This window comes from Arachis ipaensis, chromosome B9 (genome assembly GCF_059453495.1).
Source record: "Arachis ipaensis isolate K30076 ecotype BB chromosome B9, ASM5945349v1, whole genome shotgun sequence".
Classification (NCBI taxonomy): domain Eukaryota; kingdom Viridiplantae; phylum Streptophyta; class Magnoliopsida; order Fabales; family Fabaceae; genus Arachis; species Arachis ipaensis.
In genome coordinates this window covers 135,049,950-135,122,038 of record NC_142444.1, presented here as the reverse complement: position 1 = coordinate 135,122,038, position 72,089 = coordinate 135,049,950, and the positions used below count along the sequence as shown (strand labels likewise).

The 72,089-nt window shown below is 34.4% G+C and overlaps 3 protein-coding genes, 1 non-coding gene and 1 pseudogene across 5 annotated transcripts; 3 read left to right on the top strand and 2 right to left on the bottom strand.

Moving 5' to 3' along the window:
- Positions 1-18,446: 18,446 nt before the first annotated feature.
- On the top strand, positions 18,447-19,227 carry LOC148546437 (secreted RxLR effector protein 161 pseudogene; annotated as a pseudogene).
- A 7,471-nt stretch (positions 19,228-26,698) lies between these two features.
- On the top strand, positions 26,699-31,853 carry LOC107618784 (Peptidase S41 family protein). Its single transcript, XM_016320938.3, has 13 exons — positions 26,699-26,855; positions 27,253-27,595; positions 27,722-27,871; positions 28,777-28,859; positions 28,969-29,177; positions 29,576-29,644; positions 29,911-30,029; positions 30,287-30,362; positions 30,444-30,485; positions 30,771-30,879; positions 30,966-31,063; positions 31,451-31,544; positions 31,622-31,853. Exons 1-13 carry the CDS (start codon positions 26,781-26,783, stop codon positions 31,745-31,747), a joined length of 1,593 nt encoding a protein of 530 aa, XP_016176424.1. The 5' UTR covers positions 26,699-26,780; the 3' UTR covers positions 31,748-31,853.
- A 7,941-nt stretch (positions 31,854-39,794) lies between these two features.
- Positions 39,795-40,530, bottom strand: LOC148546436 (uncharacterized). The gene is made up of 2 exons (XM_088498449.1): positions 39,907-40,530; positions 39,795-39,824 (listed from the first exon to the last, which is right to left on the bottom strand). The coding sequence occupies exons 1-2, from the start codon at positions 40,528-40,530 to the stop codon at positions 39,795-39,797; spliced, it is 654 nt and encodes a 217-aa protein (XP_088354575.1).
- A 4,144-nt stretch (positions 40,531-44,674) lies between these two features.
- On the bottom strand, positions 44,675-48,823 carry LOC107618790 (polyadenylate-binding protein 1). Of its 2 annotated transcripts, none has more exons than XM_016320947.3 (6): positions 48,408-48,823; positions 48,165-48,270; positions 46,693-46,763; positions 45,864-46,055; positions 45,648-45,766; positions 44,675-45,340 (listed from the first exon to the last, which is right to left on the bottom strand). In XM_016320947.3, exons 1-6 carry the CDS (start codon positions 48,537-48,539, stop codon positions 45,295-45,297), a joined length of 666 nt encoding a protein of 221 aa, XP_016176433.1. In that variant the 5' UTR covers positions 48,540-48,823; the 3' UTR covers positions 44,675-45,294. The 2 variants fall into 2 exon arrangements, with proteins under 2 accessions (XP_016176433.1, XP_016176434.1); XM_016320948.3 differs by having other exon boundaries at positions 45,054-45,340; positions 48,165-48,267; positions 48,408-48,775.
- Positions 48,824-65,152: 16,329 nt separating this feature from the next.
- On the top strand, positions 65,153-65,236 carry TRNAL-CAA (transfer RNA leucine (anticodon CAA)). Its single transcript has one exon. It is a non-coding gene; the product is annotated as a tRNA-Leu (tRNA).
- The last annotated feature ends 6,853 nt before the right edge of the window (positions 65,237-72,089 follow it).

Genomic DNA, 72,089 nt, shown 5'->3' with positions numbered 1-72,089 from the left:
GTGTTTAATTGAGTGGTTTCATCAAGTCTCTACCTACTTATTCATATGATTTACATGATTTTACAATCCCTTCCTAGTTTTGTTCTATGGTTGAAAACTTGCTTCCTAGAGATCTTTAATTAGAATATTTTAATTCTCCTTTATACCATTCGATGACGTGATCCGTGTGTTAAGTGTTTCAGGCTTTATAGGGCATGAATGGCTTAGAGAATGGAGAGGAAGCTTGCAAAAATGGAAGGAACACAAGAAACCAAGGAGATAACCAGCGAGCACCGACGCGCACGCATGGCTCACGCGAGCGCGCGGAATGGAGAAATTTGCAGCGACGCATGCGCGTGCCTGACGCGTACGCGTGGATTGGAGTTCTGCAAGATGACGCGTGCGCGTGCCTGACGCGTACGCGTGACAAGGAAATTTGCCAAATGACGCGCACGCGTGACTGACGTGTACGCGTGACATGCGCGATCTGCAGAAATAACAGAAAATGCTGGGGGCAATTTTGGGCCGAGTTTTGACCCAGTTTCTGGCCCAGAAACACAGATTAAAGCCAGGGAACATGCAGAGACTCAAGATACATTCTCATTAGCATAGTTTTAGGTTTTTAGATCTGAATCTAGAGAAAGAATTACTCTTCCTCTAGGTTTTCTTTACATTCATAGTTTATTAGTTTTATGCTTTTGCTTTTGGATATTGAAGAGTCATCACCTCCGTTGAAGATACTATTCTAGTTTATTTTCTTACTCTTTTATTTATTTATTCCATATTCTTAATTCTTATTTAAAGTTACAATTGGATTATTTTCATGGATTGTTAATGAAAAGGATTACTTTTAGTTTTAATTAAATTGCAGTTATTATCTATCATGTCTTTCTTTTATTCCCTTTTTAATTCTATGCAAGTAATTTTCATGTCAATGGAGTAGATTCCCAACTTGACATGGGGGTTGATTAAAAGGAGACACTTGAGTTGGAATGCTTAAGTGATTAGTTAAATTGGAAGTTGTTGGCTAATTCTGTATTTACTAATGCTAGACCTTCCCAAGGGAAAGGACTAGGATTTGCGAATAAGAGTTAGCTCAATCACTTGACTTTCCTTTATTAGTAAGGGTTAACTAAGTGAAAACAACAACCTCTTTATACTACACTTGAGAAAATTCCAACAAGGATAGAACTTCCAATTAATCATTCCCCCAGTCAAGGCTTTTTAATTAGAATATATATTTCTCTTTTAAATTACAATTATTTATTTTCTGTTATTCAACTCTCGAAATCCTCGGAAAACTCCTGATTAATAAATTAGCACCCTTTCTAGCAACTCATTGGGAGACGACCTGGGACTCATACTCCCAGTATTTTTATTCTAAAATTTTGTGACCACCTATCTAAATTGATGAGGCGAATTTTTGCTGGTTAAGAACTATACTCGCAATGCTGTTTTTATATTATAATCTCTTAATTGGTCTAATTTTTGCCACGCATCAATAGACTACAGGAGGCTCAACACTGTTACAAGGAAGGATCATTCCCCCCTGCCTTTCATTGATCAGATGCTTGAGAGGTTAGCTGGTCATGCCTTTTACTGCTTTCTAGATGGATACTCTAGATATAATCAAATTGCAGTAGACCCTCAAGATTAAGAGAAGACAGCATTCACATGCTCTTTTGGAGTATTTGCCTACAGGAGAATGCCTTTTGGACTTTGCAATGCTCCAGCAACTTTTCAGAGGTGTATGCTTTCAATTTTTTCTGATATGGTTGAAAAGTTCATTGAGGTATTTATGGATGACTTTTTTATTTTGGTAATTCTTTTGAATCTTGCCTTAAGCATTTATCTCTTGTTTTGAAACGGTATTAAGAATCAAACCTTGTTTTAAATTGGAAAAAATGCCATTTTATGGTTACAGAAGGTATTGTTCTTGGACACCAGATTTCAAGCAAGGGAATTGAGGTTGATAGAGCAAAGGTGGAGGTAATTGAAAAATTACCACCACCAACTAATATTAAGGCAGTTAGGAGTTTATTGGGTCATGTAGGATTTTATAGAAGATTTATAAATAATTTTTCTAAAATTGCTAAACCATTAAGCAACCTGTTGATTGTTGATGTTCCTTTTGTTTTTAATGATGAATGTATGCATGCTTTTGAAACTCTTAAAGCAAACCTTACCTCTGATCCCATTATAGCTCCCCCTGACTGAGATTTACCATTTGTATTGATGTGTGATGCCAGTGACTTTACTATAGGAGCTGTTTTAGGACAGAGGCATGGTAAGCTTGTACATGTCATTTACTATGCCAATCGTGTGCTCAATGATGCCCACAAGAATTACATAACTACAGAAAAGGAATTATTAGCTGTTGTGTATGCTATTGATAAGTTTAGGTCCTATTTACTTGGTTCTAAGGTTATTGTTTATACTGATCATGCTGCTTTGAAGTGCCTTCTAACTAAGCAGGATTCTAAACCAAGATTAATCAGTTGGGTGTTGCTCCTTCAGGAGTTTGATATTAAGATAAAAGATAAGAAAGGGTCAGAAAATCAAGTGGTTGTCCATCTCTCCAGAATTGAGCCTGAAGCAAGAGTACTACCACCCACAGCTGTGACTAAGACATTTTCAGATGAGCAATTATTCCTCATTCAGCAGGCTCCATGGTTTGCAGACATTGCAAATTATAAGGCCATGAATTTTATTTCAAGGGAGTACAGTAGGCAACAAGTGAAGAAGCTATTAACTGACGCAAAGTACTACATTTGGGAGGAACCATACCTTTTTAAAAGGTGTTCAGATGGTATCATCTGGAGATGTGTCCCAGATGAAGAAAAATAGCAGATTCTTTGGCACTGTCATGGGTCTGAGTATGGAGGCCACTTTGGTGGTGAAAGGACAGCTACAAATGTCCTTCAGAGCGGGTTTTACTGGCTGACTCTCTTCAAAGACTCAAGAGCATTTGTGAAACACTATGACAGATGTGAAAAAGCCATAAATCTCCCTACCAACCATGAAATGCCATAGCAGGTGATTCTTGAGGTTGAGTTGTTTGATGTGTGGGGTATTGACTTCATGGGACCTTTCCCACCCTCACATTCAAACAACTATATTCTAGTGGTAGTTGATTATGTTTCCAAGTGGGTGGAAGCTGTGGCTCTACCCACCAATGATGCCAAGGTGGTAATGAGTTTCTTCAGAGATATATCTTTAGCCGGTTTGGTGTCCCAAGGACACTCATTAGTGATAAAGGAAGTCACTTCAGTAACAGACAGCTGGACTCTCTTCTGCAGAGATATGGAGTCCGTCATAAAGTGGCAAACCACTATCACCCTCAGACAAGTGGACAAGTTGAAGTTTCCAACAGGGAACTTAAGAGGATTTTAGAAAAGACCGTCAGTGTTTTAAGAAAGGACTGGTCTAGGAAGCTTGATGATGCTCTCTGGGCATACCGGACAGCTTACAAGACTCCTATTGGCATGTCCCCTTATCAGTTGGTCTATAGCAAAGCCTGTCACTTGCCAGTTGAGTTGGAGCATAAAGCTTACTGGGCAATCCGATATCTGAATCTTGATTCAGAAGCTGCAGGAATCAAGTGAATGCTTCAGTTGAATGAGCTTGATGAATTCATATATTCAGCCTATGAGAATGCCAAGCTCTATAAGGAGAGAACCAAGTTACTGCATGACAAGAAGATTGCCATCAAAGTCTTTGAGCCAGGACAGAGAGTGCTTCTGTATAATTCAAGGCTCAAACTCTTTCCCGGGAAGCTGAAATCCCGGTGGTCAGGACCGTTTGTGGTTACCAGAGCTTCACCATATGGTTATGTAATACAGAAGAGAATTTTGACAGGAAATTTACAGTGAATGGCCAGAGTTTGAAGCACTATCTTGGAGGTGAGATCGATCGCCAGAGGTCGACTCATTTGCTGACTTAGCAAAATTGACCGTCAAGCTAGTGACCTTAAAGAAGCACTTATCGGGAGGCAACCCGATAATTCCGTATCCTTAGTTAATTTTCGTAGTAGTAGTTTTATTACTTATTTGATTTTTATTGAGTTTTCACTGTTTTTCTGATCATGCAGCTATTTTATAACAGGAACCGAAAACTTCAGGTGACACACACAAAAAAGAGAGAGAGAGAGAGAGAGCACCCGATGCGCAAGCGTCGCTGACGCGTACGCGTCATATGTGGGTGCAAGAAAAAAAATAAAAGTAACAAAGAGTTGCGCGGGAGTGGCGCACAAAGTGTGCCTTGCGCACAAAGACGCGTACGCGTCATTTGCGATTTTGGCACTCCACGCGGACGCGTCAAGCACGCGCACGCGTGGATAAGTAAAATCGGCGTGGGGCTGGAACTGTGTTGGGCACACAAGCCCCACCACGCGGACGCGTCCTTGACGCGTGCACGTCCTTTCCCCAAAAGGGCATCCACGCGTGCGCGTACATGACGCACACGCGTCATATGAAAATTCTGATTCCCAAGCCGCGCAAACAGAGAGTTGTGCGTGCGCGCGGCAGCCTTCGCGCGATTCGCACAAACAAAATCCACGCGGACGCGTCCAAGACGCATACGCGTCATATGAGATCCGCGCGATTCACGCGTACGCGTGCCTCGTACACATCGCATGCGACGCCCAAATTAAACTCCTCAGCGCCTGATTTCAAATCATCTATCCCCCAATCCTAATTCTCTCTTGTTCTTTTATCCTTTTATTATTCTTTCATCATAATATTTGTTTTTCTTTGTTTTCAGCTCTTCTTTGCTTGGGGACAAACAAACCTTTAAGTTTGGTGTTGTCGCTACGCTTATGGCTTTTCTGTTTATTTCAATAGCACCAAAGGGAGATGACGGCTCTTCATGGAGGATTGAGATGGCCACTAGCATAACTAAGGTGGTTGAGTTCCTTTCATTCTATTTCTCTTCCGTTCTTATTTTATTGTTTTCTATTTTCTGTTGCTTTAATTGCCTGCATTATCTTTAGTACTTTCAGTTATTAGAATTAGTTTTATTCTGTTATTTGTCTAATGTACCACTCACTAAACTTGAGTCTAAAAAGAAAAAGAAAAAGAAGTGATATATTGCATGAGAAATTGAGTTTATATTGAAAAGTAGTCTTATTCACTTACATGTGGTGGTATTTTCTATGACTCTGAATGCATGACATGAACAGTGTATATTTAAATTTGAATCAAAGAATGTTGATGTACAAGGAACAGGAATTTAGAGAATTATTATGACTTCTCTGAAATAAACAAAAATTTAATCCTTGAAGCAAAAGAGACAGCAAAAAAAGAAGGGAGAAACAAGGTCCAAGACTCTGAGCATCAATGACTAGGGAGGTCAGACATGATTAAAAGCTCAAAGAGTTGTTTCCCTATTTATATGCTTGTGGTGTTCTTGTGTCAAGTAATCCTTGAGACAAAACATTTAGAGTTGAGATCAACTGCAATTAGAAGAATATGCCAAAGGCTTTGAGCACCACTGTCTGGGAGTAGCTGAAAGAAAAATTAGAACTTCAAAAGAGTTTCCCAGTTAAGTGTTTGTGATGTTTCTGTGTCAAGTAAAACTTGAGACAAAACAATTAAAGTCACGGCTAGGCTCAAGGTGCAAAGCACCAAAGAAAAGAAAATAGCTGTGTTCAAGGGTTAAATTGAGTTACAAAAGATCAGAGAATTCATAATATTATCCGAATTCTAATTCCGAATGACAGTAACATTCTTTTGATTCAAAGGAGAGTGAGATGCCAAAACTATTCAGGATTGCAGTTGTAAACCCCACTATAAGCAGAGACATGAGCTTAATCGAACTCTCATTCTCATGCAAATTCACATTTTGAGCTTATATTAGTTTGGTTGCTTGAGGACAAGCAACAATTCAAGTTTGGTGTTGTGATGCTTGAGCATTTTTCTAACCTTTTCCTAGTGAATTTGCATTTAATTTGTTAAGTTTTATCAAGAATTAATTATCTTTTAGCCATTATGGATGCTACTTTGAATCTTATGCAATTTTATTTATTTTAGGTAGCATTCGGATGGATTTGATGGAGTTTCTGTAGAGAAAGAGAAGAAACCAAGGAGCTGACCAACGAGGAGCGATGCGTGCGCGTGCCTGACGCATACGCGTGATTTGGAGCTATTCATGGTGACGCGTGCACGTATCTGATGCGTACGCGTGACTCGCGAAAAAGACCATCGACGCGTACGCGTGACTGACGCGTACGCGCGACATGCAGAATTTGCAGAAAACACTGGGGGCGATTTCAGGCCGAGTTTTGACCCAGTTTTCGGCCCAGAAATACAGACTAAAGCCAAGGGATAGCAGAGACTCAAGGGAGATTCACACAAGAATGGTTATGCCCACTCAAAGTTAGGCGTGGACCCTACGAAGCAAGTGGTCCCCATCCATCAAAATGAAGACATGCTGACTGCTTTAATTAATTCTGATTTGAACTTTATTTTATTTAAAAAAATAAGAAAATATATTATTTTAGTTTTAGAAGATAGATTTTAAATTAATTAGGATTAGATATAAAAAGGGATTCCAACAGGGGGTTCGAACTCAACATTATTCCAATCCAATTTACAATCATTATTTTTCTCTGAACCATGAGCAACTAAACCTCCATTGTTAAGGTTAGGAGCTCTGTCTATTTGTATGGATTGATTTTATTACTTTTTCTATTTTAATTCATGTATGAATTTATAATTTAAGAATTGTTTTCGCTCTTTATCTTATGAATTTGGGTGGAACGGAAATATGACCCTCTTTCTATTTGAGTTCTTGTATAACTTGGAAAAGCTCTTTACTTGAACAACAGCTTGAAAACATATTTTCCCAAATTTTAATTATCTGGAGTTAACGGGATACGTGACATATAATCCTTTTATTTTTTGGTAATTAGAGTTTTTGTGGCATATAAACTGGAATTTGATCATCACCCTCTAATTGGAATTAATTGACCAAGGAATTGGCTGTTGATGAAGTTTAGAGGAGACTAGAAAGGTCTAAGAAATTAGGGTCTAGTTACATATAGTTTGCCATAAATTAAATCCTACATGATTAAAATAATTAGTAAGAAAAGTTAATCCGGAAAAATAGATAACTCTGAAACCTTAACTGTCTTCTCCATATTTTATTCCCAACTTATTTACTTGCCTTTCTTCAATATTCTTTATATTGTTTAATGTCTTCTGAACTCCCAACATTACTTTCTGTTTGCCTAACTAAGTAAATTAATCAACCATTGTTGTTTAGTCCTTCAATCCTCGTGGGATCGACCCTCACTCACCTGAGGTATTACTTGGTACGACCCAGTGCACTTGCCGGTTAGTTTGTGGGTTATAAACATCGCATCAGCATCCTTCCTTCTCCTGCCAATGAACTCAGAAAATGCTAATGTGAAGGTGCCCTACTGTGACGACATTCTCTGGAGGAAGAGGAGAAGAAACGTTTAAAGAGAAGAAGAAGAAAGACTTATGAATGATCACCCTTGCCCAAGAAACCTTTCAATATCCCCGCATAACATCACGACACCGTTCTGCTTCATTCCCCCTACAAGCAAAACGATGTCATTTCAGACGTCTTACGTGGAGCTAGCAGCGCCAGGTCAACGCACCGCCTGCTGACTCATGCCGGAATTGGGTAGAAGGATCTGTATGTTGCCCGGAGCTCAAACTGGAGGGTATATTTAGTGCAATTGGAATCTGAGGGGCAACATTGGTGCACGGGCTCAATCTGGGGGACCATTTTGGGGATTTACTTTTTTTTCTCAAATATTTTACTATGGTATTTGCTTTGGTACGATGATAAATTCATACGTACCGATACAATAAAACGTGGACAAATAACAAAACGACACGTGGATTATATTATTCCCGTCAGCATTTGATTTTATATATATATATATATATATTACATCAATACTTTTATCAAAACACCCATATAATTTAATAAAAATAAAAAATATATTTTTATTTAATTTTATAAAAAGATCTAAATATCCTTTTCTTTTATGTTGGACAAAAACTACCCATTTAAATTAATCAAATTTTCAAATTCAACTAACTTCAATTTTATAATTTTAAATTTTAAATAATTTAACAAATAAAACAAAAACACATTTAGTTATTTATCAACACTAGAAGAAATTACTTCAATTTTGTTAATATTCTATTACTCCCTCATGAACCCTATTCTCTCATCATCGTTCATACTAAAAAAACTGCATCTGAAAAATAAAAAAAATAAAAAGATTCTTGATCACTTGACACTCTTAAAGATCGTCTCTCTCTCCTTCACACTCATCGGCATCTCGTCTCGTCGCCGAAGTTTCAACGGTCTCGCGGCCTTCCCTGGGATCCTCGTTGCGGGTGACAGAAGCAACTCGATGGGTCGTTGTCTCTCGTCGTCTTCTGGTTTCGGGTCCTCGCCATCGCCGAGGATCGTGTACCGTCATAGGATCTTCTCTCGTCGTCTTCTGGTTTTGGGTCTTGTGATTTTTCTTAGCTTTGAATCATTGATCTTTTTCAAAATGGTTTCTCAACGAAATTGACATCAGAAATAATCATGTGTTTCAAATCGATGATCATATCCAACAAAATACATCAGAAATTAATGGAACTCATGATGATGAGCAGTTGAATGATTCAAAGGTAAAGAATATGTGAGCAAGGAGGTTGGGAAAAGGAGAAGAAACGGTATGAACAAAGCAAGAGAACACAACAACCCCATCATTGTAAAAATATATCAACAGGTTTCAATGGATGAAATGTTTGGTACTCTACAATAAGCTTTTATAGTGAAGCAATGCTAAATTCCAATGGACAATAGTGATGATAAATAATAGTCATGAATGTGTTCATCATACATTTCAAAGTTCAAAGCACTTGCATGCAGGCTTAGACATTCATGTCTTTTTTTCATACTTAGCTTACCTACTTTATACGTTGTTTTGTTTCTAAAATATTTAAATGTAACTTCAACTCCCTCTTTGTCACACAAATTTTGACGGTTTTCGCATCTTTGTCTCTAATATTTGACTTTGGTAATTTGCATTCTGTCCTTATGTTTAATTTTTCTCTATCTTTAACTTGTTTCACATCAGTATACATGCTAGTCTTTACCTCCACAAATTTCGCCATTTTTGGTGTCTAGAGTCTAATCTATCCTTCCTTATAGGGGTGTTCATGGTTTAGTTTTTTCATAAACTGAACTGAAACTGCACTAAACCATTTTAAATGGTTTAGAAATTGAACCAAACTACTTTATCAAATAAGAAACTGATTTTAAACCAATTTATAATACAGTGCACCAGTTTAAACCAATTCATAAAAATAAAACCAGTTTTAATAGAAAAAACCAGTTTAAACTGGTTTATAGGCTAAAACTAGTTTTAACTTTTAACATATATAAAATTAGTTTTTACATTTTCTCTCTCCCCCCTCTCTTTCTCTACTTCTCTCCCTCTCTCCCCCCTCTCTCTCTCTCTTTCTCCCCTTCTCCTTCTCTCTGTCCCCCCTCTCTCTCTTTCTCTCTCCCTCCCTCTCTCTCCTTCCCTTCTCCCTCTTTCTCTCTCTCTTCTTCTCTCCCTCTCTCCCCCTCCTTTCTCTCTTCCCACTCTCTCTCTCATTCTCTCCCTCTCTCTCCACCTCCTCTCTCTATCTCCTTCTCTCCCTCTCTCTCCTTCCCCTCTTCCTCTCTCTCTTCTTCTCTCCCTCTCTCCCCCTCCTTTCTCTCTCTCCCTCATCTTTCTCTTTTCCTTCTCTCTCTCTCTCTCTCTCTCTCTCTCTCTCCCCCTCTTTCTCTCCTCCCCTCCCTTTGTCTTTCTCTCTCTCTCCATCCTCTCTCTTTCTCTCTCTCTCTCTATCTCTCTCTCTCTTTCCCTTTCTCTCATTCTCTCTCTCCCCTATCCCTCTTCCTCTCTCTCTCTCTCCCTCTTCTCCTTTCCTCTCCCCTTCCTCTCCCTCTCTCTCTTAACATATATAAAATTAGATTTTATATTCTCTTTCTTACCCTCTCTCTCTCCCTCCCTCTCCTTCTTCCCCTCTCTCTTCCTCCTCTCTCTCTCTTTCTCTCTCTCCCTTCTCTCCCTTTTTCTCTTTTCTTCCCATCTTCCTCTCTTTCTCCTCTTCTCTCCCTCTCTCTCTCCCTCATTTCTCTCTCTCTCTCCTTCTCTCCCTTTCTCTCTCTCCTCCCTTCCCATTCTTCCTCTTTTCTCTCTCTCTCTCTCCCTCTTTCTTCCTTTCCCCTCTCTTTGTCTTCCTCTCTCTCTCTCCCCCCCATTTCCTTTTCTCTCTCTCCCCTTCTCTCTTCTTATCTTCCTCTCTCTTCCTTGCCCCTCTCTCTCCCCCTCCCCTTTCTTTCTCTCTCCCTTTTCTCCCTCTATCCCTTTCTCTCACTTTCTCCCCTATCCCTCTTCCTCTCTATCTCTCTCTCCCTCTCTCTCTACCCTCTTCCCCTCCTCTCTCTCTCTCTCTCTTCTTCTCTCTTTCTCTCTGTCTCTCTCACTTTCTATCCTTCTGTCTCATCCTCTCTTTCTCTTGCGCTCTTTCTCCCCCTCCCTTCTCTCTCTTTCTCTCTCTCCTCCTCTCTCTCTTTTTTCTATCTCTCCTTCTTTCCTCTTTTTTTCTCTTTTCTCTCTCCCTCATTCTCTCTCTTGTTTTGAAGAAAAGAGGGAGCGAGAGAGAGAGAGAAGAGGGATATAGAGTGAGAAAAGGTTGAGAGAGAAAGAGAAAAGAGAGAAAGGAAGGGAAGAAAGAGGAGAAAGAGAGAGGAGGGAGAAGAAAGAGAGAGAAAAGGAGAGAGAAAGAAGGGAAAGGGGAGAGAGAGAAATAGGAGAGAGAAAGAGAAAAAAAGGAAGAGAGAGAGAAAGAGGAAAAGAGAAGGGAGGAAGAGAGAGAGAGAGAAGGGGGAAGGGAGGGGATCGAGGGAGAGGAGAGAAAAAGGAAAGAGAGGGAGAGAGAGCGAGAGGAAATGGAGAGAGAGGGGAGGGGAAGAAAGAGGAGAAGGAGAGAGAGGGGGGAAGAAAGAGGGGGGAGAGAGAGAGAACAAAAAGGAGAGAGCGAGGAAAAGAAGGGAGAGAGAGAGAGAGGAAGAGATAAGGGAGGAGAGAGAGAGGGAGTGGAGGGAAGGGGGAGAGAGAGAGAGAGAGAGAGAGAGGGACGAAGAGAGATGGGAAGGGGAGAGAGAGGAGGGAGAGAAGAGAGAGAGAGAAAGAAAGGCGAAGAGAGAGGGAAAGGAGGGAGAGAGAGGGAAAGGAGGGAGAGAGAGAGAGAGAAAGAGGAGAAGGAGAAAGAGAAGGAGAGATGGAAAGGGAGAGGGAGAGAGAGAGAGAGGGAAAGGAAAGAGAGAAGGGTGAGAGAGAGAGAAGGGAGAGAGAGAGAGAGAGAGAAGGAAGAAAGAGGGAAGAGAGAGAGAAGGGAGGAGGGGAGAAAGAGGAGAGAGAGAAGAAGGGGGAGAGAGAGAGTGAAGGGAGAGAGAGAGAAAGAGTATGTAAAAACTAATTTTAGAGTTTAAATAAAACCAGTTTTAATTTGGTCTAAAACTAAACTGAACCATAAAAACTGATTTTTAATAAACTGGTTTTCATAAAAACTATAGTTTCAGTTCAATTTTTTATTTAAAAAAACTAGTTTATTTAAAACAGTTTCAGTTCAGTGAAACCAGTTTTTTGCACACCCCTACTTCCTTATACGTGCATTTTGGGTTGAATTACTGATTAATTTATCTAAACTAATTGAATATCTCTCAATTCCATACCCAACAAGAGCATAGCTCTATGTTTAGCTGATAAACTTGACTACATAAAGTAAACTTAGTTTGGCTTATATGGGAACTGGGAAGACTTTGGTTCTTTAATTTTGAATACTTTTAAACATAAATAACTTTCTTTACCGGTAGTCGAGTGGATAAGTAACTACTAAAATCAGCAGTCTATTATGATATTGCAAAAAAGAAAAATGATATTCCTCCACTTAATTTACAACCAGAAACAGTTAATTAGCAGGCTTAGCAGGTGCATAAAAAGAAATTAAATTAAATTATAATTTGATTATAAAAGTTTAATTATAACTTAGCATAAAAAACTTTCGTTGTTCTGTTTGATTTGTTAATCCAACAGGCAGCCATAGATGTATATGTCCATATTTTTCCTTTTTTCTTCTTAAAAAATTTCCTTTTATTTGTATTGTTCTTTTAGCTAATTCATGTGTTTTGAGTTTTGAGACAGAGCTAGAAATATTGGCGTGCATTTTGAGCAAGGAAAAAAATATTTATCGTGCTTTCTAATTCAGACTATTTGGCAAAATATGGCCAGTCACATTTTAAGATTTTTCTAAAATATGGCGATCTGTAATTTATATGATATCTCATCTCATAATCATATATGTATCAACTTTCAAACATTATCTTATGCAGAAGACTATGGTGACTATGGTACCTTGGCAAACACAGGCCAGATATTTAGTAATGGTGCCAGTTTTTTTTACTGCCCACAATTAACACTTGAAGCTTTGAATCCTGGTTCTTGATGAAATAGTGAAGATGTATGTGATCTTTTCTCATATCTCAGCAAAGGTGAAGTAATGCACAATTAATACACGATCATGTTGTTTCCATTATATTTGATGGATTCTATCGAAATTTGTTATTACCAACTCTAACAAACTATAGCAGCCACTCATATCATAACAAAATTGATTCCAAGCTAAACTATAACAATTTCTCTACCTCTCTTGAGTCACAAGTCACCGTTGTATGCCTGTTACCCTTAACAGACAAGAGTGTATGAACATGCAATAATTCAGACTTAACAAGATCCAATTTGTTGTTACATATGTGAACCATTAACATATATAGATTAGATTAACTGCAAGAAATCATTATGCCAATTACTTCAACATACCTAATTGTAGTTAAAATTTGCGTTCTTAGTTGTAGTTAACAAGATCCTATTTATTGTAATTTATTTCTTACCCTCCATTCAGTTCTCAAAAAAAATTAGTGCTCTTACTATAAAAAAGAGATAACTTGATCATCATTGCTTTTCCTTCCTTCTATATATGGTGTTGTTGACTTTTCACCTTGAAAAAAGAACAAAAAAAAACCAAAGAAACTTCATGTATTTGTTAGTAATATTTCTATATTAGTTTTTTTTCTTTTATATTTAGAATTTGGATGTTGGCTGTGATTTTAGTTTTGTTAGCAAATCTCATTTTTGTTATTACTGTTGGACCAATTGAACTATTTATAATTTTTTTCATATCAATGAATACTTGTTTTTGAAAAAACAATGGCTTCTTTTTACTTTTTACAAGGTATCATGTCTTGAATAAGCATAAGCATAAGGCATAAGCATAAGAGAATCTATGCAAAGGGAATGGATTATTATATGCAAAGAATACAAAGTATGACTTTTCTTATTTCAAAAATAGAAAAAGCAAAATAAATATATAACACACTATATTTATCATTTTATCTTGCCTACTTTTATTTGGGTTTACAGTACACATAGCTGACTCTTAAATAAGAGAAATACAATAACTTTAAAATACAAACAGAAAAGTAAAATAATCTAAGATTACACACATGAAAAGATCTTTTTCATCAACCTAAAAACATCTACAGTAAAAGCATCTCCGAGTGCTATCCTAGCAACAAGACCATCGCCATATCTAATTAGAATTACTATCCAGTCAAATTCAAAGAAAGATCCCGACTCAGAATCTTGATCACCATCAGGTTTTTGCAATGGAAGCTTAAGAGGATCTTCACATTTCTTCAACAATTGAATCCCGCACGAATTCTTGTTTCCCGTAAATGAATTATCACCAAATGTTAAAATTTGCCCATTTTCTGGAATTGGACCTGAGAGATTGTTGAAAGACACATTGAAGAAATCCAAGAAGGTTAGCGCTGTGAGTTTTTAAGGAATATTCCCTGATAGGATATTAAGAGAAAGGTCCACGACTTCAAGATTTGAAAGAGGAAGATGGGATGCTGCCAATAAACATGTTATTGGACAAATTGAGCAGAATAAGACGATTCAAACTTCTCATGATATCTGGAATCTCTCCTGAAATTTTGTTACATGAAAGATCAATAGCTACCATGTGATGAAGGTATTTGTTGGAAGTTTATTGTAATTTAAACTTCTGTTGTGGCCTAATTGTAATTATCTATAAACTATTAATGAGTTAATCTCATCCGTTAATTCTAATGTTTGATGGACGCATTAGATTTAAATATAATAACACATAAAAGGTGGTCCTCTCTCTGCCTTAATACACACAACATTTTACAGTTTTCACTCACTGAAAATATCGTGAAACTGCCATCCTCATGAACGTCTGAAGGAAAAGAAAGGGAGAGAAACCAGTGTTGAAGATCAACTCTACTGTAACCAAAACTCTGCAAAATCAGTCTTAAAGTTCAACTCTACCGTAATCAGAACTTGTTATGGCAACCAATCCAGGTATGAAAATCACAACTTTTAAGATCCTAATTAATGCTTCCGCTAAAATAAGTTTATATGTGGTATCAGAGCATGTGTTTTGAAAGTATGTGATTTTATCTGATCTAATTATGATGTCCACAATGTTTCTGATTAATTATTTATAATTGAATTTTAATTAAGTGGGTTTCAAATTTCATGCCATCAAAACTGCATATTTATAGTTATGTATATGTTCTGTATGTTTTCTTCTGAATATTTTAATTTGACCATAAATTATACTCATGTATGAATTTAATTTTGAGTTTATGTTTAGTATTGATGACAATTATGAAATTATTTTGAGTACGTAATGTACTCTAGTTTTATGAAAAATCTATAAATATTCATTTATAGTATTAAGTTTATTTCGACTATTTACTGCTTGTGTACACCAAAGTGACCAAGTTATAACGTAAAATGCCAGGATAGTTAATAATATGTTAATTAATTTTAGAATTAGATTTACCCAAAGGAAATCTCTTCTATTATTAATAGACTTGAACGAGAAAATTTATTATTCTTGGGTCAAATATATGTATTGTCCAAAGATGGTATATGTATTTGGCAGAGAATTTTAATCTTCAAGTATGATGAATATGGCATTTATTTGTATGCTAGTATATTATAGAATTTTACCCAAAGGTGAACTGTAATATGCTTTGTTATGTTTTGTAATCTGAATAGATGATAAAATTAAAATTAATATGAGCATTGTATGATTAAATGACAGGTATTTCAATTCATTCGCAAGCTTCATCTGTTACCATGTTTAATGGCTTAAACTTTTCTGAATGGAGTGAACAAGTGAAGTTCCATTTAGGTCTTTTGGATCTTGACTTGTCAGTTTTGGAAGAGAAACCCATTGTCACTGATGATAATGATGAGGATGAAAAGTATGCACTTAAGACATGGGAACGTTCTAACAGATTAAGTCTTATGTTTATGCGAATGACTACTGCAAGCAATATTAAGACTACCCTTCCACAAATAGAAAGTGCTAAAGAATATCTTGTGTTTGTGGAAGACCGCTTCCGTTCTGCGGATAAGTCACTTGCTAGTACATTAATGTCACAGCTCACGGCCATGAAGTTTGATGGGTCTAAGAGCATGCAAGAGCATACTATTGAGATGACTAATATTGCTGCAAAATTAAAGTCACTGGGTATGACAGTTGATGACTCATTTATGATGCAATTCATTCTGAACTCATTACCTTCTGAGTATGGAGCTTTTCAAATTAATTATAATGTCATGAAGGAAAAATGGGACGTTAATGAATTGATTGGAAAGCTCATACAGGAAGAAAATAGACTTAAGAATTGTGGTGGTTATTCTGTCAATTTGGTTCAAGGAGCTAGCAAATCAGAAAAGAAATTAAAGATAAAGCCCAAGAATTTTAAGAAGAAAGGACATGCCAATACAAAACAGTGTCATTTCTGTAAGAAGGAAGGACATTTCCAAAAGGATTGTCCTAAACGTAAGGCATGGTTCGAAAAGAAAGGTATATTTGAAACATATGTATGTACTTATAAATCAAATTTAATTGATATTCCTCATAATTTTTGGTGGCTTAATTCTGGTGCTACAACTCATGTATCTAATGTAATGCAGGGATTCCTTACGATCCAAACCACAAGCCAAAGTAAGATGTTCCTATACATGGAAAACCGTGTGAAAGTGCCAATTGAAGGAATAGGAACTTATCGTTTAGTGTTGGATACAAGCTTTCATTTAGATTTACCTAAGACTCTTTATGTACCTTCAATGTCTAGGAATTTAATTTCTGTTTCAAAGTTGGACAATTGTGGTTTTTCTTTTAATGGTGGACATGGTTGTTTTAATTTATTTAAAAATTCTAATATTGTTGGTTATGGTGTTTTATTGATGGCTTGTATAGATTAAAACTTCTTGATCAATTTTCTGAGTCCTTGCTTATTGGGTACCAGAATGATGTAGTTAGGCCAAATACGCCTAAAGAAAGTTCTGCATTTTTGTGGCATAAACGCTTGGGTCACATATCCAAGGAAAGAATAGAAAGATTAGTAAAGAATGAGATTTTACAAAATTTAAATTTTACTGATCTTGGTTTATGTGTGGATTGTATTAAGGGAAAACAAACCAAACAAAACAAGAAAGGTGCCACAAGAAGTAATCAGCTTCTTGAAATTATACACACTGATGTATGCGGACCTTTTGATGCTCCATTTATTGGTGGAGAAAAATATTTCATCACTTTTATTGATGACTTTTCACGTTATGGATATGTCTATTTGCTTAAAGAAAAGTCTCAAGCAGTTGACGCTATTGAGATTTATATTAAAGAAATTGAAAGGCAATTAGACAAAAAGGTGAAAGTTGTTAGGTTAGATAGAGGTGGTGAATATTATGGAAAACATAATGAAACAGGACAATGTCCTGGTTCATTTGCAAAACTTCTAGAAAGACATGGCATATGTGCACAATACACAATGCCATACACACCACAACAAAATGGTGTGGCAGAAAGGCGTAATCGAACGTTAATGGATATGGTTAGAAGTATGATGAGCAATTATTCTTTACCCAAATTCTTGTGGATGTATGCATTAAAGACTGCCATGTATTTGCTAAATAGAATTCTTAGTAAAGCTGTTCCAAAGACTCCTTTTGAGTTATGGACTAATAGGAAACCCAGTTTATGGCATTTACATGTTCGGAGTTGCCCAGCAGAAGCAAGAATATTTAATCCACAAGAAAAGAAATTAGATTCTCGAACATTGAGTGGCTATTTTATTGGCTATCCAGAGAAGTCTAAAGGGTATATTTTCATTGTCCAAACCATAGTCCATGAATTGTAGAAACTGGTAATGCGAAATTCTTTAAAAATGGTGAAGTTAGTGGGAGTGAAAATCATCAAAATGTAGAAATAAAGGAAATTAAAGTTAATGTTCCTATACATGTTAGTGTTCCTTTATCCACACCTACTCAAAGAGTTGTTCCAACTATTGTTGAACACATTAATAGTGATGAACAAGATTTGAATGATAATGCTCCCAATGAAGAAACTAACTCACAAATATCAGAAAGAAATGAATCTCAAGAAATACCATTTAGGAGATCTCAAATGGAAAGAAATTCAGCTATTCCAAGCTATTATGAGACTTATTTACAAGAAGAAGATATTGGAATATCTAAAGATCCAGTTTCATTTACACAAGCCATAAATAGTGATGATTCAAAAAAATAGATTGATGCCATGAAAGAAGAGTTAAAATCCATGGAAGATAACAAAGTTTGGGATATTGTTGCGTTGCCAGAAGGTGCTAAATGTATTGGTTGTAAATGGGTCTTTAAAGTTAAGCGAGACTCAAAAGGCAATGTTGAACGATATAAAGCTAGACTTGTTGCTAAGGGATTTACTCAAAAGAATGGTGTTGATTATAAAGAAACATTTTCACCTGTTTCTAAGAAAGATTCATTGCGTATCATTATGGCACTTGTGGCTTATTATGACTTAGAGTTACATCAAATGGATGTAAAAACTGCCTTTCTGAATGGTAATCTTGATGAAGAAGTTTATATGGATCAACCTGAAGGTTTTTCAGCTGAAGGAAAAGATCGTATGGTGTGTAAACTTAAGAAATCAATATATGGACTAAAACAAGCCTCACGACAATGGTATATTAAGTTTAATAATACCATTCTATCTTTCGGTTTTGAAGAAAATATTGTTGATGTATGCATATACCGAAAGGTCAGTGGGAGTAAGTTTATCTTTCTAGTCTTATATGTTGATGATATTTTGCTTGCAACAAATAATTTGGGAATGTTGCGTGAGACTAAAGAATATCTTTCTAGAAACTTTGAAATGAAAGATATGGGAGAGGCATCCTATGTGATAGGAATTGAAATTTTTCGTGATAAATCACAAGGATTGTTAGGATTGTCTCAGAAGGCCTATATAAATAAAGTTCTAAAGAGGTTCAACATGGAAAAGTGTTCCGCAGGAATCGCACCAATTCAAAAAGGGGACAAATTTATTCTTATGCAATGCCCAAAAAAATGACATAGAACGGAAGCGAATGGAAGGAATTCCATATAGTTCTATAGTGGGAAGTCTTATGTATGTGCAAACTTGCACAAGACCGGACATTAGCTTTGCAGTAGGAATGCTTGGAAGGTATCAAAGTAATCCTGGAATGGATCATTGGAAAGCTGCAAAGAAGGTTTTAAGATATCTTCAAGGTACAAAGAATTATATGCTCATGTACAAAAGGTCTAGCCAATTAGAAGTAATTGGTTACTCATATTCAGATTTTGGTGGATGTGCTGACACAAGAAAGTCTACATTTGGCTACTTATTCTTATTTGGAGAAGTTGCCATATCATGGAAAAGTTCCAAACAAAGCATTGTAGCAACATCTACTATGGAGGCAGAACTTGTAGCATGTTTTGAAGCTACAAATCAAGCTTTATGGCTGTGAAATTTCATTTCAGGACTTGGCATTGTTGACTCAATTGCTAGGCCATTGAAAATTTATTGTGATAATTCTGCAGCAGTATTTTTCTCAAAAAATGATAGATATTCTAAAGGTGCCAAGCATATGGAAATAAAGTACTTTGGAGTTAAGGAGGAAGTTCGGAAACAAAGAGTGTCCATAGAACATGTTAGAACATAACTTATGATTGCTGATCCATTGACTAAAGGATTGCAACCAAAGACATTTAAGGAACATGTACATAGAATGGGTCTTGGTTCTTCTGAATGATGCTAACACTCTGAGCTCACTATGTTTATTTATGTGTTTTCTGAACATTGATAGTTTGTTGTTTCTAGTTAAAGTAATATTATTGTATGAATTATAACATAATGATCTAGAAACTTTATGGGACCGATATAAAAGTGTGTTATTTATGTAGCTTGTGTAGCAAGATGCTAGTGGTTGTAGTATATGGAAAGAAATGTGTTTCATATTAAATGCATGACTGCCATAACTCACACAAAGTATTTTACCATATTAAAGCAATTATGTAATGTGTGAGAATATGATTACACTTAGGCCAAGTGGGAGAATGTTGGAAGTTTATTGTAATTTAAACTTCTGTTGTGGCCTAATTGTAATTATCTATAAACTATTAATGATTTAATCTCATCCGTTAATTCTAATGTTTGATGGACGCATTAGATTTAAAGATAATAACACATAAAAGGTGGTCCTCTCTCTGCCTTAATACACACAACATTTTACAGTTTCCACTCACTGAAAATACCGTGAAACTGCCATTCTCATGAACGTCTGAAGGAAAGGAAAGGGAGAAAAACCAGTGTTGAAGATCAACTCTACTGTAACCAAAACTCTGCAAAATCAGTCTTAAAGTTCAACTCTACCGTAATCAGAACTTGTTATGGCAACCAATCCAGGTATGAAAATCACAACTTTTAAGATCCTAATTAATGCTTCCGCTAAAATAAGTTTACAGTATTGACTCCCAAGATAATCCATGATAACTCCTTTGTTGGACATTGAAAATGGAAGCAAATCAATATCCATAAAAGTTTTCTCACTATAAATCACGTCCTTCAAATCAAGTTGTCTTTTGTTGGATATGATCATCGATTTGAAACACATGATTATTTCTGATGTCAATTTTGCTGAGAAACTATTTTAAGAAAGATTAATGATTCGAAGCGGAGAAAAATCACAGGACCCGAAACCAGAAGATGACGAGCAAAGACCACATGATGGTACATGATCCTCGGCAACGGCGAGGACCCAAAACCAGAAGACGACGAGAGACGACGACCTACCGAGTTGCTTCTGTTGCCACAACAAAGATCCCAGGGAAGGCCGCGAGACCGTTGAAACTTTGGCGACGAGACGAGATGCCGGCGAGTATGAAAGAGAGAGAGAGAGAGAGAGATGGTCTTTGAGAGTGTTAGAGTGATGAAGAATTATTTTTATTTTATTTTTCAGATGCAATTTTTTTTAGTATGAACGATGAGAGATTAGGATTCACGAGGGAGTAATAAAAATTAACAAGATTAAAATAATCTCTTTTAGTATTGATGAACAACTAAATGTGTTTTTATTTTATTTTTTAAATTATTTAAAATTATAAGATTGAAGTTAGTTGAATTTAAAAATTTGATTAATTTAAATGAGTAGTTTTTGTCCACCATAAAAGAAAATGATATTTATGTCTTTTTGTAAAATTAAATAAAAATATATTTTTTATTTTTATTAAATTATAAGAATGTGCTAGTAAAAGTATTGATATTATATATATATTTTAAAAAAAAAATCAAATGCTGACGGGGATAATATAATCCACACATTGTTTTGTTATTTGTCCACATTTTTATCATATTGGTACGTATGAATTTATTATCATACCGAAGCAAACACCTTTTACTATTGTCCTGAAATTTGTATAATCCCCCAAACCTATGCGTTGGGCATTATTTGAACAAAAAATAGATATGTTAGGGTGAATATTAGTGTTTTAGGTAAATGTTTGTTTGCTGACGGAGAACAAAATGAGGAAAATTGAGACTCATAGCTCCAACGTCAAATAATAATCAGAAAGATTATAGGGGTGATATATTTAAAGAGATTGAATGGATTAGGATTTGTATTTGTATCTTTGGAGAGTTTGGGGCTCCCAACTTATAATGATGGTGGGAATCCGTGATGAATCCCTCGAATTGAGGGATTTTCGGGATTCGTCCCATATTTTCTCTCGGAAAGTTGTTATTGGTGATGCTTGTTTGGCTTCCTTCCTTTTGGCAAGATGGTAGGACGTGAATTCTGGATGGATTCCTGGCATATCGGCTAGAGTCCATGCGAAGAGGTCTCTGTTAACTTTAAAGAACTCTGATAAATGGCTTTTGAGCTCGTATGGCAAGTTCTTATTGAGGAAGGTGAACTTATCCTCTGTATCCTCGACTTGGATTTTTTCCAAGTCCCTTGAGACTCCAGTCTTGGGCGGTCCTCTATGCGGCCATCTAGATCCATGATGAATGCACCCGCCGCATCTTTTGACTTCCTTTTCAAGGCTAAACTGGTGTTGTTGTAGGCTTGGGCTGCCTTAGGTTGCCAAACAATGTTCCTATCATGCCATCATCAGCTCGATATTTCATGGTCAAGTATCTTATAAAGACCACCGTGTACAAATCGTTAAACGTCTTTCTTCCCAATATTTTATTGTATGTTATGGAGTCTTTTAGAACCACGAATTTTGCCATGACGGATTTCTTCTTGTTAACAGACCCAAAATATATTGGTAGCTTAATAGACTTGTCAGGCTTGATGAAGTAGTCCCCTAGATCGACTATCCCGGGTTGGTGGGACTAAAGGTCGGAGTCTTTTAATCCCAGCATGTCAAAGGCGTTTTTGAATAGTATATTGGAGTCAGATGCGGTGTCCACCAAGATGCGTTTGACCAAACCAGTTCCTATCCTATCGTGATGACCATTGGGGGATCTCATCCGGAATGTCGTTTACCTGATCTTGTGGTTCAAAGGTGATTTCCAAGATGGACGGGAAACTTCGCTTCTCAATTGCGGTTGCGACCAGAATCCTCGGATCCTTCTTCATAGAGAATTTTGACTTTTCATGCGAGCTCCTTCCCACCACTATGTTCACTATTATGGTGATGTCCACTTCATGCTCCTCCTTGGTTTGGAATTTGATCCTACAGGGGTTGCACCCTTTCTAGTTTTCTAGGGAGATTTCCTAGACCATCTTCCGAGGTTCTCGAATTAGTTTGGCAATCTCAGAGAGCTTGCCATCTCGTATGGCCTGCTCTATTGTATCTTTAAGATTGAAACAGTCTTGGGTGAAGTGGATGTATCCACAACGATAATCGCAATAGAAGGCCTTGCTGCCCTCGATCATTTCCTTCAACAACCGAGGCTTCGCTAGGATCCTTTTACTAGCAATTTGCCGGTATACCTCTGTTATTGGTGTTGTTAAAGGGGTATAGTTAGCGGATTTCCTAATTTGGAGAGGTTTAGGTGGCTTGTTGGCTGGTTTTTTCAGTCCATCTTTGACCGCAAACTAGCTGCCCTATTGCTGATTTGCTAGGTTAGCCACATGTCGCTTATTAGCCGCTACTACCCCATTATTGGTGCTGTTAAAAGGGTATAGTTAGTGAATTTCCCAATTCGGAGAGGTTTGGGTGGCTTGTTCACTGGTTTCTTTAGTGTCTTTGACCGCAAATGAGTTGCCCTGTTACCGGTTTGATAAGTTAGCCGCATGCCGCTTATTAGCCGCTACTACCTAGCTTACCTCATCATCGTTTATGTATTCCTTGGAGACGTTATGTATTTTGAGCATAGTCCACATTGGCTTGGTGGTAAATGTTTTTGGAAATCTTTGTTGGTTAGACCGTTGGTTAAGCAGAGGCTAGCCACATAATTCATCGATTCACTTATCTCTAAACCTTTATCATTGAATCTATCCAAATATTTTCTTGTGGATTCATCACTCGTTTAGATCACGCGCAATAAGTTTATCGGGTGCTTGGCGTTAGCGATGTGATTTGTGAACTGTGCTAGGAACTTTTGGGATAGGTCTGTGAAGGTTGCTATGGACCTTTGGGGAGGGAGTTGAACTACTTGATGGCCAGTCCTGCCAAGGTCACGGGGAAGGCTCGACATCGGATTGTGTCGGTTGCCCTTTCGAGGTTCAACCTAGATTCAAAGGCCATGATGTGTTCTTGGGGGGTCCTTTGTGTTGTTGTACCTCATGTTTGCGGGCTTGTCAAAGTTCGTCAACAAGCAGACTTTTAGGATTTTGGCTTCAAAAGGTGTTGCCCTTGCCCCTATCACCACGGGTTTGTTATGGCACCTCCTTTTTTTTGGGGTTCCTTTGTTAGGGTCGTGCCGCCAGTTGCAAGGGCTAAAGCTTTGGGACCTATCATCGTCACTACACTAGCGCTGACTACCCTCGCTGTATCCTCTCCTAGAGCCCGTGCGCAGTGTCATAGATCGAGAGTCCCGAGTTCGCTGTCCTCCCGATCTTAAGTAAACATCACCGGTTGGTTTGGGCTAGAATCATTCTCGTGCTTCCACTTATCTTTCTAAGTTCTAGAGTTAGTGTTTGAGCTTCTAGATGATACAGGCACAACTTGACCCGGTACCTGCAAAGGGTCTGACTCGAGTTTCGACTGTTGTGGAGGGTTAAACTAGTGTATACTACGCTTGGAATACTCATCCCATTAGTGGCTTTATGGTTTTGCTGGGAAATGAGTTCCCTAGTGTCCTCCCTTTCATTCACTAGATGGAGGGGCTCTCCTTCCATCCTATGTTAGAGCGTCAGTTTCCACAGACGACGTCAATGTTCATTTGTTTATTAAGAACAAGATGAGAGAGATCGAAACTGGCAGCCCAATATCAGACAATGACCGATAGACGAGTGGTATTTGTAATGACACTCTGATGCCTAAGTCAAAGAATATTCAAAGAGGTATGGTGAGATTAGTGGGCTCCCTATTTATAATGGTGTTAGGGATCTGTGGTGAGGAATTTTCAGGATTCGTCCCATATTTTCTTTCAGAAGGTTATTATTAGTGATGTTCATGGGGATCCCTTTCTTACCTTTCCTGACGTTGAAAGGGGAAGACTCCTTCTGTATAGGTTGCCGTATGTTGGGTCGAACTAGTAGGCCTCGTGTGAGGCTGAGAGTCGGGTCTAGAACAGTAAAGTAAATAGCAAAATAATTTTTTATTTGAAATGAAAAATAAAAAATTATAGACTTTTATTTTTAAATTTCTTTTTTTTACAAATATATAGAGTCTATTTAAATTTTTTAAAAATATCATTAAATTAATTAATAATTTACTTTTTAAATGTTAAATATAAAACAAGATAAAATGAAAAATTATAATTTATTTAAATAAGAATTTAATTTTAATACATTATTATTGTATAATGTTTTACATAATCATATAATTATATTATTTTAGATAATAATTTATATAGTCAATATAAAAAATAATTATTTTACTAATTTAATGATACATAATTGAATATACATATAAAATTATTTTATTCATCAAAATTAAATTACAAGAAATACTATCTCTCTTATATAATAGAGAACATTTTATGAATACGAAAATACTAAAAATTTAAATAGTCCTCCTTTATTAAGGAAGAAGAGGATTATTTTTAATTATGAAAAAATATAAAAATAAAGTGTATCTCTTGTTAGGATTTGATAGAAAATATATTAATTTGTGTTTTTATATTCATATTTCAATGTTTCATATCTATAAACAAACGCGGTTATCCGAACTCATTAAAAAGTTAATAAAATAAAATAAATGTTTAGTACTTTGAGATAATATTCAATTTGATCCGTGAATTTGTATGAGTTTTAATTTTGTCTCTGAAATTTTAATTGTCTCTATTTAATCTCTAAATTTTGTAAAAGCAACTCACATTAGTCCTAAAACAATTTTTGGCAACACATTAAAGAGCGCTGACATAGACAATCAGATACCATACCGAAACCCGTAAAATAATGCAGTTTTAATTTTGGCATTCAAATAATTCAAAACGATAATGTATCACTTATTTTGGAAGGAAAATTTTTAATAAACATTACTTACAATTGTTTTTGGATTATTTAAATGTCAAAATAAAAAAGATGTCATTTTACATAATCCAACATAATATTAATATTTGATTGTCTACATTAATATTCTTAGTTTCTCACTAGGATTTTTTATTTTTGTAAATTAAATAAATATAAAAATTACCGAAATAAATAATTTAAAAAATATTTACCAAAATAAATACCCCTCTCTTGTCTCGTTTACACTATAAACGAGATAATTTTGCACGTATCTCATTTACAGTGTAAACAAGACATGTGTTTTTTCAATCTTTGTATATCTCGTTTACAGTGTAAACGAGATATATGTATTTATAAATAATTAAATATAATTTTTAAAAATAATAAAAAATATTAATAATATAGTTTGGAACAAACTTTTAAAAATAGAATGTTTCAGATAATAGAAAAGAGATTTTAAATAACGGAAAAGATAAACCGTCTATTTTAAATAATAGGAAAGATTAATTGTCCATTTAAACTAAATACGTTAACACGTTTATGTGAAAGCACGTAAGTGCACCGTTCCACTATTAACACGGTTATTTTTTTTAACTGTCCACTATTAATACTATTGCTTCTAACCGACAAAATTTTTAAATTTTTCATGTACTCTCTCGAGTATTAATTTTAAAATTCAAATTATATATATTTCAAATTTTGTTTGTTGCATATGAGTACATAAAAGTTTGAAATATAATTTAAATATACTCCCATACAACAAACAAAATTTAAATATATTTCAAATTTTTATATACTTTCATATAATAAACGAAAGTATATTTAAATTATATTTCAAATTTTTATTTACTCTTGTACAACAAACGAAATTTAAAATATATAATTTGAATTTAAAAATTAATACAGAGAGTACATGAAAAAAGTGGATAGTTAAAAAATGTACTTACGTGCTAAAATTATCTCTCGCGTTATCTCTTACTGTTCATGTGGGAGATAACTGTTTCAATTCTCTTTCCACGGTTTTTTTTTATTTTTTCAATTTAAATCAATCCAATTGGATCATAATTTAATTTAAAATATTTTATGTACTTTTTTAGTACTAATTGATCAAATATATTCATTTTAATCTTTTTTCTAACTTTTTTATGTACTATTTGCATACTAAAAATTTGGATTAATGATATTATTAATATTTTTTATTATTTTAATTTTTTTTTTAAAAAATACATGTATCTCCTTTACAGTGTAAATGAGATATTTATGTCGTTTACACTATAATCTCGTTTACACTCAGAAATATACACATGTGACACCTACCCCTCTTATCTCGTTTACACTGTAAATAAGATAAGAGAAATATTTATTTTGGTAAATATATTTTAAATTATTTATTTTCATAATTATTATAATTAATTTATTTATTAAAATAAAAAACTCTTTTTCACTAGCGTCTATACCTTGAAAATTATTTAAAAAACTAACGCGACTAATATAAATCATATTCATAAAATTTAAAAATTAAACAAAAATAATTAAAATTTAAAAAACTAAATTAAGACTTAATTACAAGTTTAGAACCAAATTGAGAATTATCCATTACTACTCTAGTTTGGTGTCTCTTTCACTTTCAGTCTAGAAATATTTATTTATATTTTTATCTTTCTCTATGAATAAACCAACGATAATGCAAAAAGCGAAAAAGTGAGCGGCTGAGGCATTAGGTGGGGCAGCCTTCTTCCATGGAGATCGTTGCGAGCTCTGTGAATGCTTCCTTTTCTCTCCCTTCTTCTTCTCACAACTTTTCCATTCCTCAGGTTCTTTCTCTTCGTTCTTCATAGTAATCTCTTCACTTTCATCATAACCGTAAATGCATGCATGTTTCATCCCCGCATTCTCTTTGATTCCCGAGAATTCCTGAGAAAAGAAGATTCAAATTTTGATTGCTACCCTCAAATTTAGAGTTAAATGGTCAATGATGTGCACATGAATGAAAATGTTCACTGAATTGTACTATTTGCGGGTGCTACAGCTGAACTATTTTTGTAGCTGAATTAAAATTTTAAAAAAGAAAAAGAAACGAATTTTGAATGCAACCATGTATTGTGTTTACAAATTTCATTTGAACCTATTTAGAGTTAGATTCTCAATAAATTGGTCACGGATGAATTTTTTTTACTTGAGTAGTTATTAACTGAATTGTGCTATTTGCAGGTGCCACAGTTAAAGTGTCTTTCTTTAAGAGTAATAGAATCTAGGTTTTCATTGACACAAGGGAAGAATAAGAAAGGTGTTGGTTTTACTAATAGGGATTGTGGAAATGAATACTCACTTGTTGGGGTGGCACCATGGATTAGTAGTAACAAGCTTTTTCCACGGTCCTGCTTGTTCCGATCAAGTTGGAGTTTCCTTGCCAGAAGGAGGAAACGGAAGAGTGTTATGAAGCTGAAAGATTTTTCATTTGGCTTAAAACACCATGCTTCGGTTTTATTTGTGCGGTTGGTTACCGGAGTGATGTTGGTTATGTCAATTTCTTTGGCTTCCAGCAATCCATCATGTGAGTTTGGACCTTTATTTCACCCCATGATTGATTTTCAATAGATAATAGGATAATTAAACATTTAGAATTTTCATAATCTGATTTTTTTTTCATTAATTAATCTTTTTATTTTGTTCTCCCAAGGGGCCCTGACTGAAGAGAATCTTCTCTTTTTGGAGGCATGGAGAGTAATTGACCGGGCATATATTGATAAAAGCTTTAATGGACAAAGTTGGTTTAGGTATAGAGAAGATGCTCTGCGCAAGGAACCAATGAACAATCGAGAAGAGACATGTATACATTTCACTGTCTTGTCTTTTTTTCCCCTTCAATTTGTTGCTTAAGGACAGCATACTAAAAAATATATTCCCCAAATCCATCTGCTTTCAACCTAGGGTAGTATCCATACTCGATGTAGATTATGCTTGATAGTTGAATTAGAACTATGGTTGTACTTGAAGATTCTGATCAGTTAGCTATAAAGCTGTTTGCTATGATTTTTCTTCAGGATTAAATTGAGATCTAGTGGTGCATGTTTAGTGCTGAATTGCTTATAAGTCAAATGCAGTTGTTCCTAGGTAGTCTTATATCTTTTTTGAGAAGAAAACTGGTAGCAAATGTTACATTTCATCCTGTGAGATGTAGGTTGCTTTTTCTTACCTTTTCCCTGTCTTGTGACTTTTAGATTTTCCTTTATGAGAGGATGGGGTAATATACCATATATGCCTCAGGGCATAGTTTTTAAGCATGGACATTACATAGTTTGATCCAATCCTTTCTGCATTTGCTAAACTGTATTCCTTGATGATGCATGCAAATTGTAACACCAAAGTATACACAGCTCTCTATAATTTTTCTTGCTTATATGAACAATGATAAACAACATATATTCGATCTATGTCATGCATGTCAATGAAACTAAGAGAGTAACCATGAGGTGCTGAAGATTGCTTTCACTGTTAAGAAACTTATATTTTATATTTTTAAACACAGTATCAAACTGGAGCAGATAATCACTGACTATCCCAATATTAATATCTATCTACCCAACAAAAAAAAAGGAGTCTTCCACACTGTTTCATGATAACTATATATACAATTTTGGCACATCTGAAGTTTAGTGGTCTTGCGTAATCTCAGCTATTAGTTACCTATCATCCTAGTTTAGTTTAAATTGCTAATGTTGTGTTTGCACTCAGATACGGCAATAAGAAAGATGCTAGCCACATTGGATGATCCCTTCACAAGGTTTCTGGAGCCAGAAAAGCTCAGAAGTCTGAGGGTTATGTACCTATGCTTTTTGATAATCAAATTTTACCTATATTCAATTTACCGAAACCATACACATTTTTACGCATAAATCCGAATAACTAATATTTGTCTGAAGGCAGTCTGGAACTCAAGGCGCTCTCACTGGAGTAGGCATTTCCATAGGCTACCCTACGAAAGCTGCAATGCCATCTGGTGGACTTGTTGTCATTTCAGCTTCTCCTGGCGGTCCTGCATATAGAGCTGGTGTTTCGTCGGGAGATATAATTCTGGGAATTGATGATACAAGCACAGAAAACTTGGGATTATATGATGCAGCTGAACGCCTACAGTGGGTTTTTTCCCCCTTTCATGCTGCTTGAGCTTTCAAATCGCAATATTCCTAATGGGGAAACTAGAAATTTATAATAGGAACATTTTATACAACTTGTCATTGTTGAAGAAAATGGATAGGAATGGGTTACCTCTCAAAATTTCCCAACAATTTAAAAATATAGTAATATGTTGATATAAATATTGGGACATTTATGTTATCATTTTAAATTGTTACATTTTCTGCTTGGATTCTTGTTTCCAATCTTACAAGTTACTGTTATTCTAGTTTTTTTTTTTTTTTTGTGACTGCTGTTATTCTAGTTTGAGACCTATTTATAAGGTTCTAGTTACTTCTCTCATTTATCGCCTTCAATTTATCTGTTTGATTGCCTGACTTTTTCAAGGAAATCACAGGGGACCTGAAGGAAGCTCTGTAGCTTTGACCATTCGAAGTGGTCCAGATGTAAAGCACCTATCCTTGACGTAAGTTTGTTTTCTTCCAAACAGAACTAGATTTGAAGTTTTGGCCTTGCAGACCTTCAGAGTATGTTTTTTTTTCAAGGATGGTTCGGAGACTTGCACCTTGATAATGCACCACTAGTTTAGCCACATCCACATGATTATTTTTCTATTTTCATAATGACTAGCATTATCATTACTTGATAGGGTTATGTACCTATGCTTTTTGATAATCAAATTTTATCTTATTTATAATTAAACATCTAAAACACAAGAGTTGCTCATTTCAGGAGAGAGAAAGTATCATTGAATCCAGTTACGTCGAGACTATGCAAGACACCTGCTTCAGGAAATGATTCGCCAAAAGTTGGCTATATCAAACTAACATCTTTCAACCAAAATGCTTCAAGTAAGTAGAAAATGATGGGACGCACAACTTTTCTTGATTCCATAATCATCTTTTGTTGTCTCTTTACATGCAATTTCTTTTCTCCATCATATTTTGTGATTCCATTTAGATGCTAGAGTCCTCCTGATCAACAAATCGATCTCTCACCACATTATATTTTTATCATTTCATTGATTTTCACTTTCTATTATTATGACAAAAGTTTCTGCATTTCCTCGTCCTTTTCTTTCTTTGTGGCAAATCTGTCACCCTTGCAGGTGCTATCAAGGAAGCAATCAATACATTAAGGAGTGAAAATGTTAATGCATTTGTTTTGGACCTTAGAGATAATAGGTGATTTAGCAATAAATATTTCTCATTTGCAATTGTAACAACCAGCTTTCTGAAGGGTTTCATTTATTTATATATTTGCAGTGGTGGTCTTTTCCCCGAAGGAATTGAGACTGCCAAAATTTGGTAAGTTTATCAACTAGTCACGGTTTTACGCATTGCATATATATAATGGTTGGCTAGCGATGTTTCGAAATTCAGTTCCATGGTTTTTCCATCTTTCAGAATAAAATGTTTCATGTATGTTCACCTTTCATGTCTATAACTTCATAATACTACGTTAGATTGTATTGTGTGGAATTCCTTCAATATTCTACAACAGAATACAGCTTATCTTTTTATTATATTTTTTTATTTCTTTTTCTTTCTTATTCTCAGCTTCAACTTCTAATAGATGTTATTACCAACCAGGTTGGATAAAGGTGTGATTGTGTATATTTGCGATAGTCGGGGTATCCGAGACATACTCGATACAGATGGAAGCAACGCACTAGCTATTTCAGAACCCCTAGCTGTACTGGTATGTTCCTTTTTATTCAGAATTCTAAATTTGTCACTTGCTTGTACGGTAAGAATGAGTGATCACCGATCTTGAGATCGTACCAGGTGAATAAGGGAACTGCAAGTGCAAGCGAAATCTTAGCCGGTGCATTGAAAGATAACAAAAGGGCGATATTGTTTGGAGAACCAACATTTGGAAAAGGGTACTTACTTATGGTTTGGTTCAATTCAAACAAATTAAAGAAAAGGGAAACTCTTGCTTCCTCTAAACTTTGGCTCGCGCACACTTTACACTTTAAACATTCAGAATGCAAATGGCATCCTGAAGGTGTCAAATGATGCAAAAAAGGCCTTATGTTAACCCTTGTTTTTTTTTTCAAAATTATCTTTTACATGTGTTTTCTTGACAACATTACTCCTTAATAAAAGGGTAATTTTGGTACAGGTGGTCATAAATGCACCATCTGATACTTCGGGGTGTCAAATTGCATATTTTGATTGTTTAGAATGTAAAATGCACACTAGCTAGGTCCAATTTTTTCCTTAAAACAATGTTACATCCGTAACATGAGCTATACACATTTATGCAGGAAGATCCAATCAGTTTTTGAGCTATCAGATGGCTCCGGACTAGTTGTTACAGTTGCTCGATATGAGACACCTGCACACATAGACATCGACAAGGTATGTTCTTAGCCCTCTGCCACCCACGACTGGCTTGTGTCACTTACTAACAGCGACGCCCTGCGTTTGAATTGTAGGTTGGTGTCATCCCTGACCATCCTCTACCAACATCATTTCCTAAGGATGAAGATGCATTTTGCAACTGCCTTCAGGATCCTGCATCTTCTTGCCATGTCAACAGGGTTCAACTATTTTCAAGATGAGGCTCATTTTATTTTATTTTCTTCTTAATTTCGTGTATTAATTCTTTACCATAACATTATGTTGTTAGGTCTCGTTAATCAAGAGAAGGGACATTCTTGCCTCAAATATATTTGAGAAATGCTAGAGGACCATCAGAATTTATTGTTTTTAACCATCAGTTAGCAATCAATGTTTAAAAGTATGGGATAAAATATAGTTAGATTACTAAACAAAAAAAACTAGACTAAGAATTGAGTTAATGACTAAGTAATGGCCAAAAATAATAAATTTTGATGCTCCCCTAGCATTTCTCTATTAAAGATAAGTTTTATTCCAGAATTAATGATCATGTATTAATTATGTATTGTTGTAGTCACCAAAAAAATTATGTATTGTTGTAAAATGAATAAATAAGGAAGATATAATAAATATAAAATAAAAAAATATAAATATATTTAGTATTAATGTTTACCAATATAATTATCTTGATATAATAGAAATGATTTATATATATATTACTAATATAAGTAGTATCGTATGTAAAAGAGAGAGAGAAGAGTATAAAAGAAAGAATTTTATTGATTGTTGTGTGTTATTCTTCATATCAGACTCTTTATTTATAGGCATACAAAAGTTAAAGTTTCAAATGTAATTAACTTCAGTCTTCCGTTTCAAATGTAATTAACTTCAGTCTTCCTTTGATAGTCTGAACTTTTCACTTGGAAAAGTTAGCCGCCCAAACATTAATAGGCATCTATCTCATGCATCTTTATCACAACACTTCTCCTTAAATGACCATTTAGGAATATGCCTCATTAAAATCTTACTAAAGAAAAACCCAATGAAAAAAAAAAACTTTAGTGAAGAAAAAAGAATACATTATCCTTTGTGATGGGAACTATCTCGTTAAAAACCTTGTTAAGAAAAATCCAATGGGAAAAAACCTGACCAAGGAAAAAAGAGTACAATATCTGCTTCTTGTTAACATTATTTAATATCTCGAAATCGGCGTATCCTAATCTGATGTACCAATCTTTCAAAAGAAGATTTTGGGAGTGACTTTGTAAATAAATCTGTCAGATTATCACTTGAGCGGATTTGTTGGACATCAATTGTCTCTTGATTTTGAAGATCACGAGTTAAGAAGAATTTGGGAGAAATATGCTTTGTTCTGTCACCTTTGATGTATCTACCCTTAAGTTCAGCAATGCATACTGTGTTATCTTCAAACATGATAGTTGGAGCTATCTTATGATCAATCAGTCCACATGATGACAGAATATATTGGATCAAACTCCTGAGTCAAAAACACTTGCGACTTGCTTCATGTATCGCTAGTATTTTAGCATGATTAGAGGAGGTTGTTGCTATTGTCTGTTTCGTGGACCTCCATGATATAGCTGTATCACCATATGTGAACAGGTATCCTGTTTGAGATCTCCCTTTATGTGGATCAGACAAGTATCATACATCTGCATAGCCAACTAGTTGTGACTTTGATCAATAGGGATAAAACAATCCCGTATCAACCGTTCCATGACGATATTGAAAAATTTGTTTGATTCCATTCCAATGTCTTCTGATTTGAGAGGAATTATACCTTGTTAGTAAATTCACCGCAAATGATATGTCAGGTCGTGTATTATTAGCAAGATACATTAGCGCTCCAATGACACTACGATAGGGTATTTCAAAACTAAGGATATCTTCATTTTCTTCCTTAGGACGGAATTGATTCTTTTCCACATCCAAAGGCCTTTACAATCATTGGGGTACTTAATGGATGTGATTTATTCATATAAAATATTTTCAAGATCTTTTCTGTGTATGTTGTTTGATGAATAAAAATCTCATTTTTTTGTATGTTCGATCTGCAGGCCAAGACAAATATTAGTCTTTCCAAGATCTTTCATCTCAAACTCTTCTTTTAGAGCTTTTATAATTGTTGGAATCTTTTCAAGAGTTCTAATGATATTTAAATCATTAACGTACATAGCAATTATAATGAATCCAGATGCAGATTTCTTTATGAAAACACATGGGCAGATATCATCATTCTTAAATCCATTTGTGGCCAGATACTCAGTAAGACGATTATACTACATTCGTCTAAATTGCTTTAGACCATATAAAGATCTTTGTAATTTGATTGAGTATAACCCATGTGAATATTCATTGGATGATTTAGATATCTTTAATTCTTCAGGGACTTTCATATAGATATCACGATCTAATGATCCGTATAAGTAGGCGGTTACCACATCCATTAAATGCATATGTAGTTCATGATATACGGATAAAATGACCAAATAATGCAATGTTATTGTATCCATTATAGGGAAATATGTTTCTTCATAATCTATACCGGGTCTTTGTGAAAAACCTTGTGCCACAAGTCGAGTTTTATAGCGTACAAATTTATTTTTCTCATTTCGTTTTCTCACAAATACCCATTTGTATCCACCAGGTTTTACATCTTCTGGTGTACGCATTACATGTCCAAAGACTTCACGTTGCAAGTGAGTCTAGCTCAACTTTCATAGTTTCTTCCCATTTTGGCCAATCATTTCTTTGTCGGCATTCTTCGACTGATCTTGACTCAAGATCCTTACTTTCATGCATGATATTTAATGCCACATTATATGTAAATATTTCATTAATAATTGTCTTATTTTGATCCCATTTTTCTCTTGTAAACACATAATTTATCGAGATCTCATCATTTTCACAATTTTCAGGTACGTGAACGTCTTCTGGCGTTAAAATTATATCAGAATTTTAGACAACTGCAGGTGTCTTTACTATGTCTTTTTCAATAGGAATAGCATTTACTTCTTTTCTTTTTCGAGGATTTTTGTCTTTAGAACCAACCGATCTACCACGCTTCTGGCGTGAATTTGTTTCAGTGGCCACTTGTCCAACTGGGACATCAATTCGAATTGGGACATTTTTCGCTAGTATATAAGATTTTGTTATCCATATTGTATCATAAAATGCATCAAGCAATTTATTTGTTATTCTTTGCAAATGTATAATCTTTTGAACTTCTAGTTCACATTACCCTGATCGATGATCTAATTGCATCAAGGATGATGCATTCCAGTTAAGTTCCTTTCCAAGAAGGTTATTTCCCCCTCCCCCAATATTGAAAATTTTGATTCATCAAAATGACAATTTGCAAATCGGGCTTTAAATACATCCCAGTTTGTATCTTAAGATACCTTACTATAAAGAGAGAATCATATCCAACATATATCCCCAATTTTCTTTGGGGTCCCATTTTGGTGCGAGAAGGTGGTGTAATGGGAACGTATATTGCACACCCAAATATCCTTAAATGGGAAATATTTGGCTGCTAGCCAAAAGCTAATTGCATAGGAGAGAATTGATGGTAACTTGTTGGCCTCAAATGAATAAGTGCTGCCGCATGTAAAATAACATGCCCCAAACCGAGGTTGGGAGATTTGTTCTCATAAGTAAGGGTCTAGCAATTAACTGGAGGCGTTTAATAAGTGATTCTGCTAACCCATTTTGTGTGTGAACATGAGCTACTGGATGTTCATCACTTATTCCATTAGCTATACAACAAGTATCAAAAGGCTTGAGAAGTTAATTCACCAGCATTATCAAGACGAATTATTTTGATTGGATTTTCTGGAAACTGTGATTTTAATTGAATAATTTGAGCAAGTAATCTCGCAAACGTCAGGTTGCGAGAAGACAATAAGCACACATGTGACCATCTCGAAGATGCGTCTATTAGGACCATAAAATATCTAAAAGATCCACATGGTGGATGAATAGGTCCACATATATCGCCTTGAATCATTTCTGAGAATTTAGGGGACTCAAATCCAATCTTTACTGGTGATGGCCTTAAAATTAACTTTCACTAAGAACATGCAGCACAACAAAATTCACTAGATATAAGAATCTTCTAATTCTTTAGTGAATATCCATGGGAGTTTTCAATAATTCTCCTCATCATGGTTAGGTCTAGCAGCATGGACCCTATCCGCGAGTACCCAACCCGATCCAACCCGATCAGGTAAGGTTGCCAACCCGATCCGCTGTGGGTAGGGTTGGGCGCGGAGCGGGTAGGGTGCGGGTTGAGCCTCAACCCTACCCGCCCTACCCATAGGGGTGGCAACTTAATATTTGATGGTTATGTTGTGTATGAGATACTTGTGTTATTTGTGGGATAATTTGTATTGTTTGAATACTTGTGTTATTTGAATGCTCATGGGATAACTTGTATTATTTGATGGTTATGTTGTGTATGAGATACTTGTGTCATTATAATATTTCTTTTTGTCAACCCGCGGATAGGGTCGGATACCCGCGGGTTGAGTGCGGGTAGGGTTAAGGTTGGGTATTTCTCAACCCGCGGATAGGGTAGGATTGAGTTTTGGTTAAAAGCTCAACCCGCGGGTAAAGTTAGGGTTGAGTTCAAACCCTACCCTACCCTATCCGTTGCCACCTCTAATCATGGTTGTTCTCAAATGACCCAATCAATCATGTCAAGTTATGAATTCATTTAGGATAGTAAACTTCTGGTTTACAATGGCATGTGATTCAATTGCACTAATTTTGATATAATACAACCCAGATGAAAGTGAGGGTAACTTTTCTAATATAACTTTTTTATTTAAATAATGAGTTGTGATACATAAGTACTCATGATTTTCCTCATTCATTGTTTCAATATGATATCCATTTCGGCGAATATCTTTGAAACTCAATAAGTTCTTTAGAGACTTAGTAGACAATAGTGTATTATTTATTATAAATTTTGTTCCTCCAGGAAACAAAATTATAGCTCTTCCGGAGCCTTCTATCACATTGCCTGAGACAATAATAGTATTAACATATTCTTCTTTTGGCATAAGATGGGTAAAATATATATTACTTTTGAGAATGGTGTGCGAACTTGCATTATCCGCAAGGCAAACATCTTCATTATATATCATTGCCATTTTCTTCAAAGACAAATAATAATAATAAAATGAGTAGAAGTATATGCGCATAAAATTATTTTCTTGATTGAAAATATTTTTTTAAGAAGTATAGTATATACTAAAAATTTTATTATTATTATTTTAGAACTTGGCACATTTAATAATTTTAAAATTCATAAATATTTTATTATACATTATACTTGAAATACATATGCATAGAAAATAAAACTTAACAATAAGTTTCTTACATTATTTATTTACATAAATATTTAACAATCTCACATATTAAATTATTCCAACATTGATCAAATGACCAATATTTCTTTCAGGATCCTCAAAGAAATCAGATACATTATAATGAGTGGTGTAATTTTCAGCATCATTCGAAACAAAATTTGTTTCTTTTCCTTTGTCATTCTTTTTCAAAGATGCTTGATAAAGATCGACTAGGTAACTTAGTGTATGACAAGTACGCGACCAATGGCCCTTTCAACCATAACGGAAACATTTATCCTCTTCTGATTTATTTTGCTCAGTGTTTCTTTCTTTATCCTATTTATGGTGAGATCCTTTCTTGTGAACATAATTCTTCTTCCTTCCATAATTTTTTTTGTTACTAAAACATTTCCATTTACATCGTCTGGGATAATGATTTGCCACATTTGTTTCAGAAAATGGGACGGCACCAGCTGGGCGCGCTTCATGATTTTTTAAAAGCAACTCATTGTTGCGTTCAACAACAAGAAGGCAAAAAATTAACTCAGAATATTTTTTAAATCCTTTTTCTCGATACTGCTGCTGCAAGAGCACATTCGAGGCATGGAAGGTTAAGAAAGTTTTTTCTAACATATCATTATCAGTTATCTTTTCCTACATAATTTCATTCATAAGGTGATTCGAAACATTGTTGAATTATATTCGTTTATGAATTTAAAATCATGTAGACGCAAGTCCATTCTTATCGGGTTTGAGGAAATATCACTGTCTTTTGATGATTATACCTTTCTTCAAGGTTTTTTCACAGATCTGCAAGATCTTTTAATGTGAGATAATCATTTTTCAATCCTTCGTCAAGATGACAATGAAGGAAGATAATGACTTTGGCTTTATCCTTCTGGGATGTATTATTTTCAGCCTTAATGGTATCTCCAAGATCCATTGAATCAAGATGGATTTCAGCATCTAGTATCCATGATAAATAGTTGTTTCCAGATATATCAAGAGCATTAAATTCAAGATGAGAGAGTTTCGACATAATAAAAATTTGTTACTTGAGTCTTCCTAAAATTTGATCAGAGTCTCGTGCTAATAACGTATTGTAAAATAAACAAATAAATAAGGAAGGGGTAATAAATATAAAATAAAGAAGTATAATTAGATAACTCTAGTAGTAATATTCACCACAATTACTATCTCAATATAATAGGGATGATTAATATATTTACTAATATATTATAAACATAAGTCCTACGGATAGATAGAGAAAAGAGAGAATTATTGTAATGTATAGAGGAAGGAAAGAATGTTTTATTATTACTCTTTGTTGTTTTAGACATTCACTTCCTCTATTTATACATACAAAAGTTATTCCTTTTCAACCATCATTAAATTCATTCTCCTTGATATCTTCAACCTTCAATAAATTCATTCTCCCTTGATATCTTCAGCCTTCAATATTGTAAAATATGAACCGCCCATATTAATGGACATCCATCATACTTACCATAACATGTATGACTAATTAATCGGTGTGCTAAGTTTTTAGGAGTTAACCCCCACTTTGGTCCCTGAGATTGGTGAATTGCACTGATTTAGTCCTCTAGATTCCAATTGCACTAAATTAGTCCCCCATATTCGAAAAAATGCACCGTGTTAGTCCTTCTCCCAATTTCTGTCACCGGAGTACTGACGCCGTCAGTGACGTGGGCAATTCTTGCCACGCTGGACCTAGCAACGGTTAGATGACATGGCAATAAATTTGATTAGCTCCAATTTAGTCCTTGTCCCCTTTTATAACCAAAATTTCTGCCATAATTTCTTCCTCTTCTTCTTCTACCCATTTTTTCTGGTTCTTCGTCTTCTTCCTCGCTGTGCAGCTTTCTAGGTTTAGGATCATGGGTGCAAGTGGGAGCCAGAGTTCCATGCGGTCAAACAAAAGGATCTCCAGAGGAATCAATAGAGCATCGAGTATTCCAGAGTGGTATGGGTGTCGCTGCCGCCCTGTTCTCCGGTGGTCCACAACAGAGGCTAACCCTGACAAGCCATTCTTTGGGTATCCTAACTACAATGTCAGTGAAAAGAGGTGGTGTGGTTTGTTTGTCTGGGATGACATTGGGGAAGAAGACATCGGTGGAAGGATGACTGCTACCGAGAATGTTGATGAACTGAGGGTCAATTTGGCTTGGAGAATTGGAAAGTTAGAAACTGAAGTTAGGACCCATAAATTGTACATGTTATTGTTGTCTCTGTTTATAATGTTTGTTGTTGTTTTCATGTTGGTATTTAAGGTTTGAGGATGATTATGTTTTCATGTGATTAGGGTTATTGTAAAGTAGACAAAAGAAAAAGTGTCATTGTGAATTGTTGAAGTTGGTAGTCTTGCTATAAACATAAACCAAGAACTCTGTTTTTGTCATCCAACAAAATGATGGAAAAAATATTGTAAAAAAAGAACCTGTAGTAGCATAATTAAAGGTAGAATAATTTGTCATAATAATAATAAGATGCTAACATAACAATGAGTTTCCAGCATGAGTATTAACAAGAAAAACACGTGCCATATCAGTGACACCTCCCCAACCAAATTAAAAGCTAGTTCTTAATTCAAAATACACCAATAACAAGGATAGAGAGTGCCATCAACCTTACAATGTTTTCAAATATAACAATTGGTCTACTGTCATATACTGAAGCAAAAAAAAACAAGAGTATGATTCACAAAAAGATTCCTAATTCAACTACATCTTCATTTCTTCTTCCTTGGGGGCTTGAAGTCGGACGTTGGGACAAATTTCAAGAAGCTGGCCAGTCTGAAAGATGTGGCTGAGCTTGTTCCTTGCAGTGGATCCATGGTGACCAATCCTAATGGTGGTGAGGACTTCCTTTTGGTCTACAACTTGGATGGCCTCAGAGGTAGTGCCTATTCCAATAAAATAATATCCAAAATGAGGCTGATTGTGCACAATAATTTGAAATGTGGTCTGATAGACTAAATGATTTACCTCTTGAGACTCTTGTGCATCTGAGAAGTTGGGTTGAGAAATGTCAATCTCAACTTCTTGGACATCAACGGGCTGGGGTGCAGGATCTGGAGGAGGTTGACTTGTGGGTGCATCTTGATTCGCACAAGGTGGATGAACATCTATAGCTTCTGGTGTGACAGTATTCGAATCAACAGTTGATCCTGATGCTGCATTTCCTTGTGGATTGGATTTAGTCTTAGCAGCAGCGGCAGCTGCAGCTGCACCAGCAACAGCAGCGGCAACATCAGGTGCTCTCTTTTTTGGGCAACCCCTCTTTGTGTGCCCCTTCTGTAGGCAATATCTGCAAGTAAATGGCTTCAGTTGTCTTTTTAAGACTCTAGTAGGCTTAGATTTTTTGCTTCCTCCACTGTCCTCGTCTGCATCCTTTCTTCTTTTCTTTGTGAGTGGTCCAGTCTTTTTCTTGGTCTTTGGTGCTTGTGGTCTGTTGGACTCGGATTTCTCCCAAAGATGTTGTCCAGGTAAGGGATTTATGTAATCGGTATAAGTGTCTCTATATGTGTCCATGGTGAGCCACTTATGACAGAAATCTTCAGCTCTCCTGTTCACCCTTGCAAGAGCCGCACAAGCATGCACACAAGGCATTCCTAAGGAAAACAACAAACAAAGATATCATTAAAGTATTTAATTATTCCGAAGAAAACAGATGTGAATCCTAGCTAATTACTTGTTAACATCCAGAACTGACATGTGCACAACCGCTTGCCCAAGTCCATCCACCACCATGTTTGTTGGATACCCATGCACTTCAAACTTCTCATACTCATCATCTCTAGTCCAGATTGACAACCAATTTTTAGAATCTTTTCTGATCTTGTCCAGTCTACTTTGAACAATTGGTGGAAGCTTCCCTACATGGTGGCCAACTTAACCTTGTTTTTAGCTATCGTTCTCATCGCGAATATTCTGACCTCCTCAAGTAGAGCAATTATTGGCTTGGCCCTTGATTTTTTAATTCTTGCATTAAAGACCTCGCATGCATTATTGCATATGTTGTCAAGCTTTGGGCTATGACTGAATGCTAACTTCGTCCATGACTCTCTAGGCCACTTGTTCAGGTAATTCCATGCATCTTCATTAATTTTCTTAATCTTGTTCATATTATATGAGAAGTCTTGATATGTGGTTGACCTTGCGCATTCCCAGAGTAAGCCCCTTAACTCTAGATCTTTCCACTACTTGTTAAAGTTTTTCCATAGGTGCCACAAGCAGAACCTATGGTGGACATGCGGCATGACCTCCTGGACAGCAGAGATAAAGCCTTGCATGCGAAGACAACAACTTATTTCACTTTTGTCGTGATACATAATAGTCCCTCAGATACAATTAATGAACCCATAATAGTCCCTAACATTTGTTTAATAAATACATAATAGTCCCCTACCTTCAAATTGTTCTCTATTTTGGTCCCTATATTACACTCCTAATAATGACAATCCCATACAAAAAATTCCAACCAGAAGGCAAGTCCTATTCAGACCAATCAACAAGTATAAAACCATACAAGAAATCAACAAGTTCATTTACACTATTTATAATCCAGAATCCATTTAGATTATTTACCAACAAGAAATCATACAAGAAATCAACAAGTTCATTTACACTATTTACCATGGAAGGAAATAAAGATAATGAATGAGTATATCTTTTGCATGTCACTCATAAAGCACCATTTGTTTTCTTTATAGTCTCCGAGGTCCTCGTGGAGCCACTCCAGAAACCACTTCCGATTCTCCGTATTCTCCATATATGTGATGATTTGCGTCTTGGCCCACTGCGGATAAAATCTTGCCTCCAATCTGTGTTTTGAGGAATGCCCCGTCTAATCCAATCAATCGCCTACAACCTGCCTTAAATCCATTCTTGCAACCACTAAGACAAAAATACATCTTCTGAAATACCACTGTACCATCTGGTTGTGGAATGGTGCCAATTCTTACTGTTGATCCCGGATTACACTTTAGAAGTGTTTTATCATAGTCACTCACTATTGCATATTGGGCCTTCTCATCTATGTATACTACAGCTCTAGCATTTGCCAATGCTCTAGAAATTGAATTTCTATTCAACACCAGGTCACACTTAGACTTGAAGTACACAGCTGTCTCATATTGTCTAAAGTTAGGATACTTCCTAACTTTCTTCACTAACTTGTTAGTCAACCAATTCCTATTCGCAGCTTTGTTGGTGGCTTCTCTAGGACATGTGTGGTCGTCTTTGAATGTTTTAATCTGCCAACATGTTTCCTCATGATCCCTTGAGGCATAAACTACCCATTTGCATTCCTCAACCTTGCACATAGCCCTACATCTAACAGCATCATTCTTAATAAATTGAATCCGTCTACCTTCTTGAATTGTAAACTCGCTCACTGCCTCTCTGAATTCATACTTGTATTAAACTTCATTCCTACCTCAAGTTTCAAATCACCAAATCGAATACCATCTCTAAATACTGGAAAAACATCATCAGGATCTTCTTCTGAAAATTCATCTTCTGAAGGGGGAGGAGTCTTGAGCTCCTCGGAGTGCCAGGAGTTGGCTCCATCAGACTTTGCACCTAGGTCCAAAGCGTTGTCAAGTTCTTCATCTCCTGTGACAGGGACTCATAAGAAATTTAAGTCCACCTCGCACTCCTCATCATCCACCACCAATGCATCATCATCATTAATTAACTTCCTTTTAGACTTTGCAAAAAGCCTCTGCAGGTGCATGGCTCAACTTAAAGTTTCTTGCCTTGCCTTTATTAATTTTTCCATCTGTGTCATCACCACTTGAGCTATCATCTCCTCCAGGTTCATATGAACTATCCTCTATGGTGTGTTCATCTTCAGAAGAAGACAACATTACAACTTGTTTTTTCTTGAGACTTTGATGGACTTGCCTCACCCTTGAAGCAGACCTTGTGCAATAGGCTTTGGTTTTGTAACTGGGCTTCGAGCTTCTCTTGGGCTTGGAAGAAGATGTACTGTTGGGTTTTGGCTTTGAGATTGCATTTTCCTTGGGTTTAGTCTTTGGGCAAATTGGAGGAGTCTTCCTGTTAGGCTTTGTAGTAGTAGCTTGATTAGCATTATTGTTGGTAATGGGTTCCTTGATGTGGGATGTTGGGTTATTAGCACCAGGATCTGTTGGTTCTGTGTTGTTGGGTGGTGAGGTGTTATCAGCCAGGGTAGTGGGCTTATTGCATTCATTGGGATTAGAATTGGATGTGGTTCAGGGTTCATTGTTGTCAGACAGGGGGTAGGTAGCTTGTTCATGGATCTTGCTTGCTAGGGGTTCATTGCCAGGCATTGTTACATATTTCTCGTTAGGCTTGGCAGGACTATCTTTTTTGGGTTCATCATGCTCATCTTCAACATACAGAACAATCTCCTTCCCCTCTAGAAATTCTGGTGATGACACTGCATGCTCAAAGTAAATATCAACTAGTCCATCATTTTCTTGAGCCATGAAACACATCTCTCTTAATTCATCATCAGAATTCAGAGCTCTTAAACCACTGTCTAAACTCCTCCTAGGAACATGCCACCAACATTCTTCTATCTTATCATATCCTAGTTCTTTATAATAATTCCTCACCCAAAATATATCCAAAGTATCTTGATCAATGTCACCAACACATGCCTTCTTATCAGGGGAATAAATAGTTATCCCATTCTCATCTTTCTGAAACTTTTCCCTATGGTGGAACATAATATCTAACTGCACATCCATCTGCATGGTTCAAAAGAATTTATTTTCATCAACAGTAACACACACTGATATCTTTAAGACAGTTTTCATCAATAACATTCATAAAAGCCATTGAAAATATCATAAAAAAAAAAACATGATCACTCATGCGAAGGTGCTGATTCTTCCACCATCGGAACAGAGCATAAAAAGAAACCCCTAAATACAGTCCCACAAAACATCAAAACAAAACCCTAGCACAAAATCAGTTTCAAAACTTATGAACCGACAATATACAAAACACTTAACCATGATCAACAAACATCACAACATTCCATTAAATTTGAAAGAAAAAAAAAAAGTATCATCATCACTAACCTCAGTGACGAGACAAAAGATCCTTGTAGTGGCAAACGAACTCTTCCGACAACTGCACAGCAAACGTCGTGTTCCAATGGTCTCGAGAAATCCTATTGCAGCTACCTATTGCTATTTTGGGTCACTCATGGAAGAGAAACTTTTTTTCTCTGCGTCACTCATGGAGAAGTAGAAGACGAAAAGTAGAAACAAAAAAGGGTGACTAACGTTTTATTTCCCATCACATACAAACGATGTCGTTCAAATGAGTGTTTAGCGCCAAATTAGAAACGACGTCGTTTCATTCTGTCCAGCGTGGCAAGAACTGGCCACGTCACTGACGACGTCAGTGCTCCGGTGACAGAAATTGGGAAAAGAATTAACGTGGTGCATTTTTTCAAATCTGAGAGACTAATTTAGTGCAATTGGAATCTTGAAGACTAAATCAGTGCAACTCACCAATCTCAGAGACCAAAATGGGGCTTAACTCAAGTTTTTGGTCTACCATCGAAGCATCAAGCTATTTTGTCACTAATTAGAAACATTGACTCAAAATTTTAAGGCTTTTTCACTCTCAACACTTGGTTGAGAGATAAAACATACATTATTAATATTTTAGAATTATTTCGTTTGAAATTAACGCACAACATAATACTAAGTGCTCAAAAGTGTTTCACTGGCAACACCAACCAACCACAGGAGAAACCAAAAAATTACTCTTACGATCACAGGCCATAATTCTCTGAAACTAATTCTTTTAAAAATATCCACGCACAACTTCAAACAAACCTGCTTCAAACTAGCTTATAACAAGTGAATTTACCTATGACCAAAAAAAGAAAAACAATTGACTTTCCCAGCACTACCATTTCAGCATTGAACATTGTGGCTCTTTTTCTCTCTCTGTTTTTTTTTTAAAAAAATCTAGCATCGTTCTTTATCTTATAAAAATCAAACATTGAACAGTATCGTTTAATTTAATAACTTAAAAGGTCACAATAATAAAACACTACTCCGAAATTCGCCTACATAGTTGCCTACACCGTTAGTGTGTGTATAAGGTAAACTTTCACAACCCTCTGTAATAGGAACATACAAAGCTTAGTAAAACAGTAATGATGTGACCAACCTAAACATTTGATCATATCATACATCTAACGGAGCAAAGGGCATTTAATTTTGTCTGGTGTGTGTAAATCAAAGATTCATCATGTCCTTGCTCCCACCAACGAAAATTATTACAATGGTAAATCAATAACGCCTTGTCCTCCTTTACCGTAAACACGAGTGATGATAATCCGTTAATCTCTGATATTGAGCACTAGTATGGCCTGTATCGAGTAGGTCTTCTAAACCTTGGGACCCTTCTGCATGTTCAAATGATTTGATCAATCATATGATGTAATGTTCAACACTTTTATCACAAAAATTTCAGATTTCGAAAACTGAACAACACCAGAGTTATCATTAGATGTATTACTGTCGGGCGTCAAACACACAAATTTATTTATTTCTCAGTAATATCAGGCTATAGATGTAAAAGACCATTTCAACCGAAACGTACTTTCACTTTGTAAGTCACCAAAATGTACACAGCTCATGGAAGAACATACGAAAGAAGCAACAAATCAAAGGCATATTTTCTACATTCTTCAGTTTATGATTATAGCTTACCCATAACCATATGGTGGATAGAATGGAGCAGGCATGAAAGGCCTCCTGGATCGGAAACCCCCAGGTCGTCTTCCAAAATACTGTTTCATCCCAGGAACATTTGTACGCTTAGCAGACACCTGAACAGAAAAGCAGAATTCAAGAACAAGTATAATCAAATGGAAGGGGGAGGGGAGAAACTAAGTAAACTTGCACAAATTATCTGATAATGAAGACCTTCAGTTGTCGACCATGCAATTCTGATTCATTTAACAGGAGAGCATTCTGAACAGCATCTATCTCAACGAACTCTACATAAGCAAATCCTTTTGGCTGCCCAAATTTGTCTGTCAATATTGTAACTCTGTTCACAGTTCCACACGACTGAAAATGCTGTTGAACTTCTTCAGGTGTGCATGCATAGTCAACCTGAATCATAATTTGGAAACCATTTAATCATTATGAAATTCAGTTGGATGCTTACAATGTTATAATGAAACTAGATGCTTGATGAGAAACAATTCAACAAACTTGACTGTCAATACTCAAGGGGTGCAAGAGCTTGTCATAGTCATCAAAACACATCAATACGAATATGATATAGAACAGCAAGAGAATCAAGAAAATCTTTATACAACATACTAATATAGAAAGCTCCTTTTCATTTATTCCCCAGCTCTTCAATTCTTCACAATAGGACAAATGTACAAAAAATTTACCAAAAAGATTATGTAAAATAGCCAAGAGATTCCCATTCGCAACACAAACTCAAACATTGTCGAAATTGAAGAATCTATCAAAAGACCAAGCAGTAATATCATAAAAACCAAATTTCATGTTCGGTTTAGTTTATGGAATTCCAAAACTTTGAGCAAAAGCTAGAAGTGGACTGGGGCTACATAAACCTACATACAGCTAAAATGCTAAATCAGTTTACTTGTGCACATGGTCTACTTCACAAGTACAGATGTAAAATAAAATACATAACAGTATCAAGTCACCACACATCACACAGCAGTATGGAATAAAAATAAGGACATACAGAATAAAGATATGCAAACCTCACATTACCAACATAGATTGATCGAGAATCCACTTCCTCCTTTTCAGCTTGACTTGCAGAAGATCCAGTTGAATCTGCAAATCAAAATAGAATAAAAATGTCATTTGCAGAAAGATGCTAATATTATTATTAGAAGTCTCGAATATATGGAAAAATTTAAATTCAAAGTCCAGCCATAGAGATGAAAAATTGAACATTATACTACCAATCACCTATACTATATAATTCTAAAACAGATGGCTGGCATCTTACACATGTTGAAATGTACAAGAAATGAATGATTAATTCAACGATGCAGCTTAACAGATAGCGAAAATCATTTTTTTACCAAGTCGAGAAATGCCTAATTTATAGTATAACTATAAAACCATTCAGTGCATCTTCCATTCAACCAAGCCCCAGTATTCACTTTCCCATCTCCATTATCTATATTAATTACTAATGGATTTCTCGTCAAGCTATTTATTGCATCTCCTGTCCCAATCTCTGCCAGAACAGTGAACAGGTTTTCTTGAACATATGTTCTACAGTGTGGTTAGGGTTTGATTTCTAGTCTCCGTGTGCCTTGTCAATGTAGATATTGAATAAGCAGACGAAAATGACAGTGTATTCATAGACCAAACTAAGATAGAGCTGATATTGTTTGCTTTCATTTCCCACGAAAAAAATAGATTAGTTTCATCCGCTAAAGTATGATGAAAGTCAAAGAATAATTTTCAAAGAAAAAGTTATTGCTGAATCTTCCGCAAATTGTAGCTGACCCCACCTAGCAAAATGAAGCTCAGTTATTGAATTTTTTTTGCAACTCATAACAGGATACATCTAGGATATAACAAAAAGAAGGGGAAGAAAATATCTGAGTGATATCTGTATTCAGTGAGCAAAATTCAGCTCGATCATACAGAAACCCCAGCTACTTGAAGGAGTTTGTTATTGCCAGAAGAAAAAAGAAGATAAATGGCAGAAACATCCCACCTATTTGTCTCTTTTTACTTCCCTATCCAAAATCCATGTGTTCATCGTAACTTAAATACACTGGTTTCATCCGTTTCAAAACATCACAAATGCTAATCATGCAATAGATGCTATATAAAGTTATCGTTATCCCCCACAAATTTTGCGCAACAGGTGACTTGGCACCCATTACACCAACTATAGACTCAAATCCATTCTCACTTCCCCAATCATAAAATTAAGATAGCCCAAAAACCAATTTGCAACGGAATTTTAAGACTTAAAGAGTGTGCAATCATAAATGCTTCATGTGAGAAGCAAAACTAAACTCATACAGTTAAATATATAGTTGGATCTACCGTCTATATACAGTTCAAGCAATCAATAAAGCAAGCAAACAACATAACCCTATGCAACGTTCTCAACAACCAAAACAGCAATTAAATTAAAATTAAACGATAAAATGAAATAAATCAACATAAATAAATCAAAATCAGATTTTAGGGGGGAAAAAAAGGAACCTTGAACAGCGCCCATCTCTTTCTCGACCTTGGCCTGCATTTCACGTAGGGCGCTAGCTTCTTCCTCAATCTCCTTCAGCCTCTTCTTCATGTCCTCCAAGTCCTGCTGTTCAACCAAAAGAACATCCAGAACCAGATTCAGAATCAGAGAGATAACACTGAATAATTAAAAAAGGAAACCTAGGAAAGAGAAAAAGAAGAACCTAGAAAGCAACGGAAGAATGATACAAGGAAAGAACGAACCTTGTTAGCGTGAGAGGAGGCATGGTGGTTGTTGTCATGGTCGTCGTCGTGTTCCTGAAGGTCGGCGTCGGCGTCCATGTCAGCTTCGTCGGGGATGTCGGCACCGTACACTTCGTGTTCTTCCTGCTCCATTCTCTCTCTCTCTCTCTCTGAGATTCGGTGAATATAATTATTTTAATTTTGATTTTGATGGATGAATTGAAAGAAAGCTGAGAAACAGTGAGATAGGGTTGATCTGAGTTTTTTGGTAGGGAAAGGGGAGGGAGGCACTGATTTAGTGATTTATTATTTTTTGTAAAAAAAAAAAAAAAATTTCCTTTCTTTGTCACATGACAAAAGTCATAGGGATTATTAGGGTTAGGGAGGAGGGGGAACCGGGGAAGAGAAGCCCAAGGTCAAATAAGGAATATGGTTTTTTCAAAAAAAAAAAAAACGTTTCAGGATTTTATAAATAAAAACAAACATTGATTAAATCATCTTGTAAGATTTATGAAGATTTATTGAAACAAATACACAATCAAATCATTTTAGTAATTAAGTTTAACCAAATTATAAATTTAGGAAACAATCTCTTCTAATTTTTCTTCCAAAAGAAAATGAATTTGCTTTGAGTGGAAAGAGAGACTCCATAACTATTTAAAAACACAATTCTAAATCTTAAAAGATATTGTAAAGATAATGAAAATAACTTCGCATATATCCCTATATGGATCCAATTGTGGAAACTATCATAGCATTATAAAAGAAAGATTTTGGGGATAAGAGTATGTGAAGCAATTAGAGAAATTTTGGATATAGACCTGTTTACTATGAGAAACCAGAAGAATCGTATCATTAAGATTTGGGTTATGATGGACGTGACAAATTCACTTCGTTGAATTCTAAAAATTTCAAGAAGTAATAACAAGGTAATTGAAGTGCAGCTCAAATATGAAATGATAAAAATTTTTTGTCATTGTTGTAGAAGTATTGGGCATGAATTAAGGGCATGTGGGAGGTATTTGGAGGATACGGAGGTTGGGAATGTTGGGGAGGATGAATGAGCAAAAAAGAAATCAGTCCATAAATTAAAAAAGTAAGGCTGACAAAGATGTCCAGAGATCAACGAGACCACCAATCCCGGTTTAATTTGCCTGATACCTGCTTTTGCTAATCTTTTGGTACAAGATGACAATTCACTGGTAAAGAAAACCGAAAAAAATTCAAAATGGCCAAAATAGAGAGGTTCAGGCAGAGGAAAGCAAACATAAGGAAGCATGAGGATAGAGATAGACGAGGCTGGTTAGAATCATCAAGGAATAGAGATACCTGCTTTTGCTAATCTTTTGGTACAAGATGACAATTCGCTGGTAAAGAAAACCAAAAAAATTCAAAATGGCCAAAATAGAGAGGTTCAGGCAGAGGAAAGCAAACATAAGGAAGCATGAGGATAGAGATAGACGAGGTTAGTTAGAATCATCAAGGAATAGAGGAACCATTTCAGTTATCCAGCTTCGCTGGTACCTTCTCATTAGGCGTTGCGGAAGAACCGGAGAGAGAAAAAAGGGGATGAAAAAATAGAACATAAAGCAAATGGCAAGGAAGAAACTCTTGGCAAAAGCAATAACGAGAGTGAAAAGACGTTTAGAAGAAAATGGAGATAGTACTGTACCTAAAAAACAGTGCCAGGAGAGATTAAAAGTTGCTAAAAAGGAAGAGGGTGCCATCTTGCATTGGCACCTCAAGAGGCATGAAAATGTCTGTGTGGAATTGTCAGAGTTTGAAAAAATTTCTGACAATTCACATGAAAGGAATTATTAAATCACATTCCCTCGAGATGTTGTTCCTTTGTTAGACAAAAAAACAACTCGAAGGTAAAGGAGGTGCTTTGGAAAACTGGCTTTTAGTTGGTATTTACTGTTGATCCTATAGGTCAATCAGGAGGTTTAGTAGTAGCTTGGAAGGAGTTCTTAGATGTGCAGAGACTCAATTATGAATACTATTTAATTCATTTCACAATAAGTCATGAACAGTAGAGTAAAAAATAGAAGATCATGGGGTTTATTTGTACTAAGAAGAGGCAGAAAGAGGGAAATAGTTCTCAAGAATACTACACCTAATTAATGAAAGGAAGAGACACGAAGATGATAGTGATGGAAGATTTCAATACAAGTAAAGCTCATTATGAAAAGGAAGGAGGTAGGGAGAAGTCAGCTTCATCAATAGCCAGCTTCAATGACTTTATGGATTCTAGAAGGCAAGTGGATTTGGGATTTGATGGAGAGATTTTAACTAGGATAATAGACAATTTAGGAGGAATTACATTCGAAAAAGGCTAGACAGAGTACTCATGACGAATGCTTGGAGAGAGGAGTTTCCTAATTCTTATGTGATGCATTTATATGGGGTCCAATCATAAACCTCTATTACGTAGTGCAGATACGGAGGGGCGTAAGGTCAAAAGGAGTTTTCGCTTTTAAGAAAGGTAGTATGAGAATGAAGAAGTGGTCGAGATAATTAAACAAGCATGGAATCAAGAGAAAATAGAATTCCTGATGTTTTAACTTGCTAGTAAGTTGAAGGAGTGTAGGCACAAAATAGTGGAATAGCAGAAAAACTCTACGTCTAACTCCCAAGTTCGAATTGTTAATGCTAAAGACAAATTAGCACCTGGGTTGAAAAATAGAGATGGTGCTAATGGAGTGGAGGTACAGGTTCTTGAGGAAGAGTTAGAAGAAGCGTTGATTCAAGAGGAGAGATTTTGGAAGGAAAAATCTAGAATTCAGTGGCTTCAATGGGGGATAGAAACACAATGTTCTTTCATTTCAAGTATCAAGCAATGAATAGAAAGAATAAAATTCATACATTGAAAGATGAACAAGGAAATTCGGTGTCAGACTCGGATGGAATTGCTAGCATTGCTCAAGGCTACTTTGAAAACATCTTGACAACTAGTAACCCAAAAGACCCAGACGAAGAACTACTAGGCATACTAGAGAAAATTGGTAGAGCAACTAACAAGATGTTGGTCAGACCGGTGGTAAAGAAAGAGATAAAAGATGCTATTTTTTGGATTTGGATCCTCTAAATTTTGAATTTCACTTTAGAGAGTAAAGTATAATCTCTCACCATTTATTTCATAGGTGGGACCAAGAGAAAATATGAGAGAGAAATCATTCAAGGATAAGAGATCACACTTTACCATCTAAAATGAAAATCAAAATTTAGAGGATCCAAATTCTATTTTTTCAATTAACCCATTCTTCGCTCCGGGAGATGACATGTTCACGGTCAAATTCTTTCATTTTTTCTAGGACACCATAAAAAAAGTCATAGAACCAATAAAGCATTTTTTTTCTAGAGGTAAAATTCTCAAGGCATTCAATCATACATATATTTATTTAATCCCTAAAATCCTTAATGCCAATACTATGAAGCACATCAGACCCATAAACCTTAGTAGTATTTTTTTATAAAATAATATCTAAGATTATGGTTGCACAAATTACAATTTGTCATGAATAGGCTTATCAATGATTCTCAGAGTACCTTCATCAAAGGAAGGCTTATTAGTGATAATGTTTTAATTGCACATGAATTTATGCACTTTCTGAAGAATAAGAAGTTCGACAGTCATGACATGGCCCTGAAACTTGACATGAGTAAAGCTTATGATTGGGTGAAATGGTTTTTTTGTTTGGGCTATGATGAAGAAATTGAGATTTTGCAAAAAGTTGATGACATGGATTAAGGAGTGTGTGACTATCGTTTCTTACTCTGTTACTATGGATGGACAGCCTCATGGTTTCTTCAAACCATGTAAAGGGTTGGGTCAAGGTGACCTTTATCCCCCTACCTATTTTTTTTGTGCAAAAGGTCTTTCTTATATGCTCTACAGAAGAGAACAGAGGTTGAAATTTTCAGGATTGAAACTTAATCACAACTATCCTAAGCTTAATCATCTATTCTTTGCAGATGATTCAATTCTATTTAGCAGAAGCATGGAAGATGATTGCTTAAATCTGATCCGAATTTTGAGGAACTATGAGAAAATTAGCGGTCAATTGATTAATCTAGACAAGGCATTATCTTTTTTAGCCATAACACCCCTAATACTACTCGTGATCACCTTGCTGAAATTTCAATGGTTCCTTATGTTGGAAATAAAAAAAATATCTTGGGCTATTGGCGGTTATTCATAGATCAAAGAGAGACATTCAATTAAATCAAAGACAAAGTTTTTCAAAAACTTCAACATTAGAAGAGATCATTATCGTCTACGAGTAACAGAGAAGTCCTAATCAAGGTTGTAGCCATGGCAGTACCTCTATATACTCTGAGTTGCTTCAAGTTATCAAAATCGCTGACGGATGAAATACAAAAAGTAATGTTTAATTTCTGATGGGGACAAAAAGGTACGAAAAGAATGTGCATTGGCTAGGGTGGCAGATTTCACACAAACCAAAAGATTAGGAAGGCCTCAACTTTAAAGACTTAAAAGTCTACTTTCAATGCTAGCCAAGCAAGGTTGGAGACTTTTAACTCGATCTAACTCACTAATTAGCAAGGTTTATAAGAGCAAACTATAACATATTTTCCAATTTCATGAGAGCCGAGTCAAGGAACAATTCATCATGGGGTGGAGAAGTATAATTGAAGGATGCAAAGTGATAGAAAAATGGTGTATGTGAAAAACTGGTAAAGATAATATTGTCGTATTAAAGAAGATTCCTGGGTATAGGAGTTCACAATAATTATAGCGATTCCAAATTTCTACACTAATTACTATCCAGAATGGGTATCCGATTTAATTAACTCAAATAGGAAATGGAATCAAGTTTTGATCAGAAACATTTACAACTAAGAAGTAGCTACAACAATTCTGAATACATAAATTCATGGGGAAGAAGATACAATTACCTGGCTAAAAGAAAAATCAGGTAGCTATTCGATGACAACTGAATATAAAGTAGCCTTCCATTTTTTTCATCCACCATCAGAGTTCTTGCCTACACAATGCCAAAATAAAAAGATCTGGTAAGATCTTTGAAAACTTAAATGTCAATTAAAAGTGAAGAATTTTCTATGGACGGTTTTTCATGGGGGTTTACTGGTTAGGCAGAAATTTCATGCCAAAATTCCATCGATGGACCCGACTTGTTCTCGATGTGGATTGACTACAAAATCAGTGACCATTGCCTTTGGGAGTGCCTTGACGTAGAGGATGGTGGACTTTTCGGTACTAAACCACATCGATGATCCTTGGAAACAGTGGAATGAACTCCAAAGTCATATTAGTAGAGGTAGTAAGGCGAAAGAGAAATTGGAATCGATGATCAAAGAGAGAAATTGGAGCTTGTGAAAATTAAGAAACTAATTGGTCTTTGAAGGTTGAAAGCTCTCTTTGGCCATGGTGGTAGAAGAAGCCTCTGGTTATGTATGTGCAAGGAATTTTTCTCTCTAACTTTCTTTCTCAACAAATGTATTTAATTAGTTAATCTTTTAATTTTGGGTGAAATTTTTTCTTATTTGTCCTTGTATGTTGTCCATATTTAAACCAATTCTTTTACTTATTAAATCAATAAAAGATGCATACCTTTGATTAAAAAAAATTAACTAAGTTGATCCAATAATTTAAGAATTAATAATTAAAAATTTTAGTTAAAAAATTAATTAAATTTAATTATAAAAATAATTTGATCACTTAACATTTTTCAACTTGAAAAATGAAAATAATTGAAATCTATACTTTTGTATGGTTATTGGTTAGCTAGATTTACTATGCAGAAAATTTATCTATTTGGTCTTAATTTTATTTGTTAGACTCTCATCAATGATATTTAAATATGAACAAAAAGAGAAATTTAAATTTCGATCATTAATTCACTATAATGATTTTCATTTAGCTTTATTTGTATCCAAAAGATTGGGTAAATATGTACTAACTCAATTGTGTTGGATTGTTGGTAAACTATCACTCATTGTGGTTATAAATTGAATTTTTTTCTCAAATTTTTATGTATTTTATAAATAATTATTTAAGTATTTTTAAAACAAATTAGTTCAAAATAATAAGTTATTTGTTATTTTTTTTATTAGTTCTTGAAATTTTTATTATTTTGGATAATTTTTAAATTTATAATTAATCAAGGAATTTCACACAATTTGTGTATTTTGATTTGTTGTTGATTACTTTTTAATGCACACTAAAATTGCTTCGAATGAATACAATTATATTTAGATAATATTTTATTAATTTAATGTGAACTCAACTTTGTTCTAAATGTATTTTTTTGTGAAAAGAACAATTTTTATTTTTTTATCTTTGAAAATTATATTGAGATGTTGATAAAATATTAATTACCTATTTTGACCTTTTTATATTAAAGAGTGACATGTTAGTTTTGAATTTTTATTTTTATTTTAGTAATTTTGTATTTTAATATGGTGTTGGTTAATATTATTTAAATAATATTTATTTTTTCAAAATATATTTGACAAAAAATATTCAAATGCAAATCACATTAACATTGATATAATTTTAATTAAAATTAATTTTAAAGACACTCGTACCAATATTTATGTACAATTAATTGTTTGCAATTCTTTGTTCCATTAAAAATTGTCTTATGCAATGTCCTGTGCATTTAGTTAATTGTTTGTTTATTTATATCGGTAAAAAATGTAACATCTTTATGATAGTGGGAGAGGAATTCACGCACTACATGGTATAGGGGGTTTTGTTGGATCAGTCAGTGATTAAGCCAATTTAGTTGAACTCAATTAAAAAAATTGTTTAGTCATGTAATACGATTCACGATGATTATTATTATTAGTCATCGTTAATACTCAAAATTTGTAATTTCTTTAGCAGCTTGTATCTCTATTCCATTACAACTTAGACTTTTAAAATCTAATATGAATTTAATGTGAGTGTTAAGCATTAATTATTTTTCAAGTCCAATTGAGTCTTGACCTTTATAGATATTATAATTCTTTCACACGCACAACCATCTTTTTTATAGCCTACATTAGAGGTGTACATAATCCAATCCAGTTCAAACTTAAAATTATTCTTTTATTTTGGGCCTGATTTAGAAATGATATGGTCAAATTCATAGACAAAAATTGACCCAATCAGACAACTCAATTGTGTTTGGACCAGTGCTCGAGTCACCCAGTCTGGTCCAATGAGAGAGTAGGTCACTAAATCTCTATGGGCGAGACAAGGAGAAATTGAGCATTTTCTCTTCTTTAGTTAGAATAATAGGCGTCTCTCTCTCACTCTCACTCATCTTCGGTGGTTGGCTACTCCCACACGGCCACTATCAAAAACCTCAAACTCTCAACCACCAGCCTCTTCTTGTTTTTGTTTGCCTTGTCTCAACCACCAACCTTTGGCCCGTGTTGGTCACTGCGCCTCCATTCTGCCCACTCGCTATATTGTACCTCCATTCTGCTCTTTGTAGTGTCACGCCGAACCTCTATATTCTGCTCCTCACAACACCACACTGCACCTCCGTGTTCTGCTCCTCGTAGCACCGCACCAAATATTTTTTCTTCTTATGTCTATCTTCTTTCTCCTTCTTTCCCAACTAAAATTTCTAGTTATCAATCTTTAAACTATTGGACTAATTTTGTTAAATTTGGTTACCAAAATGACTTGATCATGTAAAATTACTTTAAACATAAAAGTAAAATAATAGACCACCAAAAAAAAGAACTCAAAATATGATTCAAATTTCATTAGCATTTTGAGTAACATTATACTAAATATTTTATAAGAGATATAAAAGATAAAATAATATTTATTTAAAATGAAAAAAAACCTAATCAAATAAAGAAAATTATATAAAATCAAACCCTTATTAAAATATCCTAACAATTACTCATCATTGTTATATTAAAGAAAATTGAATTATTTTGCTGCTAGGAATTACCATCAGAATTAAATTACCATCGAAAGTCATCATCATAGAGATTAATAATAAAAATAAAAACGATTAAAACTGAAAGTTACAAAATAAACACAATATTAGTTTGACTAGAATGCATGCCACATAGAGTTTTATAAAAAGAAAAGAATAAATTACCCTTTGTACTCATAAAATATGTAAATGCTGACAAATGTACCTATGGAATAAAAAAACTCACCTTATAACCACGAAAGATGACCTCCGTGTGTCAGAAGTACCTTAACGTTGGTTACGTACTTGGTCCATTAGTATCCAAACGTACGTGGCAATAAAATTCCTCCAAACTTATCTACATGTATTTCTCATAGGGTACTATGCAGGGTCAGTTACTTACAGCTATAGGATAGAATGCAAATAACCAAATATACCCTATTGTGTATGTAATTGTAGAATCTGAGAACAAAGAGAGTTGAAAATAGTTTTTAGAGATATTGAAAGAGGATCTTGGAGATTTTAGAGAAAACGGGTTTAACTTTGTCAAATATACAAAAGGTACTTAATATACTTACTGAATTTAGTGACCCAGTGTAGTGACTGGTTTATGAATTTCTTTTATATGTATTATTTGCATGACTACTGAGATCATTTATAGTGAATTATTCTGTTTATTGATATATATTATTTGCAAAATTATGCTCCTGTTATCAATGTGTATTATTTTTAGCATTTGCCACTATTTTTAAAAATTTATAGTGATTTGTATTAGTTTTTCATTTTAGTTATTTAAATTAGGAAAGTAATTATGATTTTTATTGTTGGTTATGTCATTTGTTGTTAGGGATTAATACCGTCTGTAGGAGAACTGTATCCAGGGATCACCCACAGATTTTGTGTCATGCATATATGGCAAAATTTAAGAAAGAAGTAGAATGACAAGCAGATAAAAATGTGTATATGGGCATGTGCCAAGGCCACAACAATCCAATACTTCAATGTTACTATAGAAAGATTTTAAAAAATAATTTTAACGAATACTTTTAGAAAATGATTTTAGTGAATACTCGAGGATGGACAGCACGAACAATAATTATGAGGTATCTAATGGTAAGGTTAAAAAGATGAGGAGAAACCCATTATCACCATGTTAGAAGAAGTTAGGTGCTATATCATGAAGATTATTACAAGGAATAAAAAAGTATTGATTGTATACAATGGAATGTTAGCTCCAATACAACAGAGTAGATTGGAGAGGGAGAAAAAAGAAAGCAATAAATGGAGGTTTCTTCCAACTGGAGATGATGCTGAAAATGTGTATGAAGTGCAGTGTTTGCCCATAAAGGTTAGTGTAGACTTGGGTAAAGGGACATGCAGCTATAGACTATGACAATTAATTGACCTTCCTTGTAGGCATGTTTGTGCTGTCCTGGCTTACCAGAAGAGAAGACTTGAAGAGTTTGCCTATAATTGACTAATCATGGGCACATACAATGTAACCTATGAGTTTTCGATGCTTCTAGTTCCAAGCCAAGAGTTCTGAGAGAAGTTAGACACCCTGCCTATTTTTTATCTCGCTACAAAAAATCTATTGGCAGACTTTCTACCAAGACAGACAAGAGGAATGATGGCCCTGTTGATAACTCCGACCCTCACAGAATGAAGAGGAAGTATGAAACTATTGTCTGCAAATACTGTCTCGAGGTACGTTAAATCAATGTTAAATTTAGCTTAGCAAGTTAATTTTGTTTGCAATGAACTATTTTGTTTGTAATAAACCACAATAAAACTTATTTACTTATAATGACCTATTTTGTTTGTAGCCTAGTCAAAATAAGAGGAGCTGTAAGAAAAAGAAAGATGCAATGACTAGAGAGAGTGGTGTATCTCAAGAGCATGTAGCTATGAGGGATGAAGATGCCGATTAATTGGTCAAAATGTATTGGGAAGAAATCTTAGAAACTACGGATGCTAAAGTAGCAATCACTGATGAGGGAAGTGGTTCAGCAACCCCATAGGCTGCAGTTGTAAAAGTCATTTCATTTGCTGCATATTTTATTTGCCATTTGCCATTAAATTTTGTCCCACACCTAATATTTTTCTTCTTGTTTCAACTCCAAGAACCTCAACCAAATTTCCAACAAAACCCTGCAACAAATAGAAAGCCTGTTAAAAGAAAAAATATTAAGAGACCTTCTCTAAGTGCTTTGCCATCTACCAGGCCTCCATTTACAAATTTTCCGCAAATAACTCAGAAATTGCACCCGTGGTTACACCCTAAACAATGCAAGGTGCTAGTGTTTGGACTACCACACGTTTTATACCGTTTATTTCTGCACCTGGTGTAATATCAATTGTTAGAAGCAGAGGAACAATTGTCAAATGTAGAGACAGGTTGGTGGGATCTAGGAGAACATCTACAGCTAGGTTATCCTCTTCTGGTGGGTCCAATAATGTTGTATTAAGTGGGAGAAATAGCTCAACTCCAATACAATAGATATTTAGTTGATGAAAAACATGTTGTCTATGACATTAGTTCAATCTTGTTTTTGAAAGCATTAGACTTTTGTGTTTGTTTTGTTGGTATTTTCATGTAATCAAGAGAGATAGTAGATTCTTTTATTTTATTTTGGTGTTATGGTGTACTCGAGATAGATACTAGACCCTTGTGTTTCTTTATGAATCCACAATGTGTCAGATACTACATGTTGCTTTAACCTTAAAATCAGTGTTATGAAATTAGAGTGTTGTATTTCAGTTATATATGACATTATTTACTTCATGAGAAATGGGTAGTTTAGACCTTAATCCCAATTCTTACAATACCTATTTTGTTGGATAAGTCAATCATTCATGGCTAATTATTCCAATTGTTGAATCATTTATGGGTACTTATGTTAAATAACATAAAAATCACACTATTGAAAATGGAATTAGTTTAAACTTCTTGTCATTCTAAGAACAGGAAACAATGGTCATAAACAACAAGGATCTCCAATTACATCAATCTTATATTTTGATCACTAAATACAAGTTACAAGCTATGGTCGTTTTATTTTATTATTTTTTATATTTAAAATTCAATTTTTTCCGTTGTTGTTGTTATTCATTTATTATTTTTTTACATTTTTAAATAAATTATTTAAATTTTTATATATTCTACTGCTAATTGATAAATATAATTTTAAATTATATTTGTAGATGATATAATATTCAATAATATGATGACAACATAAATGTTTATTAACTTGCAACTTTTCTTCTTAAGAAAAAAAATCTTTCACAAAAGCCACTAAAGAGTCTGAACCAAATGAGAACCAATAACCAAGTATCCCTTTTACAACGGAATGATATGATTAAATCCTTATTTTAATTTTAAAAGTTAATAAGCTAATTAATGTGATTGTTCTACCTTTTTAAATTTTGAACTTGAAATTAACGGATGCATGAACCATGAAAAATTTAAAATCTCTAAGATATTTAAAAAGAAAATAACAAACTTTTAAATTTATTATATAAAAATTAAAAAGTTATCTTCTTTAGCTACCTATCTTATTTGTGATTGATATATTAGGAAAAGTATAGGTAGACAATGAGAATACAAAACAATGAGAACAATGGATATGTCGGATGTTCAATTCATTAGGTATGCAGATGATTATATTCATTATTTTTAATCGGATGACTATTTCTTTTGATTCGATTTACTCATGCATAGTTAACAATAACTGGATGTTTAATTCACTAGGTCTGCAGATAGTTATCCTAATGTTAAAGTTTAGGAGGTAATTTGAGAGTGGAGTATTTTTTTACTTTATTGGGTCAATTCTAGAGCCCATTATTCACATTGTTTATAAAAGTCATTGTCTACCTAGCAAAATCTGGAACACACTCGTGGAAGATTGAAAGCCAAGTGAAGAACAACCATGAGCCACAACACAGAGTTAATCTCTTCTTCAGCCAAAGCAATTGAAAGACACGATGCCTTGCTCACTAAAATCCTTGTTCGTCTTCCCCTCAGAGATGTCATGGCCTTCAAACGTGTCTCCAAGCGATGGCTTTCTCTCATCTCTGACCCTTACTTCTCTCGGTGCCGCACCACCGTCCAAGGAACAAGATTCTCCAATTTGATCCTAGATCCCGACTTCATCGATCCTCAATATCGTGAATTAACATTCTTCTACTTCAGTAAGAAGATTCGTAGACCGTGCTGCCGCCGTGGCATATTCTGTCCCAAACTCCCCAATAATTATTCATATATATTACAATCTTGCAACGGCTTGATGCTTGTCCATTCAGTGATAGGTTTATCTATAATCCCACCATCGGAGACAAGAAACTCTTACCCTCGCCCTTTCCATGGTTTGATAAATCACCTTTTGTGGAGTACTCTCTGGCTTTTGATCCCTTGCGATTTCTTGGTTATAAGCTGATCTGCATTTTCCATGGCAAGTCTTTAAAGGAAGACTGCCACCAAACCAAGGTTTACTCCTCAGAATCCGGTGCCTAAAATTCGTGTAGTTTTTCCTTCTCGGCTCCCATCGACATGGATTTTGCACATGGTGTTTATTTCAAGGACTCAGTTTACTGAATCGGTAACAAAAGCAAAACGACACTGCATTTTGATCTGAAGGAAGAGCGCGTGAAGGATGACTTGCCTCCTTTGCCTCCAAGACCTCAAGATCTTAATGTTGGTGGCCCTGTTTACTTGACTTTGCCGGAACTTAACTCAAAAGAAGCTTATAATGGATATGGATACATTCTTACACCTACATGCGGTTACATGAATTTGGTTGAATTTGACTTTGAATTTTGTATGCGCGTGTTCCGGTTGAAGGAAGATGATTATTCTTCATCAAGGTCGTGGGTTCTTATGCACAGCGTTGATTTTTGACGTACAAATCTTAAACATATTTTGGATATAACTTTTGTTGGCAACTACAGCATACAACATCTCATTAAAGATGGTCATGAAGATGAAATGGCTTTGTTGTTGCAGAAAGATGGAAAAGTTATTGCTCTACGGTTAAAGGATTATACCATTGTGATGTGTTTGACTTTGACATAAAAATAAAAGCAAGTAATCCCCGCCATATTAATAATTTTGTGCTGCCTAGCTTACCAGAAGAGAAGACCTGAAGAGTTTGCCCATAACTGACTAACCATGGGTATATACAATGTAACCTATGAGTTTTCGATGCTTCTAGTTCCAAGCCAAAAGTTCTGGGAGAAGCTAGACACCCTACTTATTTTTTCACCTCGCTACAAAAAATCTATTGGGAGAATTTCTACCAAGAGAGACAAGAGGAATGATGGCCCTGCTGATAACTCCGACCCTCATAAAACGAAGAGGAAGTATGAAACTATTGTCTGCAAATACTATCTCGAGGTACGTTAAATCAATGTCAAATTTAGCTTAGCAAGTTGATTTTGTTTGCAATGAATTATTTTTTTTGCAATAAAACACAATGAAATTTATGTACTTACAATGACCTATTTTGTTTGTATCCTGGTCACAATACGAGGAGCTGTAAGAAAAGAAAAGATGCAATGACTAGAGGGAGTGGTGCATCTCAAGAGAATGTAGCTATGAGGGATGAAGATGCCAATTAAGTGGTCAAAATGTATTGGAAAAAAATCTTAAAAACTACGGATGCTGAAGCAGCAACCATTGGTGAGGGAAGTGGTTCAGCAATCCCACAGGCTGTAGTTATAAAAGCCATTTCATTTGCTGCATATTTTATTTGCCATTTGCCATTGAATTTTGGCCCACACCTAATATTTTTCTTCTTGTTTCAACTCTAGGAACCTCAACCAAATTTTCAACCAAACCTCCTACAAAAGTCTCAACCACAACCTTCACCAAATTCTGCAACAAATAGAATGCCTGTTAAAAGAAAAAATATTAAGAGACCTTCTCCAAGTGCTCCGCCATCTACCAAGCCTCCATTTACAAATCCGTCCGCAAATAACTCAAAAGTTGCACTCTTGGTTACATCCTGAACAATACAAGGTGCTAGTGTTGGGACTACCACTTATGCAGTTTATTTCTATACCTGGTACAACATCAACTGTTAGAAGCAGAGGAACAATTGTCAAAGATAGAGGCAGGTCGGTGGGATCTGGGAGAACATCTATAGTTAGGTTATTCTCTTTTGGTGGGCTAGTAATGTTGTATTAAGCGGGAGCAGTAGCTCAACTCCAATACTATAGATATTTAGTTGATGAAAAATATGTTGCTTATGACATTAGTTCAATCTTGTTTATGAAAAGCATTAGACTTTGGTGTTTATTTTGTTGGTATTTTCATGTAATCAAGGGAGATAGTAGATTTTTTTTATTTTGGTGTTATGATGTACTCGAGATAGATACTAGACCCTTGTGTTTCTTTATGAATCCACAATGTGTCAAATGCTACATGTTACTTTAACCTTAAAATCAGTATTATGGAATTAGAGTGTTGTGTTTCAGTTATGTATGACATGATTTACTTCATGAGAAATGGTTAGTTTAGGCCTAAATCCTAATTCTTACAATACCTATTGTTTTGGATAAGTCAACAATTCATGGCTAATATGCCAATTGTTGAATTATTCATGGGTACTTATGTTAAATAACATACAAATCACACTATGAAAATGGAATTAGTTTAAACTTCTTGTCATTCTAAGAACAGGAAACAATGATCATAAACAACAAGGATTTTCAATTACATCAATCCTATATTTTGATCATTAAATACAAGTTACAAGCTAAACAAAACAAAACCCCCAAAGCCATTTTTACAAGCAACACTCTACTTGTTCTATTTTCTCTCCTAAATTTTTTTTATCTTCCTTGCCATTAGGGAGAAAGCTTCATGATTCTTTCCTCTAACTGTAGTGATTGTCAATCCATCTTCATATCTCGCATAAGAATGTTCCATATTCCTTTTAACTATTGATCTCATCAAACCCTCTCAACCTTCTTTGATCTCATCCACCCACACGAAATATTTACAATCTCTTATCTAAAATATCAAAATACCCACTCAACTATCAATTAAAATTAAAAAAGGGATAACCTTCACAAAAAAAAATTAAAATAGCCATTATCTTCTAGAGAGGACATCGGATGAACCATCTATTTTGGTTTGTTATTGTGCTAAATTCATCAACGCAACCTCCAACCCACAAAAGCATCTTCCGTCAAGCTTTTTTTTCTTCTTCTTCAAATTCGAAGCAATATTGCAGCTTGCATTACTTGTAGCAGAATTAAATCTGCGCAAAAGCATTTCCAAAGATTAGAGAATTTTTCTTTGTTAGTGTTCGTATTTGAAGAAAAAATAAAAATAAAATGGTTTCAATTTCTGGGATAAAGTAAAAATTGGAGAAGAAGGGCATGTTGGGGTTTTAATTTTTGCATTAAATGACTCTGAAACGGTAACATGTCTACATTGGAATACATGTAGATAGGTTTGGTCAAATTTTATTGCCACGTAGGTTCGAATACTAATAGACTAAGTGCATAATTAATGTTAGAGTACTTCTGGTATATGGAGGTCATCTTCCGTGATTATAAGGTGAGTCTTTTTTTATTCTATGGGTATATTTATCATCATTTACATCTTTCATGAATACAAATAATAATTTATTTTTAAAAAAAAATACAAAACGAACATTTGAAATATTTATTTCATAAAAAAATAAGTCATAGGTGAAAAAGAAATTATACGTTTTAAGGATAAGCAACATATCACACATGCATATCAATGTTTCATTATATAAAAAAAGACTAACAATTTTTTTAAGAAATATTTGTTATATCGCTCATTTTAACATGTTTACTTATTTTTGAATGCAACATTGAAAATGGAATAATATTGTAGAACAATTAAAAGAGTTCAGTTTTTTTTTTCCCTACAAAAGATGCGATATATATACTATAAATAGAATACAAACTTTATCACAAATGTAATGAAATCATATTAGCATTAATAAATATTAAAGGACATAAATTATTAATCTTCAATTAAACATCAGCAATAATTCCAATAAAATATTGACTAATATATTATATATATAACATGAATTTTCAAAAGGAGTTTATCTAATTATTGATTATTTCATAAAATTGCAAGAATAAAATTATTAAGCATATATAATTATGAATGAAATAGTGAACTTGTAGTAAAATAAAATTCAAAATGATAGATCTTATAAATAAACATTCAAAAATGTATACAATGTAACAACAAAATCGAATATAACATAAAAGGAATAAGATATCTATTGTTTTAGAGAATAGTTTATGTGATAAACAAAATACTAGTAGATTAACGAAAATGTGAAAAATAGGAAGATGAATGAATTTCAAAAGAGAAAATAAAAATAGAGTTGTCAACTTGAGTATTTAAATTACTAATCAGATTAGTATTTTAAAACAAACTTTTTTTGAACAAATTTATTTTTTAAAATTAAAAAAATTATCAATTCAATTTTAAATTTAATTATTTATTTCTAGAAAACAAGAATTTTGAAATAAAAGAAAGATTATTTAAAAATATAAAAAATTAATTTAAAAATAAAAAATCATATGTGGAAGATATCTTATTTAATTGGATTGACTATATATATTATTAATTGTATAGGGAATGAAAATTATAAAATTAAAAAAAATATTTAACATTTGAAAAAAAGTAGGGAGTGAAGAAAAATGATTTAATATGAGAGATGATATATTACTAGAATACATAAATGCATACATTAACATATATTACATTGTGTAACATACATGACTACATGTTATGTTAAATAAAATTGAAAAATAAGCTTATGAAAGATTCTTTTATAAACTTTTAGAAATTATTATCAATAAGTCAGGATGGCCGAGTGGTCTAAGGCGCCAGACTCAAGTTCTGGTCCTCTAACGAGGGCGTGGGTTCAAATCCCACTTCTGACAACTTCAAATTTGTTATTTTTATTTTCTATCACTATTATCATGTTCTATATTCAATGTTTATATTTCATATAAAAAAATGACAAAATGTAGTGAGTACTGAATAAATTAAAAATATAAATAAAACCTAACATAATTTATCGTCATAATAAATAATATATAAGGCATAATATGAAGCAAGAAACATAATATTTAAATATCATCAAATTGAATTACTTATATGATAAAGTGAAACAAAAAAGCATACTGAAAAAAGATTTTCAAATCTTCAAGAATACTAGAGAAATTTGAGCCATAACTTCATTTATTTGTGGTTTTATATTTACATAACCTCAGATCTACAGATAAAAATGACATAATTTAGAAACATTGCTCTTGTCCTTGTTGAACTAGTGTTCAATAATCAATACATAGTTTATCTTAATATATAAATTAACAAAATTAAACTACTATTATATTTCAAATAGAAACTCTTTACGTTTATCTCGAAGACAATCAATCAATGCTATAATTTTCTTAAGATGATAAAAAAGATGAGTATATATCACTAAATAAGTTTCTCTCAAATTCTCAATCTTCAAGTCTTTCAACAACTTTTAAATTTCAACAATAGAAATTAATTGTTGAATTTTTAATACATACATAATTTTACTTTAATAAACCAACAAAACTAAAATACTATTTCAAATAGGAATTCTAAATTTGTCTTCAGGACAATCAGTTAATAATGCTATATATAATCCTCTCAAGATGATAAAAGAAGATACGAATATTTACAACTAAATAAGTTGCTCTCAATTTTCAAGTATTTCAACAACTTCTAAATTTCAGCAATGGAGATTGATCGTTGAATTCTCTCATATAACAATGCTCTTCCTTAAAACTTTAATAATATCTTGAAGTGACTCTTTTATCTTATGTGCAGTGTTTCACTTTCATCTTTAATCTTTTTAGCCTTTTTTACTTTGAACTCTTTAAGTTTATTGATCTTCTAAAAATGAGAAATCACTATTATTAATTGTTCTAAAAGTGTACTCTAAACTCTCCTAAAATTGATATCATTGATTTCAATAGTTTTTTATTCGACTCTAAGTGGTTTTTTTCTTCTGGTGTTGTAATTCCCAGTCGTCCCCAGTTATTTCTCTAATATATAGAGCCCTATCTTCTCCAGATAAGAGCATCAATTTGTCATAATTTGCAACAGATTTTCTCATCCACTTTTCAGCTTAAGGCTTATTCTAATAAAAAATAAAAATGGTCAAACATATAAGTATATATTTTATGAGTTTAGTTTTGATGCATTGACAGTATAAAAGATATATTTTACAAAGTCGTGCAATTACATATGTTCTTTTGAATGACTATTTACATGATTAATGTCAAAACACTACAAGAATTAGCTTAATTTTATCTTTATATTTTATAGTTTATTTGCTTCATTATCTAATATTTAATATACATTTTATTTTTATATTTAAAAGTTTATTTGTATTAATTATCTGCTATTTTCAAAAAGAAAAAACTAAAACAAAATTGGCTATTAAAATCGACGGCAATGTTGTCGATTTTTAAATTTAATATAGACAAAAATCAACGTTAATGTTGTCGATTTAATTTAAAATAGACAAAAAAATAGAAAATAGACGATGGTGTTATCGGTAATTTAATAATTAAATCGACAGCTAATTTGTCAATTTTAATAAATTAAATATCGACACAAGTGTCGTCGATTTTAAATAATATTATCGACATCCTGGTTGTCGCTTTTTTTAAGTATGTGAAAATCTTAATCCTATATTATCGACACGATGGTTGTCGATTTTATTGAAAGCTTATCGACAATCTGAGTAGCCGTGGATTTTATTATATTTTTGAAAAATCGACACGTTTTAAAGCGACGGCTAATGCCGTCGATTTTACAGTCGATTTTTAATATTATCGATGATTTTCGTCGATTTAGCCGTCGATTATAATGATGTTTCTTGTAGTGAAGTAATTATTTTTGCTAATATAGCGTTATATAATTAGATACACATGTAAAATATATCAAAATTAAATTTATATTTTATTCATATATTGAGGATTTGTCAACCACTGACTGCTTCTTATATATTATTGTAGCTAGCTTGGAACAACTATATATACATACCGTTAAAATATGAATTTAATTTTTATATACTAAGATTGTAAAAGAATTTTATGTAATTATTTAATTGTATATTATTATATTAATAAAAAAATAAAATTTTAAATTTATTATTTAAAAAATATTTAAACACATAAACTTAATAACGTAATTGTAGAATTTTTTTTGCAATATATATAATATATTAAAATTGAGATAATACCTAATGGTCCATGAAATTCTCAATGAGAGTCAAAATAGTTCATTACTTTTATAAATGAATCCTGCTCATTCTGGTTCTTCTCTCCATTCATTCATTTCATTTCATTTCATACCCAATTCCTATTTTTAAAACCATTCCAAACACTGTCTCCGCAGGAGCAAAAGTTATAATCATAATTATTAAGACCAGATCGGTTTGTTTGATAAAAAAATTAATGAACTGACCTTAAATTATTTCAGTTCAGTATTTTGACTGTTTAAAAAAAAAAATTGGTCAAAATCGATATGAATCATTCAAAATCACAAGTCAACAGACAACAATTAACAAAAGAATTTTTTTTTTTTAGGTTTGAACTTGAGTCTTTTTACATGTGCAAGCAACTTAGTTGTCACTAGACCAAATTATTTCTCTTTATATTTATCTTATTTTTTTAATATATAACATGACAAATTAAATTATATTTTTATAATTTAAACCGATCAACTAATAACTTATGGATTAAATCAATAAATTAATAATTTAACCGATTTGATTATCGATTTGGTTTCGACAACTGTAGTTGAAAAGATCGGTGATATTACTTCAATTCATGTCCTTATAATTTATCAAGACAAATGCCGATTCAGGCATATATGATATTGAAGCTTTCAAGGCCCAGGTACTGCTTAATTGCTTTGCTTTTGTTTGATGCCCACCACATGTTTGTTTTATGCTCTTAATTTTTATAATTTTTGTTACTGTTTCATCACTATTCACTAAGTTGTAGAAACCAGCTGATTTAGAAGGACAATGTCCTTTTGTCAGCTTTGTCCTTGTGGTTTAGCATGTAGATTTTTAAGTACAAGTGAAAATTAATGGATTGAGTAAACATGTTCAGAACGAAGCTTTTGTAGAAAAATAAGATGAGGTATGTTGTTTATTCTTCCACTTACATGCTTCTTTATGACTATCTATGATTTTATGTTTTATTTCTCCCTTTTCCTATGAAATACTCTGAAAAGTGAACTCTTACCTGTTCTAATTGAATAAACTATAGCTAATTAGTTTGAAGTGGTGTTTTTTTTAACAGTTTGTGTTACTTAATTAGTAGGTTATGAAGCAGACCACACAAGTAAATTACTTCTGTGGGGCATTTAATGTTAAACTCAGAAAATAAACTAGGTCAACTTTAATATCCAATTCCAATGCACATGCAAATCTTCATTATCATGCGAACTCTAGAGCATAGGCTACAAATACAGAATGTCTATGCGAGTATTTCTTCCTTAAATTCATAATCTGGCAAAGATTTAAAATTTTTTTGTCATTTTATGTTTCTCCTTGAAGCCTGTCTCTGATGACAAGAATCATCCTTTTAATTGCCAATTTTATTCTTCCCATATTTGATTCATGTTACCTTTCTTCTCCCTATTGTTCGCTCTTCTGAAAATAATGCAGGGCCCCTCTAAGTCAAAAACGAAAGACTTGGAAAATATAAATAGTGAAAATGACGGTTCGAATAAATGTGGCCGTTCTAATGACAATGGGTTGAAGTAGCTGATCGAGGAAAAATGTCCGTAAAAATTTTTACAAAAATATCGCGTTGTAAGTATAGTTCTAAACCGATAATTAAACTTTAATTAATATTTAAATTGTTTGTCACTTAAGCAAACCTAATAAAATTAACTGAAGTATTAAACTCTCAGGTCGTCTCTCAAGGAATTGTAGGGCAGTGTAGTTATTATTGGTTATGGGAAAGTATATTTTTGAGTTTTGAAATAAGGAACAAGAAAGTAAAATGGCAAGAAAATAAACTAACAACTAAGAAAAATCCTAGCAAGGGTTGAGAATCGGAATTCCTATCCTCATTATCATTGTCAATTGTGATGGTAATTGCAAATTGCTCTCACTTAGTTAACCTCTAACAATTGAAGGAAAGTCAAGTGAGCAAATCAACTTGAATTCACAAATCCTAATCAAAGACTAGAGTTAGTGAAGCTCAAGCCAACTAGCAACTTTCAATCACTAACCAACAAGAGACTTTGACAATTCAAGAGTCTCCAAATTACTCAATTCAAGCTAAGAATATAAAAATCTAATTTAAAATTCTACCAAACATTTTATCAAACACTTGGTAGGCATAAAATAAAAGCATGATAAAATTAACAAGGAATATTAAATCTAAATAACCAATTGCAAGCATCAATGACTAACAATTAAAGAGAGTAACAATAAATATGGAAAACATAAATTGCATTAATAGAAATCAAATGTAACAAGAGCTCATAAACATAAAAATGGCAAAAAATGGAAATTAACAAGAGAAGAAGATGAACTAAAGTGTTTAAACAAATAAAAGTAAGACAAAAACTAAATTAAAGGAAGATTGAACCTGAACCTAAAGAGAAATTAAAAGAAGAAACCCTAAACATAGAGAGGAGAGAGCCTCTCTCTCTAAAATTCTACATCTAAACCTGAAATTGTGTGAACGAAAGTGTGAATGATTGAATCCTCTTTCAGCTCCACTCTGCAGCCTCTAATCAGTATTTTCGGGCCGGAAACTGGGTCCAAAGCAGCCCAAAAATTGCCCCAGCGTTTTCTGTAAATTACAGCACGTGACGCTCGTCACGCGTACGCGTTGCTTTGAAGATGCATTGGTCACGCATACGCGTCATGTCACGCGTACGCGTCGCTTGGAGTATGACGCGATCACGCGCACATATCGTCCATGCGTGCGTGTCGGCATCAGCTTCTCAAATCTTCATTTTCTTGTGTTCCTTCCACTTTTGCATGCTTCCTTTCCATCCTCTAAGCCATTCCTGCTCTATAAAACCTGAAAACACTAAACACACATATCACGATATCGAATGGTAATAAGAGAGAATTAAAATTAGCAAATTTAAGGCCAAAGAAGCATGTTTTCAATCATAGCACAAAATTAGAAAGGAAAATGTAAAACATGCGAATTATATGCATAAGTGTGAGAATAATGGATAAAATCCACTCAATTCAATACAAAATAAACCATAAAATAGTGGTTTATCAGTAGCCTCTGACCTGGGTTCTAAGTTGGAGAAGCTATAAAAGACGATGATGTTGATACAAAATCTAAAACCGGTGAGCTTTGTCTCCAAACAAGAAGAAAAACTGGAGCAAATTATGATCCTAACAAAACAAATAAAAGATAAGAAAAAACTATCATTTCTATCCATAAATATTTAGAATATTGACAAAATTACTTATAAAAAAAAATCAAAACTAAAGTTTACTCATAAAAAATGAGGTTCGCATGACAAAAATACTTAAATCTTAAAAATTCATTCTAAATTTCTAAATTACGCTTATTATTATCACTGCCACCACAACTATCAGCCATCCTCCCACAACCTGCATCCTTTCCTCTCTTTCTTTTTTATAATTTTTCTTTAAAATCAAAATTAGGATTTCAAGAGAGCTACTTTTGTTTAAGACAGCCGCTTACAAGTTTTACAGTGGCTTTGATAGACTCAATTTTTCTAACTTCAATCACTATGTGTAAGATCCGAAAAAATATTAATGAATTAATTATACAATTAAAAATTGAGTTAAGAAGGTTTAAATCGCCTTATCTGAGTTAAAAATTTAAATTTTATAATTTTAAAATTTACAGATAAAATTTGAACTCAGAAAATTATTTAGAGCGCGAAAATATAATTATTTAGGGAAAAATGCGTACCGGCGTTATAATTAATTGTACACGCTTAGGACTGTCCGGTACTGCGTATGAGAAAAAAAATATAGACGTAACTAAAAAAACATTTAGAATACAAGCCGGAACACTTATCTTTAAAAATTTGGCCCTAGGTAAGGCTAATTGGTGAAAGGATAAAAATGCACTTCGCTTATAAGAGTCACAAATGTGACTCCTTTCCAAAATTTCATTTATTCTTCAAGGAGAAGAAGAGAAAAAATATTGCCAAAATTTAGGGTGACGCGTGCACGTGAGGCATGAGTGGCCTGTTTTGTAAAAATGACGCGTACGCGTGGGTGACGCGTACGCGTGGGTGACGCATACACGTGGGTGACGCGTACGCGTGATAGGGTCAATCCATCATAACTCTCTGCCATACACCTCTATACGTCAATTTTGCAGGGTCACGCGTGCGCGTGGGTGACGCGTACGCGTGGGAGGCTGATTTTTTCAAGTGACGCGGATGCGTCAGGGACGCGTTCGCGTGGGCGTGTTTGTGCCTAAGGCACACCTCCAGCCACACTTTCGCGTGACTCTCTACTTCTTTCTTCTTTTTCATGAATGCACATATGCCGCGGACGCGTCAGCGACGCTTCTGCGTCGTGTGCCCCTTTTTTTATTTTTTTTTGCAGAATGAAAATGCAAATGCAGACTATATGCAGAGATTATGAGAAGAGTCACTAAGAAAAATAAAGTAGAATAAAAAAAATAACACTAAGACTGAAATGAAACGATCATACCATGGTGGGTTGTCTCCCACCTAGCACTTTGCTTTTACGTCCTTAAGTTGGATGGCCTT

Coding starts and splice junctions, on each gene's coding strand:
- LOC107618784 (XM_016320938.3), top strand. CDS start 26,781: ATGGAGATCGTTGCGAGCTCTGTGAATGCTTCCTTTTCTCTCCCTTCT. Junction 27,872..28,776: donor GAACAATCGAGAAGAGACAT/GTATACATTTCA, acceptor GTTTGCACTCAG/ATACGGCAATAAGAAAGATG. Junction 31,064..31,450: donor GAACCAACATTTGGAAAAGG/GTACTTACTTAT, acceptor ACATTTATGCAG/GAAGATCCAATCAGTTTTTG.
- LOC148546436 (XM_088498449.1), bottom strand. CDS start 40,530: ATGCCTTGTGTGCATGCTTGTGCGGCTCTTGCAAGGGTGAACAGGAGA. Junction 39,825..39,906: donor ATGCACAAGAGTCTCAAGAG/GTAAATCATTTA, acceptor TTATTGGAATAG/GCACTACCTCTGAGGCCATC.
- LOC107618790 (XM_016320947.3), bottom strand. CDS start 48,539: ATGGAGCAGGAAGAACACGAAGTGTACGGTGCCGACATCCCCGACGAA. Junction 46,764..48,164: donor AGAGATGGGCGCTGTTCAAG/GTTCCTTTTTTT, acceptor TTTGATTTGCAG/ATTCAACTGGATCTTCTGCA. Junction 45,341..45,647: donor TATCCACCATATGGTTATGG/GTAAGCTATAAT, acceptor TTGAACATGCAG/AAGGGTCCCAAGGTTTAGAA.